Genomic DNA, 54,434 nt, shown 5'->3' on the forward strand with positions numbered 1-54,434 from the left:
CTAGACTGCTGTTAGTGGTAAAACTGGCAGAGTTTAAAGTATGCTATCCCAACAGTCTGCCTTAAGGCAGAATGTATACTCACATTCAATTACAAATGCCCTATATTTCAAGTTCGAGAAAGAAAGGGATGGAAATATTCCTAGGAATCCTGTCCCCACACTGATGTTTCCCTTTCATTCTCAAAATCTGAAATGGCAGCAGTAATTTAATATTACAGATTTAAAGGCATTTGTTATGGTTACAATTTATAAACCAGAATAACAAAGAACTCTGAAAGGAGAGAGCAAAGAAATGCCCCCTGCCTTCCTTAAAATTACCCCATCACAATATAATAAAGATCATCAAGTTAACCCATTTTGATTGATGGACTTAACTCTCCTTGACTCAAAAACCATATCTGATATCCAGTCAGTGTTTACACATAACAAAATCCATACAAGTCACATAAATATTCCCTTATAGAAACTTTTCCTGATTTATATCCATTTCAACATATTTTCTCTCTTTCCCCCATCTGCAATAATGTATGAAATGGATATTATTTGGCTTCAGATAGTAGCTCTAGGCTGTTCTTATTTTGTTTCCTAGCTCAGACAAAAGTAATTTCTCTTCCCTCCCCCACACCCTGAAATGGATTCATTGCCATTTCCTTAGATACAGGTAACTTGAAAGGATATAAAGATACCAGAAAACTTGTTAATAATTGCTCCAAGGTAACAATGAATCCATGATCTGTTTTGGTACAGATGCTTGCATAAATAATGGTCATAATTAACTTGAATCTATCTGGGGGGATTTTTTTGGAAATGCGATCTTCTAACAAATAAAAACTTGACAATAATGAACATGTTTTGTGTTTGCCCCTCACTATGGATTCCCAAAGATGTGAGACTTTATGCAGCCCTTCTAGATGTTGTTGAATATAGCTTTAAGCAATACTGTCAGTAGCCAGGGATGCAGAAAGTTGAGAAACATCTGGAAATCCACAGAATCTGCTGTTCTGTTTTTTATATTTTGGTTTGATTCTGGATTATTATAAAAAAGGCCCACAAAAGCATCAGGTATATGATGCTTCCTCATAGAGGCTATTAAAAAGTTATAGCAAGGTAATTCTAATAATCTTTCTAACCTCGGAATATTGAATTATTAGTTGGCTGATTCTTGTATATTCCAAGAACTACCATGTTTTCCTGAAAATAAGACCCAGTCTTATTTTTTTTGCCTCCAAAAGAGGTATCAGGTCTTATTTTGGGGGGATGTTTAACCTTAGGACTGCCACAGCCAGGTGTGCCTTGCCCTGACCCCTGTCGCACCGCTGCCTGAGTTCTTCTGCTGCTGCTTGAAACAGCAGGCCACATGGTTCATCATGCCGATTGTGTCACTGTCACAGGTTGTGGCAGTAGTGCATGTGGCTTGCCATGCTGATCACACCGCTGCCATCGCTTGCAGCAGGAGGCCGCAAGGCTCATCATGCCACTCAAGCCACTGCCGCCACTCACAAGCAGCAGCACCGGCACGTGAGGCAGCTCCACCACCCTACTGCCTAGCTTGATTTTTACACATGAGTCTCACCCGAAAACTAGGCCTTAATTTTGGAGTAGGGCTTATATTGGGTACATGTGTAAAAATCAAGCTAGAACTTGTAGTGGGGTGCTCCAGGGCTCTGTTCTGGGCCCAGTGCTCTTCAATATCTTCATTAACGATTTGGATGAGGGGATAGATGGGGAACTCATCAAATTTGCAGACGACACCAAGCTGGCAGGAATAGCCAATACTCCAGAAGATAGGCTTAAAATACAGGAGGATCTGGACAGACTCGAACACTGTGCGCTATCTAACAAAATGAAATTCAATGGTAAAAAAAGTAAGGTTCTACATTTAGGCAGGAAAAATCAAATGCACAGGTATAGTATAGGTGGTACCTTGCTCAATAGTAGTAACTGTAAGAGGGATCTCGGAGTCCTAGTAGACAATCACTTCAATATGAGCCAGCAGTGTGCTGCAGCTGCCAAAAAAGCCAACACAGTGCTAGGCTAAATTAACAGAGGGATAGAATCAAGATCAAGTGAAGTACTAATACCACTTTACAATGCTTTGGTAAGGCCACACCTGGAATACTGCATCCAGTTTTGGTCACCACGATGTAAAAAAGATGTCGAGACTCTAGAAAGGGTACAGAGAAGAGCAACAAAGATGATTAGAGATTTGGAGGCTAAAACATATTGGGAACGGTTGCTGGAATTGGGTATGTGTAGTTTAACGAAGAGAAGAGTGAGGGGTGACATGATAGCAGTGTTCCAATATCTTAGGGGCTGCCACAAAGAAGAGGGAGTCGAGCTATTCTCCAAAGCACCTGAAAGCAGGACAAGAAGCAATGGATGGAAACTAGTCAAGGAGAGAAGCAACCTAGAACTAAGGAGAAACTTCCTGACAGTTAGAACAATTAACCAGTCGAACAACCTGCCTCCAGAGGTGGTGAATGCTCCAACACTGGAGGTTTTTAAGAAAAGACTGGACAGCCATTTGCCTGAAATGGTATAGGGTTTCCTGCCTGAGCAGGGGGTTGGACTAGATGACCTCCAAGGTCCCTTACAACTCCTCCTCCTCCTCCTCCTCCTCCTCCTCCTCCTCCTCCTCCTCCTCCTTCTTCTTCTTCTTCTTCTTCTTCTTCTTCTTCTTCTTCTTCTTCCTATTTATTTTTATTTTTATTTTTATTATTATTATTATTATTATTATTATTATTATTATTATTATTATTATTATTATTATTATTATTAGTAGTAGTAGTAGTAGTAGTAGTAGTAGTAGTAGGATAGGTCTTATTTTCTGGGAAACACAGTAAAAAAGCCAGTTATGATCTTGCTGTGGTAGCTCATGTTTTGATCACCACACATCTGGATTACTGCAATGTGTTCTGTGTGACTGCCCTTGAAGACTACTCAGAAACGTGATTGTCAATAGGCTTCTGGAAGCAGTTCAAAGTGCTGGTTTGATCTATAAAGCCCTATATGGCTTGGCACCAGAGTTCTCCACAGGACCATTTCCTCAAGTTTGACCCATCCAGGGTGTCTCTCCTGGGGAGAACTTTTAGTAATGTCCTACTTCTTGGAAATAAGGTGAGGAAGCAAGGCTTGGAGGCAATGTTTCTCATGATGCCCCTCGTCCTCTCAGAGGCAATATTGTTTCCAACTTTAACAATCTTCCAATATGGACAAACCAGGTTACTCAAGAGAGAGTTTTGGGATGAATGATCTCAACAGAATTCTGTTACATGATAACTTAATTTTAACTTTATTCTACAGTGAACATTGTTTTCTTTTATAGTGTGAAATAAATTGTATAATATTTTAACCTCCAAGAGTCATAAGAAGTAGCAGTATATAAATTAAATATGTGCATGCGTATTTAAAAGAAGTCTCTTCTTTTGAGAAACAAATGTTCTTTGCATCTTCTCTTTTTGCTTTGTCTTTTATTTTATAATTATTAAATTCCAAGCAATACACAAGTCAATCAATTCATTTTTTTTTGACTGAAGATCAGAAATAATTAACAGTTCCTCCCAATAAAATAAAATGATATGACCATGATTTTTTATTGATTTTTACTTTAGAGTTTTGGGAGTGTTGTTTTTACTGTTTTGTGTGTTGCCCAGGGTCGTTGTTACAATATAAACAGCTACACACTTTAAGTATTTTAAAATAAATGCATAAAAATAAATAATGTATATACCAATAAATTAATCATTGTCTAAAGAGACTCTTGAGAGCATTTCACTCAATATAAATAAATAAATAAATAAAAAACTAAGGGCAGTTATTTCCAGTTGTTGACCACTGCTGTGTAACACTTTGCAATAATGTGAGTAACAAATCTTTTCTTTTCCGATAGAATAAGATTAATGTAAAAGTCATCAGACCAATTTGGCACATTGAATAACAAAGAAAAGACAAAGTTCCTCCAGCTTCTCGGAGTAAAAACACCAAAGTAGCAGTGTGTGAAGGATTAAAACACAAATGTCAGAGCCAGTTTAATTCATTTCTGTCAATGACATTCCTAAATGAAAGTATTAAAATAAATGTCATTTCCCTTTTTTAAAAAAAAACCAAAAACAAAAATCCACTACTCAAACCAATATCAAGTTTCTTGTGACACTGCTCACAATGAAATCCTTCTGACAAAATGGTATGATCTCACAATATGTATGTATATATAGTTAAAAAAATCCCACTAGGGGGAAAAAAGTGGGAGGGAGAAGAAACTCAAAAGAGCAGCACTGAAGTCAGCAACAACATCACTTGTGAGGAGCCTTTGCTCGTCATGGGAGAGAGACTATAATGTGCTGCTGGGACTTTGCTGGGAACATCTGAGGTAAAAGAGAAAAGGTGCAAAACGGGACTCTGTTTCTTGCTTGTATCTGACTCTTTAGACTAAGCCTGCCTGAACATTATGGTGCAGAAAAACTCAAGAAAAGTAACCAGGCATTCTGGTTGAGGAAAAAAGGATTTAAACAATTCCACACTTCCATCAAGGTAATGCTGATTGTTTCTTTCTAATGCCATTTGAGATCAGTTTGGGGAAACGGTGGTGGGAGGGGGATGGAGGGAAAGAGAAATTTATATTTGGGATAATTTGGTGGTGGAGGTTATGTCAAAAGGGAGATGCTCAAAGGAAAGAAAATGTTCTACCAATTCTTTGCCTAATTGATGTATCCAAAGTTTGCAAACACAGATCAATGCCCCCCCCCGCCCAAGTTTTGATAAATATTAACTGATGGCCTCAAGAGTAGTAAGCATCTGTGTATTTTCTTAGATATGGATTTTTCAATCCTACTTGTATTTTCTCCAATAAGCAAATGTGTTATCTCAAAATAGGACAACTATTGTGGCAGCTGATGCACTATCCTTATTTATTTTCTGTAGGAAAACCCTCCTGAGAAACCAGTATGTATATACGAATTGCTACTATCTCTCTTTCTTTCCCTTTCTCCCTCCCCCCCCTTACCAAAAACTTTTGTGCTGAAGGCTGCAGGGTCTTTAACATTTTGAAGAGAACTAGCATTATCCAGCCTGTCACAGCAGCTCCCTTCTCCCCGAGAGATTAGCTTCCTAATAAATTTCTAAAATGTGGTTTGTGTCAGGCTAGTAGCAACATGTGCAGGGTGCTCCAAGCAAAATTTCAAAAAAAGAAATAATTTGCCTGAAGATGGTTAGCTGCTATTAGCTGCATCCTTGGAGCTACAATGAAGCCATTTCAGATTTGGAGAAGAAATTGGAAAATATCTTTAGGATGGTTCTCCCTCCCTCCCTCCCTCCCTCCCTTCCTTCCTTCCTTCCTTCCTTCCTTCCTTCCTTCCTTCCTTCCTTCCTTCCTTCCTTCCTTCCTTCCTCAAATGGTAGATCAGAAATATCAACATTTATTAACATGGCAAACTGAAGCTAAAATCACAAGATTTTTCCCCGAAGATTCAGCAATGATAATTAATGCGTATGATGCATGTGTTTGTGAGTTCCTGCCATCCTTGTTAAGGCAACCCAGAGTTTATCTCAGCTTTTACAATTACATCCCAATTAGGTGAAACAAAAGATACTAAAGTCTAATTACTTGCAAAAAATGACTTCATCTCTTTTCCCTATATTATATTTCTGAATCTGATCTGTTACTAAACTTTGAACAGATTCGTTTCTCATTTTAATTTGACAAATTGTTTGGGAAACTGAAGAATGCTGGAATAAAAAGGAACTGCATTTTTTTTCTTACTGCCATCAAAATGACAGTATTAGGAGAGATTGCACAGTGGTGATAACACTAAAATTAACCAGCCTTCACTGAATAATGGGGATTTTGGTTGATCTAAAGCAGAGAACCATGGCACCTGGATTTAAATTCAGCCCATAGTTTCAATGCACATTTAGCCAATATTTATCCTGGTATTCTTTTAAAGTTCTTCAGTTTTCTTTTCATCCTCTCTTTACCTTCCTAATTTATGTTTACATTTTATTTTTATCATGCTGTGAGTTGAAAGTTCATCACTATTACATGATGAAAAGGATTCTGTTTCCTTTGTAGGAGGTTCAAAGCAATCTTATTAGGGTTAAGTAATTTTCTGAAAGAGAGCCAGCTTGGTGTAGCGGTGAAGGTACCAGACTGGACACCAGGAGAGTCTGAGTTCTATTTCTGCCCTAGGCAAAAGTCAGAGGGATAACCTTAGGCCCAGTGCTTTTTTTGTAAAAGAAAAAGGTGCCGGAACTCACATATGTCATACAACCCGCCTTGCCTATCCTACAAGGTTCCATCCAAAAAAAGGTGCCGGAACTCCGTTCTGAGCGTTCTATGAGAAAAAAAGCCCTGCTTAGGCCAGTTACTTTCTCTCAGCCCAAGGAAGGAGGCAATGGCAAAAGATTTTTTGCAAGCTTAAAACTCTCTACAAGAATCTGAACTACTAACAGTCTAAGCAATTTGGTGGCAGATAAGGAACTTACGGTGGGCTGGACTTAGATCTCTTTGGATGTGAAGGGACTCATGACTGATGACCTGCTTGACCTCTTCCTCAGGACTAATTCAAGCAGTTTCAAAATCTGACTCAAAGTCACTCCCCCTCACCCCAAAAAGAAAAATACAGACCTTTCTGAAAGCTATTTCAAACTACTCAGTTTACAGTATACACCAAAGATGAACTCATGTCAATTACATTCCTATTTATCCTAATTTTAAATTTTTCAATTTAATTTTTATGAATTGAAACTTGTTACTCAGAAGCGTGTTTTATACACGTACAAAACTCACATCCGTTTGTTTATTAAAACATCACATAAAATCAATTTATTAGAATAAATTATTTTATTGAATTAATTCCACATTAGTATAAAATCAACAGCTAAGCTTAGCCTTTGAGGATGAAATATATTCCATAATAAAATGTATATTTCACATTCTCTATGCAGACATTCTAATAGAAAATATGATGCCTGAGGCATATCTACAAATGCTTTACCTTGTATCTTATCAGTAACTGACAAATCTTCATTTAATTAAACTAAGATAACTAGGGTAGTGGAAAAGATTTAGAGTTGAAATATTCATTGCTGGTAATGAGAGTATGATAATTAGCATAGTACTCAGTGGACTTCCAAGTTTCTGAGAAGGAAGGAAGGAATCCCATGTTTGGTCTCAGCAAAAGAAATATTAGGAAGAAGCAGGACCATTGACTAATGGAAATCCAGGTAAATAAAAGTAGGAAGTAAGCTGCTTTGGGAATGACCAGGGAAGCTGGGCACATGTGAAAAGTGATGGGAAGAGTTAAGAGACTTTGAGGAGTGAGGGAATGCAAGAGAAAGAGAAAGACTAGAAGACTAAATAGACTTTGGGATGTCCACTTTGTGTGGGAGAAGGGGAAAGAGAAAATGCATATAAGATAAATGATTAACCCTAATGTGGGTAGAACCTGTAAACAGAAGTGTGCTTAAGATATAGAGTGGGTTTTTTGAATAGCAATGTTGAACAGGATACAGGTTATCCTCATTTAGTGACCACAGTTGGGACCAGCAACTTGGTTGTTAAGCAAACTAGTCGCTAAGTGAAACCATGACTGCACTTATGATCTTACTTCAGCTTTTCTTTGCTTTGTTGTGAATGCAAGGATTGGTTGTAAAGTTGCTTTTTTATCTCTGTCATAACTGTGAATGGTTGCTAAATGAGGCAGTCATAAAGTGAAGTCTATGGAATTTTGGATTCAAAGAAATGGATTTGTGCTTCAGGACATGCCTGATAGCATTGAAAACCTGTTTTCTATGAAACAGATTTCTGTTTGAGTAAAAAAAGGTGATCTGACACATCTGGAAAGTGCCAAACTGCTGTAGGACAATATGTATGTTTGCTGAGATATTGGTGTCAAGCCATGAAGGATTTCATAGTTCTGGAATCAAGCCTGGTGGATACAAAAATCCTGTCCATAATTTTATGCCACCCCAAAACTGAGGAACTCATTATAGAATATTACAAGGATATCAAACATATATGGCAGCATTCGTACCCCTAAACAACTGCCATTAAAAATTGCTAGGATTGCCTGTGGGTTTAGTCTTGCTTGTCTGGCATCAAAAGAAGCCTTGCAGCATTCAGCATTGGCTCGGTCCACTACAGTCATCCAAGGAATCCTTAAAACCTATCTTAGTTCTGTCTATTCATTGGCTGATTGAACCACATTTTCATTTTTAAGTAAAGTTCTTCCCAAGGTTTGAGGCAAGCTGAGTTATCATAAAACAAGAAAAGAAAGAGCTACTAATAGATAGAAATGCTAAAACTTTTAATTTCTCTATAAGAAAGCACCTGCCTTTGCAACAATATTTCCAGTTACTAAAGCAGCCTAAATTTTGTCTTCGGTGAGTTCCCAATATCATTAATTCTATAGTTATATGGCAACCACAGAAAAATCCTTTTTATGTATCTTTAGTGTACTAATAAAAACCAAAGGGGTTTTTAAAAAATTGATTATGCTGCCACCAAGTCGGCGCAGATGGTTATCAACCACATAGATAGATCTTCTTCTCTCCAGGGTAGTATTTCTCCCACTTGGCTCTTCAAGCCTTTAAACACTTATATCCATTATTTCATTAATTGAGTCCATCTATCTTGCGTTGGTCTTCCTTTTCCTTTTCCTTCTATCTTTCCCAGCATCCTAGACTTCTCAGGGGAATTGGGTGTTTGCATAATGTGTCCAAACTATAAACATTTCAGCCAGGTCATTAGTGCCTCAAGTGAGAAGCCTGGATTGATTTGTTTCATGATTTGTTTATTTTCTTGGCTTTCCATAGTATTCCCAGGAATCTCCTTCATCACTAAACTTTAAAAGCGTCAGTATTTTTTATGTCTTATTTCTTCAAAGTCCATAAGGAAAGCCATTGCCTAAAACATTTTGATCTTTGAAAATATAGACGCATCATGGCATCTGCATGATCTTCTCCAAGGGTTTCATTGCTGCTTATGGTATATTTCTTGAAAGCCATAAGTACTATACATAAAAATAAGATACTGATGGTTAACCATAGGTCTTTCCCCCCCTTGTAATTTTAATCAGTACCATAATCCTGATATCCTGCTAAGTAACACAATGCTAGCTTCATCCAATTCCCCCAGCCAGAATTTAACCAACCTTCTGTCATCACTCCATATTCAAGATAAAAGGTTTTTGTTTCATCACAGCAATAAGTTGGCTAAAAGCTTTGTAACCTCATTCAAAGACAGCTGAGCAAGGAGATCTTCCTTTGAATGTTGTCACACATGGGAGAATCTCACAGATATGGTCATTTCCCATTTCTTCTGGTCACTAATGGACATCTGCTACAGAAAAAGTCTTAATCCTTAATCCTTCTCAATCCTCAGCTCCAAGATCCTTGCCCTGAACCTATTTTTAATCGAACTTTAAGCATAATTAGCTATAAATATAAGTTGTGCTTTCACTTCCAGCTCACTTTTTTTTCTCTCCTACCAACTGCATGCCAGCACAACACTTCACTGCAACACACCCCAGAAATTGGATAAAGTGAGGAACCAAAAGGAAAGGAGATAAATATTTCCAAATGCTCTAATAGTTCTTGCCTATGAAGATTCTCAGTCATCCAGGTCATGGTTGTCCCAAGGTTGTTTTCAAAAGGCAATTGGTCTTTCTTGGGGTTTTTCCTTGAAAACATTTCTTATCCAAGAATCTTCTTCAGTTTTGACTTAATGGTGAGGAATAGAAGAATAGTACAAGGTTCCACATCCATTTGCACTTGGATTCATGTGATCCAATCCCCAAGTGGCCTCAGTGACCCACCTTCAGAGTTTCAAATGATCAGATGAGTGCAAAGAATATAAATCCTTCTGTTCCCCATCCCTGCTCCTTCTTTCCTTCTCAGAAATTTGGAACTCCAGAGTTCTGTGCTAGCCATCACCATCTCATTACCTTTATTTCCTAAAACTGTCCCTATGTGACAAAACTATGATGTTTTCAGTAAGGTGATGTGTGCATGGATTAAAGTGACACAGTGATAACTACCAAACAATGAAAAAAAATGGCTTATGAGTAAGGCAATTTTCACTTTAAATAATGGAACAGCAAAACTAAAGCAGTCACTCTGTTCTGAATTTCTTTGAATTAATTAGTATGTATTCAAGATGTAAAAGGGACACGGTGGCTCAGTGGGTTAGGATTCTGAGGTTGTCGATCAGAAGGTGGGCAGTTTGGCGGGTCAAATCCCGAGTGCCGCGTAACAGAGTGAGCGCCTGTTACTCGTCCCAGCTTCTGCCAACCTAGCAGTTCAAAAGTACGTAAAAATGTAAGTAGAAAAATAGGGACCACTACGGTGGGAAGGTAACAGCGTTCCGTGCGCCTTTGGTATCTAGTCATGCCAGCCACATGACCACGGAGATGTCCTCGGACAAGCGCTGGCTCTTCGGCTTTGAAACGGAGATGAGCACCGGCCCCTAGAGTCAGAAACGACTAGCACGCATGTGCGGGGGAACCTTTACCTTTACCTTTATGTGACAAAACCAATCAGTGGCAGGGAGCCAGCAATGAGCATTTCAGCTGTAAAGCTCTCAAACTACTCGGGCATTATTTTAATTAAATGAAGATTTGTGAATCACAGGTACTGATAAGATACAAGATGTTCATAGGTATGATTCTGAAGAAATGATGGTATGAACTGATGAAGTTTCTTGGATGAGAAGTGAGATGTTTTCAAGGAACAAACCAAGAAAATCCAGTTGCCTTTTGAAAAGCACCTTTGAACAGACTTGTTTCTCTTCTTTATCTTCCAGGAGAAAGTTTAGCTCTCACCACCATAAAAGTACCACTAACCCTAAAAAATAGAATGAGGAGAGGAATAGAGGAGGATGAGATGCTGGTTTTATTTAAAGTCTTTAAGGTGTATTAAAATGTGTTTTTAGGCTGTGTTCACATCTTTATTGCACTGCATTATTTTCACTGGCAGTTCTTGCTTTACCCTTTGGTAAAACATCAAATGCATAACATGTTTACAAGGTGTTGTGTATATTGGATACAACCCACAGTGCGGCTCGTATCCCACACAGATTCCATTGGAAAAGAATGCAGGATTTGTGGGAACTGTTGTCAGAGCATTGTGCTTTTTTTTTTTTGCAGATTGGCAAAAGCAAGCCCATGCATTCCACTGTTCTGGCTGATTTGCATCCAAGCATCAGTTAGTTTAATGAGTTACTATGGTTATGTATATATACAAACAATATTTTTGACAGTATCTTGACAGGGTCTGTAATCCTTATAACTGTAGTGTGCCCTCTTGTCTTTTGGGACCATGGTTTCCATTTGAAAAGAGCCAAAGCATGTAGGAGGTGAACTTTTGTGGAAACTGCTGAGCTGGGGGTTTTTAAGTTGGCTATCTGGCAAGTCATATTTCAGCCAGTATGCCACAAACATCTGGACAAGCATCAGTTAGCAAATCTTGTCTCTAAAGGGGAGAGATGCTATCAACAAACAAAGGTTATATCCAACAGCTTTGCCTTGGTATGTTCCCTAACTTTGATTCCTCCCAGTTCCTAAAGGATCCTTTTTCAAACTTGAAGACTACCAAAGATGAATTGATTGTCCTTTTTGCAAAAATGTGCCTTTTGTGTCATCTTGTAAACTAGAAATGTATAAGTGCTATATTGAATGAAGTTTTTGATTCAATGAATTCACTCATCACCCACATTGTGTGTATTATGTTTGTATTTAATACCAGGGTTGCAATTCAATCTCTTGTGCTCAGCCTGAGGCTTGGTCTTCAGAGTTTAGGTGGCCCTGGTCTCCATTTTTTCATATTAACGCAAAGTCAGCTTGTAATAAGTCTTAGCTTATCTATGATTTAATCTTGGATGAAGGGACTACCCTGGTATGTATTACCAAATTGTTTTGGCATGGACAGTGCAGTTCCCCTCTCAGAAATGTGCCCTCTAGGTTTTGAGAGTGGAACCAGCCATGATTGTGGGCCAGGGGTGGGGGTGTAGCTGTTGTCATCCAGGAATTTCCAGTGGCCTTTTGAAGTACTGCTCTACACATAGCTGGAGGTGACACCATTTTGTTCCCTGCTGCATAGTGGCTACCTTGCCCAAGTTCCAAAGATTGGATTATGAAGTTACCTAGATGGTTGGTTCTGAGGGACTTCAGGATGCTTTCTATAGGCCCAAAATCAGAGATGGCTTGAGATATCATAACTACAGAATAACAGAGTTGGAAAGGACTTTAGAAGCCTTCTAGTCCAACCCTCTGCTCAAGCAGGAAAGCCTGAACCATTTCAGACAAATGGTTATCCGTGGCAAATGGTGTACCATGGCAGCTATGGACCTGATCCTGATTATTGATGGCTTAACTACAGGGGAGTCACATTCCCTGAACAGCACATGGCATCAAGAACTGGTGTGAGGGGATCTTGTCATTAGTCTCTTGTCAAGGATACATTACTGTACTCCCTTCTAGCTCCAGAGTTCTCTGTGGCTGACCACAGACCAGAATGCTGAATAACTGGTTAGCCAGAGATATTTGACATATCAATTAGGGCCCATTAGATTATAGTTCATATTTTAGGGGATGGAAATAGTTCTGATGATAGGTCCCATGACAATTCCATCACTAGGCCACTCAGAATTTTAAACAGCCTTGCAACCTTTCAGGAGCTGTCTTATATCCTCTCACCTTCAGCCTGGCTTTGGTCAGAAAGGACAAGCAAAAAGAAATATAAATAAATGAAACTGTCAGGAAATTGGTGCTAGAGATTTCTTTGCTCCGCTTTTTCTATTATGTCTGGAAGCATGCAAACTGGGCCTACCCCAACTCCCTTTTCGTTTGGAAATGATGGAACCCTTTCTGACAAGCAAGATATTTTTCTGACCATTGGTGCATCCTGTTGCTCATCCATTTGCTGTTCTGGAGGATCATAAAGCCCAAGGCAGGTCCTAAATGCAAGTTACTCTAGAAGTGGACTCTTATCTAACTCTCCATATAAAACAAGACTCAGCAATGCCCTCATCAGCCCTTGTTCATTAATCATCTGGGAAGGTAATATATTATCAGTTGGAATTTAGCACCAAATAGTTGAACTGATAATCTTCTTTCATTAGATTTGAAGACAAACAGAATGTCAATTTGTGATACTGAGGAAAGTTCTGCTCTCTCTCAAAAAAAGAAAAAGATGTCAAGCTTTGTGTGGACATGTAAGAACAATTCATGAAATCAGCCTCAGGATGATTTTTTTAGAGAACCAGAAATTTTCACTTGCATTCCTTGCTCCCAGACTATATGCCTTGAGGGGAAAGTTGACATGTGCAATAGTCCCTGGCTTGTGAAACTCTCCTTATATTCTGACCAGAGAAGCATCTTTTTTTAAGAATTAAATTTTAGTTTGTGGCCTCTTGGAAGTATTTATCCTTAGACTTGAGAAATTTAGTCTGGACTCATCAATGTGAAGAAATTGCAGGGAATATGTCTAAATAATATATGCTATACTTCCAAATAAGTAGCTCACAGTATTATTCAGGATTTGCAAGGTAAAACTCAATCTCACTTACATTGATATATTTATGCTTTTAGGTAAGACAGTTAAATGTGTTATTTTTGTTTTATTAATTATAGTTGTATAGGCCACAACTAATTGTGGGTAGTTCTTAAGAACATGGTATCTCCCTCCTCCTTCTACCAGTATGGCAGAATCCCGGTAGGCACAATATTTTAACCATACATTTATGAATGTGATATCAATGGATTCTGACACTTGGGAGGCCCATTTTGGTTTATGGACACATCACCATCACCTGCTTAGCCTGACGTTCCTTGGTCTCGGTTCCAAAAATCCAATCCCAGAGGTATCACTGAGACAGGAAAGTAAGATAGAATTTTCTGTGCACGCACACTTTTGTAAAAGAGTTGATGAAACAAAAGAAACAAAAGCCTTCAAAATAGCAAAGAAGAGATCATTATTTTTTTAAATTTTAAAGCCTAAGGATTTCACATTTCAAATACTTGCCATCCTATGTGAGATGATTTGAGTTTTACATTTAATTCCATCAAGTGTAATGTTTCCATCATCTCTTACCCTTTACTACTTACCCTTTACTACTTACCCTTTACCACCATTATATGTGAAATGATGGGAGCAAAAGATAGTAAACTGCACATTGTTTTACTACATTTTAGGTAGGAAATTTATCAGGCTTTGAGAAGCTGAAGAGAAGCTTCATCTCTACCACAATCGTAAAAACACAAAGAAACTGGAAACACAAATTTTCCACAGGGCACAGCTTCATGATGACAATCCTCTAGGAATTGATCAGCAGCTCTCTAAAAGCTCCTCAAAGAATGTATAAATTTTCTCCACTGCTGTTATGCTGTGGCAGGAACTATAAGCAGTATTTAAAGGAGATTCATCAAAACAGAATCCCGAGAGGTCAGGTGGGGAACGATTGCTTCAAAGATCTCTTAGCAAGAGCTTTTCCTTTATACTTATTTATCTACTCAGACAATAAAAAACACTGAAATAAGCGAATTTTACTTTTTAGTATGCAGATTTACACCGAAGTAAATATCAATAGTAAACATAAGAAGTGATTGGCCTAGGGGGGCAAAACCTGACTTAATTTGCTACTGATCAGTTGGGTGCAGTTGTATCTTAATCACTAACTTTATTATCATGGCCAATCAACACACTGATTTTTAAAGCCACTCATGCTGCTCATTCCTAGAGTATTCTGCATTCATTCCTTATTTCATGGTTCATGATAAATATAGCTTGCCACTCAATCTGAATCACAAAGAACAGTTTCTATAAGGTATTGTTTGCTATGCACCCAGAATTGGAAACCACATGTTAAAATAGGTTTCCAGTTGTGGCTCAGAGACAAACTGAAGACTTACGTAACCATAGCTTGCCTAATTTGGATGAGCTATATTTATCATGATGTAGGAAGTGGAGGAGTGAATCAGGTCATGCAAAGGATAACAAGATGCCTCTACAGATAAACCATGTTTCATCTTGGTATACAAACTATCTGTTGTCATGTTACTATGTGGGAAGCATAAAGACAAGGAAAAAATATTTTATGACCCTGAAAATAAAGATGAACAAATAAAATTTTTAACCAGAATTCAAACTTATCACTTCTATGATTCATATGATTCTGCTTAGTGAAGTAATTGATGGGATCCAATTTTTAGCAGCCAGATTAAGAGCTAATAACATTTTGGCCCTTTATAGAAATAATGGTGATTTCAGGTGGAAACTGAAATCCATCAGTTTCAGATGGAAATCTGAAATCTGAAACTGAACATTCAGTGTTTCGTCTGGTAGAAATTCAGCAGTGGAAGATAGAATGGAAAGCTACACATTGACTGGTATTGAGAAGAGGGCTGTTGTCATCCAGGATACTCCAGTGGCAGTACTGCTCTACAGCTCTACACATAGCTGAATAAAAGAGCATTTTGTTCCCTGCTGCATAGTGGCTTCCCACTGTTCAGTGATGAATGAAGGATGCCAAGGTGGCAAAAAAATTGCCACATCCAACCTGTAAGTCCTTTTCTTTAATGATAGATCAACTGTTGGTAAAACATCTATCATCCAGGATTTAATCCTGAATACAAATGCTGATCTGACCCTGTATCATAGAAACCTACAGAAGGTAAGGAAATTCATCTCTCTTAGCTTTAACTATGGTACTAGGCTACTCTATGATACAACAGGCTAACCTTGATAAGGCAGGAATACATATTGACCATGAACTATAGAAAATCCATTTCATTCTGTTCTATTTTTCATATAATACCATGCCCTTTTGAAGAAGGTCAATAGACCTGGGTTGCAAACAACTTAATAAAAACAAAGATAGTTTGGGGAAAATCTTTCCTGTCATGTAGTGGTCACCTGGAATGCAGGTCAAATCTGATAGCCCTAAACTGAATACATGCCATTGACCTATCATACCCTAGCAACAGGTTTTCTATATTGTTCAATAGCTACATGGGTTTGCTGGGGAAGACCATCAGAGTTTTGGAATGGAAGATAACATCAAATAGTTTCCAGATCTAGTGTTCCTTACCAGCTACTTTCAAGGAATCATTCAGTAACCAATAGTTTATAATGAACTATATGAAGGAAAACAAGCAGAACTTAAATCCAGGCAAAACAGGCTGGTAACTAAGAAGAGTAAACTATGAGTTTGTGCTCTTTCTGAAATAAGAGGCTTGCAGTCTGGGAATACTTTCTGAATCTGAGCTGCCACTGGACTCACAGATAACATCAGGGATCAGGATTCCCTTTGCACAAATACACCTAACTTATCATATTTGCACCCTTTCTTGGGCCAGTCAGATTTGGTAACATTTATCCAAACCTATCTTTGAAAAATGTATGGATGGTGCAATGGATTAAAAAAACAGGGAACTTAAGCTGCTAGCCAGTACAAAGAACAAGAATAATATATTGCCCATATTATTATGCATTGCTATTTAGGCCTAACATTTTTAAGGCCTGAGATGGCTCACCTTTTTTTTATTACAAAACCATCTGGCTGGCTAAATCTTCAGAGAAGCCCTTTTGATTATGCCCCTTCAATCAGAAGTCTGTTTTCTGGCGTATGGGAAATTACTTTCTGCTACATTGTTCTAAGCTGTGGAACACACCCCCTTAGAATTTATCATTCTATTTTTATACCGCTTTGTCCTAAGATTCAGAGTGGTATACAGTACATCATTAGTCCCGCAACCTAAAACCAAATGGCATGCATAACTCATGGAATATTGCTAAAAGACATCCAATGAAAAATACTTGGAAATAAATGACTTTTGACAAGTATGCTTTTTACTGACTTCAGACATGCAAGAAGTGTAAGACTGTGTGTATCACTCGGGCAAGGTCTTCCATAGGATTGGGGCCACCAGGGTAAAGGGCTCTTTGGGTCCCGATCTAACTTCCCATGGGGTTGGGATACTCAGGACCCATCCTAGAAGGTCAGATAGGATGGAGAGAAAAGAATCCTTCTGAATAAGGTAATCCCGGAAGCTTGGTGGAATTGGCTTGCCCCCTTATCATTTCAGTGTTTAAAAAATGTTTATAAACACATGTCTCTTTCCCCATCATTTGCTTCCTGTTTTATTGTTTTAGTCTGCTTTGTTTCTAAACTTTGTTAGACATCCTTGGGATCTTGCCAAAGTAAAATGGCGGTAAATCAAAGCAATGCATTCCTTTGTTCTGTTTTATCAAATTAAGATAGATAGATAGATAGATAGATAGATAGATAGATAGATAGATAGATAGATAGATAGATAGATAGAGAGAGAGAGAGAGAGAGAGAATGCCATTCAATCTTCATTGCCTGGAGAAAAATGTTTTTATAGAGGCCTCTAACAGCAATATAGGTATTTAAATTAAGATTGAATTTACTGGGGGAGAAGAGGAGAGAGTTATGATCTTTCAAATAGCAGGCACTCCTTGCATACACATTTCAGTGGAACAGTAGGGATAAAGTGGAACAATTCCAATGCTGTATTTTCTATGTAGTGTTGTCTGCACCACTACGGTCTTCCTGAATGCAACATATAAGTGAAAGTCCACAAAGATTTGAGGAAACTACTCCTTTATTCTATGTATATAAAGTGCCAATATTTATTAAAAGGATGACAGGATTTAAGACAGGCCTGACATCTTGGAATTCCCAGGTCTACTTCTGTGTCATCCATGTATGTTGCACAGCTTAAAAAGTATTTTCATCTCCTGTCAGGTATGATCTATGGATGATTGCCTTTGTTTTACTGGGTCAGAAGTAGACCACTTTATCTTTAGTTCATCAGTGAAATCCTGTATATAATAGTGTAGTATAATAATTAATCACTCCTCAATTTATTTTTTAAACATCATAAACCCCTTAATGTTTTCTATGCTCTTACTTCAGTAAATATGCCAGCAACCTGTTGAGACAGTTGAAATAAAAACAAAATTTGTGTGAGCTGATTTCTACAGAAGATTAGGGGTAAGAAACCACTTAGATTGGCCAAGTTAATCCTATAATGGCACCTCATGAAGAATTTCTGTTTGCCTGTATAATCCACAAGCGGAATCAAGCACTGAAAACCAGCACTTCTAAAATGTTCATGAGGACTATGATTAAGAAATTTATTGATAGAAGCTCTTTAATTGTGCAGCTCCATGAAAGAGAATAACAAAAGTCAGTCTGCAAATAATACTATGCTTTAAATGGATGGGGTTTTTTTGGTAAAAAGAGTTATTTTCTTCAAATGCTCTTCAAAAGACATTTCCCAATCTTATTTTAGGAAAGAAAAAGAAAGAGTGTGCATATGTATAATATGTGGAATGTAAATAACTACTATTAAAAATGACAGTCGTTCTCGGTTCTAAAGGGAATTTCATATGACAGGATTTATGGGCATCTGATTATTTGAATCTCTATGGTCTTGCACAATCTACATCTGCCTTCATTTATTTATTTATTTATTTATTTATTTTAATCCCATTTATATCCCGCCCTTCTCCGAAGACTCAGGGCGGCTTACAATCTAAAGCACAAATCAATGTGCTTAGCAATAGTCTTCATTCTATGTATATGCCTGCTTATTAGGGCTTTCGCCCCCCCCCCCCAAGCGGCATTATTACAAAGTCAGCTTATTGCCCCCAACAATCTGGGTCCTCATTTTACCTACCTCAGAACGGTGGAAGGCTGAGTCAACCTTGAGCCTGTTGGGACTCGAACCTGCACTAATTGCAGGCAGCTGGTGTTACTTAAGGAGGCATTAGCCCACTGCTCCACCAAGGCTCATCATCATTTATGCCCCCCAGTTATTTTTAGGACTAGAACTACAACTCCCAGTATCTCATTGGTCAAGCTGCTTGGTAAGTTGAGAATTTAAGTCCCTTTTAAGGGTACCTGTTTGGGGATGGTCATTCTAAAATTTAGGAATTACTGAAACAGTTAAACTAATCTGCACAGAGGTGCTGTGATCTTTGAATTTCTACAAGTACCTATTTTACTTGGAATGAGAGATATGAATAACAAGTAAGAACATAACAATTTATTAGATTCCAATATTTATCATATAAGAGAAAACAAAATAGACAATAGAGTCGTAGCTGGCATTCTTTCTTCCACAGCTGTTTAATTTCCACCACAGCTCCACCCTCTTTCAAAAAAGAATTCATGACCGGTTCCAAACATATATTATAGTTATAATATGCTGACATCTCAAAAGAACTGGCAGACATAATCGTGCATAAAGCAGAAAGGTACATGCTAATAAAACCCTCGTGAGACCACACCTGGAAGACTGCAACAAATTTTGGTCACCATATCACAAAAAAAAAGATGTTGAGACCTTGGGAAAAGTTCAGAGAAGAGCAACCAAGATGATCCAAGGCCTGGAGACTAAAACATATGAAGAACGGCTGCAGGACTTGGGTTTGGCTAGTCCAGGGGTAGGCAACCTTGGCTCTTTTATGACTCATGGACTTCAACTCCCAGAATTCCTGAGCCAGCTATGCCAAGGTTGCCTACCCCTGGGCTAGTCTAAAGAAAAAAGAAACAGGGGTGACATGAGAGCATCATTCCAGTATTGGAGGGGCTGCCACAGAGAAGAAGGGGGTCAAACTATTCTCCAAAGCAGCAGAGGGCAGGACAAGAAACAATGCTTGGAAACTGACCAAAGAAAGAAGCAACCTGGAATTAAGGAGAAACTTCCTCACAGTGAGGACAATTAACCAGTGGAACAGCTTGCCCCCAGAAATGGTGGGCGCTCCATCGCAGGAGGTTTTTAAGAAGAGGCTAGACAGTCACTTGTCTGAGATGGTATAGGTTCTCCTCCTTGAGCAGAGGGATGGACTAGAAGACCTCCAAGGTCTCTTCCAGCTATATTCTATTCATTCTAATTAACATTATATCTATATAACTTTTAAAATTATTTAGACACAATATTAATGAATAAAGTGCATTTGGTTACAATTTGAAGATAACAACTAGACCAAAATATGTAAGATAGGCTTGAGATCTTTTATTTCTTTATTTCTTTACTTATTCTTTAAACAAATTTCATTACTACCCATCTGTCAGAGTGAACTCTTGGTGGCAAACAAAATAAAAACACAATATAATAAATAGGCTACTTAAAATAATAAACAATATTGAGGCCCCAGTGAAACTTATATTCATCCACCAACCAAATGAATCCACCAGAATCTATATCAACATATGCAAATTTACAGAGTCATAGGGCTGGGAGGGACCTTGGAGGTCTAGTCCTACCCACTGCCAAAGGCAGGAGTCTGCTAACAGGTCTCCCCTAAGCCTTCTTTTCATTATGCTAAGCATAACTAGTTCTCTTAGTTGTTCATCGTACAATTTAGCCTCGAGTTATTCAAGCAGACTTAATTAATAAAGCATCAGCACTGTGAAAATATCAGCATCCCTCTTCATCCCATCATGGCATACCTACAGGCTATCCTTGCATGTCACACAGTCAGACTGAGGGGTTTTTAATTTTAATTGGTTTTTAGATTTACTTTTGGGGCTTGAATTTAATTAATTATTTTAATTGATTTTAATTTTTGTATTTCATGGTTTTAACTGTCCTGTAAACCGCCCTGAGTCCTACGGGAATAGGGCGGTATATAAATTAAATAAATAAATAAATAAATAAATAAATAAATAAATAAATAAATAAGCCTGCAAAAGTCAGACGAACCACTAGATGGTGGCAAAGAGATGCTGAAAACACTCTTGGCCACCATCTTGTGATTTCATTGAGTCATACACAGTAGCCTTAATATAATCTGATTTGTTTGACTTTAGTGTGTTGTACACAGCCCACGAGTTGTAATTTACTCTGCTAACTTAGATGCTATCTTTTCCAAATCCCAACTTCTGGCATGCTTAAGTGGTCTCTGATATCTTAAAGAAATGTCATGTTTTCAGAAACAAAGTGGAAGGTAAGTGAAGGAAAGAGCAAAAATGAAGAGGTGGAGAGAGGTTTTGTTCAAAGCAGGCATGGGATCTAGGTAGAGACCAGTCAGCTGATTAACATTCCAGGCCCTTTTTCCCAGCCTATAAGACATCCAGCTGACTTTATTCTACACTCAGATCTGTTTCTTCTTCCTTGCCCTGGTTTTTAATAAATTTCCCTCCCCCTTTTCTCTTCTACCTCTATATTTTTCTCCTGCCTATCTTTTTATAATCTTTCCCCCAACTGTCTTCTTGTCCTTCTTTTCTTTTTGGTCTCTCAACCTCCTTTTTTTGGAAAATATGAACTTCCTTTATACTGTTCAATGAAAAGTTTCCATATCGTTGTCTGACTTTGACCATTAAATATATGCTTGTTCCTTGTCTTTCTCTCGCTTTTTACTTCAGTATCCTGCACAGCGCTGGGTAAGTACAGTTGGTTCCATTGAAAAGTACTCTGATCCAAAGGTTGTAATACATAGATTAGCAAAAAGTAAATTTAAATAACTGCATGAAATTAGTCTATTTTATTGGATTATTGGGGCCAATGAATGACATGGTATTTCCAAAACCTCCTTGCACTGTGATAAGCAAGTACATATGAACAAGCCTGGCTAAAAATGATGTGGAAATGAGGTCCAGTTTATTTAAATGACATTAGTTGAGTCAGGAAGTTATAGGAATTAAGACGCAAACAGTTTTTATAAAGTATAATTATGAAGGTAGTGGACAGGTCCTGAAAGAGCCTACTCTTAGCCCTGAAAAGTTACTAAGTAACTCCTCAGATCAATCAGCTGTTGAGGGAAATTGAAGGAAAGAACATTATGTATACTGGCTTCAGAAGGTAATACACATTGGCTTTGGTTGTACAGGAAAGATGAGATAAAACTTGGGCTACAGTTCCTGAGGCCCCTGGCAGAAGCAGATTATCTAGATGTGTTTCAGTCAAGGTTCGAGTAGGGATTCAGTATGGGATAGCGTTAGTAGTTCTGGGTGCCATCCATTAAACAGTGTCATCTTACAGGACCTAGGTCACGGTTCCTGTCTGTGGAATGATTTGAAGTGTTTCTATCCTTTGACTTTTGGTAAACTGCCTAAGATGTCATTGTTCTTCTAGGTTCTGAACTGGGATAGGCAATGGATGCTTGGCTTTAGGGCAGGGCTGGCTGAGGAATTCTGGGAGTTGAAGTCCACAAGTCATAAAAAGTCCAAGTTTGAAGACCCCTGCTTTAGGGGTTTGTTTTCTAATCAGCTGTTTTTTTTCCTCAATATTTTTTTTAATCCGTAAGACCCCCTGATTTGCTATGCAATTGCGTAACCTCAAAACTAAAACAAACAAACAAACAAATAAAATTATAAAAATACTGGATTTCTATTTTACAGTGAACTCTATTAGAATTCTAAGGCCCAGTTTCTCTCAGCATGAAGAGAATAACAGCAATTGCACTGGTCTTTGGTAAGTGCCCAAATGCATCCTATTTTTTTAATCTCTGCTTTCTTTGTTACCCCACAGTTTTAGATAAGATTAAATCAATGTGCTCAATGCATGCAAATAAATCAAAGAATCTGTGAAAATTTGTAATTAAAGTAGTAAGACCAGAAAATGTGAAAATCAAACATAAAGAACCTGAGACAATGACAACATTAATAGAAAATCTTATTATTTTACTTAGAGAATTTTTAATTTCATGGGAGACAGTATTGTTGTACATTTTCTTTACACTTGTCTATTGTATCATAGTTTTGCTGCTGACTTGTATATATGCTACTAAAGAAACTACAAAGAGGAACAGGAAATCTAAACAATGTAAGTAGAGAAAACTTGATGTAAATGGTTGATTCCTATAATTTCAATTTCAATTCTCCTTCATACCTTTTGAGAAAGTTATTGGAAAACTGGCTCCAAGAATACACATTCTGTACAAATGATGTAGCCTCCAATATCTTCCCTTAAAAATAATCATAATTCTCAGCTAAACTATTCCCATTTGAAATGTTTTGCACCCCAGAGGGCTGCAAGCTACATTTGTTTCTAATGCATCATTTATTCTGAAACTCTTTTGGTGTGCCAGATGCTTCTTGTTGTTCCCTTCAGAATAAACAATATTATTTCAGGTTCAGGAAAGATGTAATAATTGTGAGCAAACTAAAGACACAAAGCAAGATGGGGCTGGCCAAATCTAACCAAATTTAATATACAACAGCACTATTCTCTGCAGGTAATCCTCAGGCTATAATTATAATTGGGACCAGAATCCTGGTCACTAAGCAATTCATTTGTTAAGCTAGTCATCATGTGATTGAACCCAATTTTACAACCACTTTTATTGCAGTTGTTAAGCAACTGAATCACGTGGTTGTTTAACAAATCCGACTTCCCCAATTGAGTTTTCTTGCTGGGAAATTTATTGGAACCACAAAGGCTCACAATCCAGTTTACTATTTCTTTATTTTACTTATCCTTGGTAGAATAAAGCCATTACTGATGCAGTGAATATTCAAGGGTCCATCTATTAACAAGTATGGCATATAGAAATTTTCAGTTTGTATGTGAGAGCTGTACATGAAAGAGAGCATAAATTAATGAATAAAATGAAAGAAGAAAGAAAAACAGCTGCTAAGAGAAGGAAGATGGAAGAAATGAAAGTGGCCTGATCTTGTGCAGTGAAGTTGATAAATATATGCAAAAACTGATGGTTTAATTAAGAAGCAATGCTAGGCTGGAAGTAAAGCCAAATGTAGGAAATGGAATGTTATTTCTGGCAACTCCTAAACTATCAACACATTTGAAAGAGGAGAGGGTAAAAATCACCCAAACTTTTCTTATCTTTATAAATATCAACATTAGAAAGACTATAAATTACATAGGCTAATTTATATGTCAAATGTCTCTAAATAGTCTACAGGTAGTTACTCAACATTCCTATTTGGAATGATGGAGATAGAACTTACCATCTTGGGCATATAGCGATGCAGTCATAATGCAATGATAGAACATATGCTCTACATACAAAAAAATAAAAGGGCTCCTTGGTGTTGTCTGAGCTTGCTTGTTTTCTTGCAGACATTTCATTACCCTAAGTAGGTAGCATCATCAGTGCTAGTAAGGAATGCTGTTTGCTGTCAGTTTATATTCTGATGTCTTCCCTGTCTGTGTGGGTGGAGGCGGACTTAAGGATTCTTTGGTTGGGCTGTTTACAAATGACTCTTATTCAAATACTATTGTTTTGATGTGAAATCAGCAATACGAATGTGACTATTACCTTATTCCAGCGAATATTAAGCAATTTGGCACTGGGATGCAAAAGAGAAAACTCGTAGGAGATACCCTGCAATTGAGTTTTATTAATTTTCATTTTTAAGGATTAAGGAGTCAATGCTGAATATTTGTAAGGGATGTGGTGGCTCAGTGGGTTAGGACGCTGAGCTTGTCGATCAGAAGATTGGCAGTTTGGCGGGTCAAATCCTGAGTGCCATGTAACAGAGTGAGCACCTGTTACTCATCCCAGCTTCTGCCAACCTAGCAGTTTGAAAGCATGTAAAAATGCAACTAGAAAAATAGGGACCACTATGGTGGGAAGGTAACAGCGTTCCGTGCGCCTTTGGTGTCTAGACATGCCGGCCACATGACCACGGAGACGTCCTCAGACAAGCACTGGCTCTTTGGCTTTGAAACGGAGATGAGCACCGGCCCCTAGAGTCGGAAACAACTAGCACGCATGTGCGGGGGAAACTTTACCTTTACTGCTGAATATTTGAGTATTAAAAATTGGCATAAAAGCACATAAATAATAAAGCCAACTCCTAGCATTTCTTTGTTTTTTGAAAAGCTTTTGTGGCAGATTATACTAAGCATAACATTCAACTTTTATCTTCACAGCTGTTCCGCAGATTGAGTGTGTCATCAAAGCTGCAAAGATCATCAACCCAGAATTTATTGCTAAGTGTCCCTTGGGATGTCAGGATGTTAAATATCGGGTCTATGGCACTGATATCTATGCCTCTTTTTCCAGTGTTTGTGCTGCTGCTATTCACAGGTTGGCAGAACTGATCTTAAATTGAAAATAGCATATCAAATCAAAAAGAAAGATAATGTGTTCAATACTACTGGTAGCAATAAAGATAAAAATCAGAACAGGGTGTGTTATTTTTTCCTCATCCAAAATTTTGTATAACTCTTAAAAAATACAAAAATAAGATTAAGATATAAAAAGCAGTTTATATAGTCAAATCTATATAAACAATGAGTATGAGTAGAGTTCAGGTTAGTGTATCTTAATGTATATTTAGAGGATGGAAAAATAGGTCTTCTTTAATTCTACTTAATGAGCAAAAGGGAAACTTTGGCAAAATGTTTTAAAGTTTATGGATTTATGAGGAGAATAAACAACTGTAGATTTGAGAAAATTGTGGCGATAAAAATAGATTGATGATATTTTCATTAATTTATACTGGGAAATGGTAATAGATCCTTTCCTCTGGTATATGATTAACCATAACATTTTGGAAATGCCAAGGTAGAAGTTGATATCTTTTAGGGAACTACAGAACCATTTTCTTACACATTAGGCTTATGCTTACCTTATCTAAATGTCTACTAATACTTAGAACAGACAATTTTATTTTGATATATTCTGACAATAGAATTATTCTTAGCCTTAAAATTATCAAGTACTTAGCCTTGGTGGAGCAGTGGGCTAATGCCTCCTTAAGTAACACCAGCTGCCTGCAATTAGTGCAGGTTCGCATCCCACCAGGCTCAAGGTTGACTCAGCCTTCCATTCTTCCGAGGTAGGTAAAATGAGGACCCAGACTGTTGGGGGCAATAAGCTGGCTTTGTAATAATGCCGCTTGGGGTGTGTGTGAAAGCCCTAATAAGCAGGCATATACATAGAATGAAGGCTACTGCTAAGCTTGTAAGCCGCCCTGAGTCTTCGGAGAAGGGCAGGATATAAATGGAATTAAAATAAAAAAATAAAATAAAATGGATTCAGGATTGCACAGAGGAGTTAATGTACAATTCAGCGCACTTGAAAGAGGGACAAACCCAGTTCAAGCATTTGTACTCAAGATTTTCTGAGATTTAAGGTTACCAGCACTATTTTTCCCCCAAGGTGTTGACCACTTTAGCATTTATTTTTTTAAAACAATTAATATTGGAATCATGTGGAGGCTGTCTGAAAAATCATATATCCTATGGCATGTAGAACACCATGATGCCACTCCGTGGTTTCAGTGAAGACCTATAGAAGCTTTTGAAGATGACATAATGTTCCCCATAAAGGAAAGGGCTAGAATCAGCTGTTCCAAATGAACTGAATTTATATGTATTGAGCTTGCAATTCAGTGATCACATAGAGCTCTAGTAAGCTAACCATGTACTTATGACATTAATATGTTACTTTTACAGTGGAATTATTGACAACTCTGGAGGAAAAGTCTTAGTTCAAAAAGTTGCTGGTCAATCTGGGTACAAGGGTAGTTTTTCCAATGGAATCCGCTCACTTTCATTACCACGATGGAGGGAATCCTTCATACTTTCAGGTGAATTTCCTTCTTCCTTTCCTCTTCCCCTTTGCAGGGGGTTGGACTAGAAGACCTCCAAGGTCCCTTCCAACTCTGTTATTTTGTAATCATATCTCAAGCCATCTATAATTGTTATTGTTATTGTTATTATCATCAATAACGTTGCTATTATTATTATATAATTTAATTCCTTCTGCAATATCTGTATTATTGAGTTACTAAACATGACTAAAAAGAGTGCAGAATTTTAACATATTGGTAATACATTCCTCAAAAATAAACAGTTATTGAGATAGGACACACTGCTAGATAATTAACAAAAGTTAATAAGAAGGGGGGGGAAATTGGTCCCTAAGCTCAGAAGTAGAAGTAGAAGTAGAACTCAAGTGATGAGCACACTAGGACATATGCAAATTCACTGATAGAATTCTTCACACTATTTAAATAGTCTGAATAAAATACAAATGAATAAATCCATTCAGATCAATAAGCACTCTCTGCTTAGGGTTTACACAATTATTTTATTTATTTTATTTTATTTTTTATTAGCATTCTTTAGTCTCCCTTATGACATTTTAGAAAAATTAGGGCCATGAGATCAATCTATTTCATTTCCCAGACAGCATTTAAACTCTTCTCAATACAGCTCTAACCACTACTACCAACAGAATTGGGTATTGTTTTAAGGATTGCAGTATATCTGTAAACATATCCTTAATCAAATGCCAAAAGCATTGCATTGAAACTCTAGAAAGAGTACAGAGAAGAGCAACAAAGATGATTGGGGGGCTGGAGGCTAAAACATATAGGGAACGGTTGCTGGAATTGGGTATGCCTAGTTTAATGAAGAGAAGGATGAGGCGGGGGGGACATGATAGCAGTGTTCCAATATCTCAGGGGCTGCCACCAAGAAGAGGGAGTCAGGCTATTCTCCAAAGCACCCGAAGGCAGGACAAGAAGCAACAGATGGAAACTGATCAGGGAGAGAAGCAACCTGGAACTAAGGAGAAACTTCCTGACAGTTAGAACAATTAACCAGTGGAACAACCTGCCTCCAGAAGTGGTGAATGCTCCAACACTGGAAGTTTTTAAGAGGAGACTGGACAGCCATTTGCCTGAAATAGTATAGGGTTTCCTGCCTGAGCAGGGAGTTGGACTAGATGACCTCCAAGGTCCCTTCTAACATTATTATTATTATTATTATTATTATTATTATTATTATTATTATTATTATTATTATTATTATTATTATTATTATTGGGGAACTCAGGCACCACACAAGTTATGTAGAAAGTAAACAAAAAGAATCAAATGTCTATACACCAACGCACAGTATGAGCAATAAACAGGGTGAATTAGAAATTCAGATAAATGGGGCAAATATGATATTGTTGCCATTACAGAAACATGGTGGGATGAAACCCACAAATGGAACATACAATTAGAGGGATTTAAATTATTTAAAAGAAACAGACCAAATAAAAGAGAAGATGAAGTTGTTGTAAGAAATAACTACATCTCTACAGAATTAGATCACAACAATGATAAAAACTTCTTTGAAAGCATTTGGGTAAATATAAAGGGGGGGAATGACATTGCCATAGGTGTATACATTAGGTCACCCAACCAAACAGAGGAAATAGATGAACTTTTTGCTAGTCAGCTAACTAAGGTATGTAGGAAGCACATCACAATAGTAATGGGGGACTTTAATTACCCTGACATCAACTGGGAGACAAACTCTGCACCAAGTGGAAAATCAAAGAGATTCCTGACAAACCTAGCAGACAACTTTGCCTCCCAAAAAGTAGAGAAGAGAACTAGGGGATTAGCCATATTGGATCTAATCCTCACTAATGGAGATGAAATGATAGAAGGTGTTGAAGCCACAGGAACCTTGTGGGGAAGTGATCATGCAATATTGGAATTCAACATTATGGAAGCACAAGCAATAGAACACAGTCAAACTAGAGTCTTGGACTTTAAGAGAGCTAATTTCAATAAACTTAGAGAGAGCTTGGGAAGGATTCCATGGATGAGAATCCTCAAGGGGAAAACAACTCAAGAAGCTTAGGAAATTTTGAAAAGTGAGATAATAAAAGCCCAGTCTAGCACAATACCAACGAAGAAGAAAAATAACAGCTCTCAAAAGAAACCAGCATGGCTGCATAAAGAACTCTCTGATAAATTGAAAGACAAAAAAGACAAGTATAACAAGTGGAAAGAGGGCCACATAAATGAGGCAGAATGTCAGCAAATAGCCCAAGCCTGCAAAGGTGAAGTGAGGAAAGCTAAGGCTCAAAATGAACTAAGGCTAGCAACAAAAGTCAAAAATAACAAAAAAAAAGCTTTTTTTCAACATGTAAAAAATAAGAAAAAAGTCAAGGAAATGACTGGCCCATTAGTGTGAGAAAGTGGCAAGAAGGTGACAACCAACAGAGAAAAAGCAGAACTATTTAACTTGGGGTTTTTTGCATCTGTCTTTACACAAAGGGGAAAAACAGACCAACCTATCAAAAACAGTACTGTCAAAAACAGATTAGAAACACAAGTTAAGATACACAAGAAAATGGTAAGTGAGCACCTGTCCAGCCTAGATGAGTTTAAATCACCAGGACCAGATGGATTACACCTCAAGGTTCTCAAGGAACTGGCAAATATGATCTCAGAACCACTGAACTATATCTTTCAAAGATCCTGGAGCATTGGGGAACTACTGGAGGACTGGAAATGAGCTGATGTAGTTCCCATCTTCAAAAAAGGGGAAAAAATGAATCTAGGAAATTACAGACCTGTCATCCTGACCTCAATACCTGAGACGATTCTGGAAAAGATACTCAAACAACGAATCAGCGAACACCTAGTCCTAGAGGCAAACACTTGGAGTCCTGGTGGACAATCACTTAAATATGAGCCAGCAGTGTGCTACAGCTGCCAAAAAAAGCCAACTGCATTAACAAAGGGATAGAATCAAGATCATGTGAAGTGTTGATACCACTTTACAATGCCTTGTTAAGGCCACACCTGGAATACTGCATCCAATATACCGGTAAACCAACTTTATATTCCTTCCCTTTGCTTCTAACAATCCTAATCTTCAGTCCATTCAAATAATATCATAGAACTTAATTTCTTTTTCTTTATTTCTTTAGTCCTTCTCATCAGAGTCTTTAAAACTTCAGCAACCCTCTTTGTAAATCCATTATAGAAAAAAATACCCAGGTTTCTCTCTTTGTTTCTTATTAATTAATTAAATTAATAATTTAATTAATTAATTAATTAATTATAATTATTTTAAATATTAAAATATTAGATGGTTTCTTTTATATATCTTTCGTTTGTATATTTTTCCCATGTCACTTAAAAATCCATTTTCAATTCAGCCCCAATCTTATCAGATAGAACGTGTTCTTCTTCCATAACATCTTTTAAACACAGTCTATTTATAGAGGCAGACACTATTATAATTAACTTCTGAATATATTATTCAAAATATCCTTCAATATTTCCACTGCTAGAATATTTTGTTTCATAATTGTAAATCTATTTTAAGTATTCTTCTCCTTTAATTGAAATATTTAGTTCCCTCTAGTTCCACTAGTGTCCAATTTTTAAAATCTTGTTTTTCTAAAAAATCAAAACAAAAGCATTTTCCCACAGAAAAATAATCAAATTAATTTCAAAATCTTATCTCAAATTTATCTAGACCCTTAGTTCATTTGTAACTTTCTAAAATCAAAGTTTTACTTGGTGATTTTCCTTTTATTTGGGGGGGGGAAATAAATTTCTAAATTTGTAGCAGAAATGTCTCCTACTAAGGATTGGCTGCAAAGCATTTAACAAACAGTTCATAAAAATGTTTTGAAAAGGAAGTGCGTAAACTTAGTGTCCTTTCAAAGATGGCAACCATGGTTTGAGGAAGATGGTTATTCCATCATTTTCCAGAGCTCTAAACCTGCTGGTGAACATCGGTATGCCTCTCTGCTGCTCTTGTATCACCAGCTCTTTTTCACTGAGGACTATAACCATTTAACCATAAGTTAGCTCTGGATTTGAGTTTGAATGATGTGCCAGAACCTCGTGAAGATAAGATAGCTTACAATAAGCCATGATGAGAAACCATAGCATTGGCATAGCATATCATCCACATCAGATCTGTGCCTGGGGCTTTCTTAAGCACATGAATTGGGAACTAAATTAAGATTGTGTATGAGCTTAATATTCAAGACAAAACATTTCCAAATATTAAGCCTAACCTTGGAGATGAGGAGTGCCTTCCAGATGAGTTTAGAAAATTGAAACAAGCATGTGACTATTTTTAGTTTCCATATTTTAAAACAAAAAAACCCTAGTAAAGCTGGCACATTTATTTTTCTTAGCAGTTCCATCAGTAAGCTGTCTCCAGCAAATTGAGTTTTATTTTTGACTCTCTCATGATAATAACAGATGGCTAAAAGTATATACAAACGTAGCCATCACTTTGGAAAATAAGAGAGGGTCAATAAAACAGCCACACATATATGTGTATGTATATGTGTATGTATAAACAGCCGTGTGTGTGTGTGTGTGTCTGTGCATGTGTGCATGTGTGCATGTGTGTCTGTGTGTGTACACATATTTAATTGCAGGATCAGAAGACATATAGAGACCTAGTCCATAAAAATGCCAAGAGTCAGATATGACTGAATGGATAACTTCATCATTTTCAGTGGTGGGATTCAGCCAGTTCTCACCAGTTTGGCAGAACCGGTAGCTGGAATATATATATTCAATCATATCTGGCTCTTGGCATTTCTATGGACTAGGTCTCTACATGTCTTCTGATCCTGCAATTAAATGTGTGTATACATACACATATGTTTACATATATATGTGTGTGTACTTATACATATATACAAAACACACACACACACACGGGCCAAATCTTTTCTTGGGAACAAATAAGTTTGAAATGGCTATATCAGTCTCCCTTTAATTCTTTGTTAGCAATCCAAAAATTTATGCTATATATATATATATATGTGTGTGTGTGTGTGTGTGTGTGTGTGTGTGTGTACATATATACATTTAATTATTTATTAATATCTACAGCTACATATTATATATATGATGAAAATGAACTCTTTCCGGTTCCAGATTAGAGAGTTTTGATGAAAATAATGGAAAGAAACAACATGACATTCTTGTGAACTTGAAACAGCTGAAGAAGTAGGATGTTAAAGCCTTTACCTTTAGTCATTAAGCTCCATAAAGCTACATTTAGCGAGGGAGAACCAGAAAACTAAGTAAAAAAATGCACAAGAAAAGAGACATTAACATTCCTACAATGGTTTTACCCTTCAATTATTTAAGTTATTAATATACTGTAAAGTTATTAATATGTGGAAGTATGGAGAGAGTATTGACCCAGGGGACCATGTGTTTTTTTTTATAGTTTTTATTCTGGTTGGGAGAGGGGTTAAACATATGTGTGAAGCCCAGGGGATTGCTTTGTAAATCTTTTAAAATAAATAAAAATAAATAGTTCAATAACAAATATCACCATATGTGATGAACTGAGAATTTGCATTTTGTAATTTAAAAAAAAGACACTGAATGGCAATTTCAGAGACTAAAAGCTTCCACATCCAAATAGTCTAACAACATTCTTCTGTAATTAAAGATGCCTTGGGTGGATATCAGTTCTAGAATGCAGTTTGCATGTTTTTGGTTTAGGGTAATAAGTGAACCCAGCTATATAAAGCTTGTTAAATATATATATTTAATAATATATATTTAATAATTATATTAAAACCAAACTAAGAAAACTAAGCACTGGATGGGACTGGAATCAGCCACCTCCAGCAGTGAGTGCCCTTCCTTTGAGGCCCCAGGTTTTGATACCCTTCCGGAAGGTCAAAAGGGACGGGGCAGCAGAAAAGGCTCGTCTCCTTGATTTTGCTTACTTCAATTCCTTAGGGTTATGATCTCATGAATCATGGTGTCTACGAGGAAAGCAAGGTGGAATAATTGCCCTCTTAGGTAAATGGTGTCGGTGGTGTAATTTGTGTCAACTAGGCTGTAAATCCATAACTGATATCATGTGTGTGATGACGTAATCCTATGTGACATCACTGAATATGAGTGCCCAGTTCTTGATATACCATGCACACCTGATGCAGCCCTCAACTACTTACCTTTTGGCTGAAAATTGTAGGTGCTTTCATGAGCGTATGATCATATATTCACTTATTGGAGATTTCGATTTTGTTTTCTTTAGAAGGCAAACCAAAAAGAGGCGTACAGTATCCATCAGTTCTGACCTATTCATCTTCTGAAAGCACAGTTACTAAAGGTAAGTGATGGATTTTCTGCTTGAGGGGACATTACTGTTTCCCCACATATGTATCTATCTTGTGATTACTTGGGTGAAGAACTTGAGCAGGATTAGTTTGTAACCATATGCTAATTTATATAAGTCTAGTATTATAAATGTTTCTTTAATACCCTTTGTTGTATTGATCATTTAATGTGGCTTAAGAAGAGATTTTTTAAAATTATTATGCCAATAATAATATTATTATTATTATTAATTGACTAGAGTTCACTCTCTGAGAAATAAAATTCAAGGATTTATGTTGCTCTGCCTCTTCTCATATCTTCCAGCTGTAAAGGTAGGGTCATCCTCATCATCAAAACCTTGATCCAACTCATGTAGCAAAGATACAACATCTCTTTTCTAGGAATGTGTTTTTAATAATTTTATGGCTTCAAGGACACCCCGTGTTAAATTTTTTTGGGTTTTTTCTCCTTATCAAATACAAAGCAAGTCATTTTGTATTTGGAATCTTCTGCTAGCATATCTGTATGTGCCAAGTGTTTGTGATCAACATTTTGTATATGTCATTTTGTGGTTTTTGTTGGAATGCTAGAGACCAGGGATTTATTACTGTATATCTTTCTAGCTTTGAAACTAATACTGTAAAATTATTGTTTGGATCCCTTCCAATGGTGCCTGCTTTTGGGGTGAGTTTCCACCCCAATCCTCATCATGATGAAACTGTTCTCATTTATTTCTGTAATGCAAATGTTTGAGCTATTTTTGACACTCTTGTACAACTTTTCTGGGCTGCCTTTTTCATCCCAGTGAATATTTTTTAAAAAGAACTTTTTTTGACAATATATCCAACTGATATCTATGACATCAATTGGATAAAGATCAAGGCTTGTTATAAATCAGAAATGAAGCATTCCAAATTTTGTGTTCAAAACTTACATTTTAGCATTACTTTCTTTGAAACCCCCACTAAGATTGGCCAATAATTGCAGAATTCACTTTTATCGACAGCAATATAAAGCTCCTAATAATTGCACTGGAAAAATGTGCCCCTTCTGACATTATTATGATTGGTTGCCACCAGCCAGATTTTTAGACTGGATTTGGCATATTTATCCACTATGGAGTCTTCCCAAGCACCTGAGATAGGCAGATTTACTTGTCTGATGTTGTTAAGAGTATCAATAATATAAGCTGCTCTAAGTAAAACTGCTTCTTGCAATCTCTGAAAATTGAATACGATTCAAAGAAATTTTAAAAAGTCAGAAGTACCTAGTGTTTTGACTAACTCAGATACTGTACATTTGCCCAGATCAATATGACTTTTTCTAGTACAAGTGGATCCCTGTAAGGCTGCTTCATCAGACTCCTCAAACGTTCTCCCCAGCTGCAGCACCTTCCAGTATGTCACTGAGGCTCAAGAGAGGGTTGAGGGAGAACATCAGTGGTTAAAGTGGGGATTTTATGTATCTAACTCATAGTAGCATTTTTTCTTTAATCCAACGGCTTGAAATCATATTCTGTATTCCACAAAGGATCTACTTGTCATGTACAGTAGGCAAATTTTGGCTCCTCTTGGGTCTTTCTGGGTTTTGTTGATGTATATCATGAACATTTATTAGGAGGAGATATGACAAGGCAAATGACAAAACTTGACTTGAAGTTCCTGATACAAAGCCAGGAACTTGGAAGCAAAAGGACAGTGGTCTCTACTAAGAATCTCTTCTATGTGTCCACAGACCCTTCAACAAACAAAGGAGGAGAAGAAGTGGAAGGCTGGGAGGTAGAAAACTAAGGGTCTGCCAGAGAGAGAAAACATCTAGACTGACTAAAAGCCAGTCTTGAGACAGGAGGGATTTTTATATTCTGAGGATGTTGTCAGAGAACGTTGTGAGGAGAGTTGCCCAAAACGTCAAGATGAGGGTTTTGATTGTGCTGGCACTTTGACTCTTAGACCATACTGATGCAGTCAAGCCTACCAACCCTGATACCTAAAAATAGGTGAAATTACCTTCATTACATTAGATTTCTCATAAATTAATTTACATTTTACTTATTTATATTTGGGCCCTCGTTAGACTACATATATACACACCTACACATAGTCAGAACATTTGTTATAAATTATTTTGTTTTTACTAAAAAGGGCAATCCTGACGCACAATACTCTGAAAGCAGAAACTGTTGCAAATAAAGGTGCTGGTTCTGATCCATCACTGCTGGACTGCTGAGCACGTCATGAGTTTGGAAGTGCTTATGAGGGACTGCTGACCTCCTCTTAGTTCTAGCTGTTTTTATGTAGATCACATTGTATCTTCATCTACCAGCCATCCCCAACCTACAGCTGAAATCCAACCTAATTATGTTAGCGGGCACATGCTTTTTTTCAGTGAGATGCTATATTTCAACCTTTATGTAGGAAATTCATTAAGGAAAGGCTCTCAGACAACTGCAGCTCCATTACCAGCCACACATGGTGCCGCTCGCACATTGAAACGCTTCACCACCACAACCGAATTGGTCAGCACAACTCCAAAGGCAACCACCACTTCAACCACCGTTGCGTTGACGACCTTCACCAAAGTGACAACTGTCACAGTGGCAAAGCCTCCCATTGCAGTGCACAAAGTCAGGGATCTGGGTGAGTGGAATGAAGACGAGCTTCACAAACTAGTTGTTTAATAACCCAACTCGACAGGGCAATGGAACAAATTTGCTAGATCTACCTCCTCACCACCATTCTCATCACATCTCATCTCATCATCTCATTTGTACAAATGTAAAGCGGTGGTCTTCTGATGACTCCACAGAAGATTGTTCAGAATCATGCATGTCTGATGGTGCTGCACCTCCTCCTCCTCCTCCTTATAGTTCAGTGGAGAAATGTCTGAGTCTCTTCCAAATGTGACCTCACTGTGGATTTTAAAAATGTTTCAGCCCTACACAGTTCTTTTCATTCAGAAATATTCACAGGCACCTTTCAGACCTCCATACAGAGACTTTCCAAAACTTTTATCCTTCTTTTATACATGTACCTCATGGTTGATATAACCACTTCTTTTCAGCCCCATTGTTGCTCGTCTTCTAAACTTTGGGACACACTGAAATATACTATTTGATCAGAGGACTTAAACTTTTTAGATACAACTGTTCTTCTAGTTCTTGATTAGGATGCTTAATATGCTTCATCTTTTTTTAGATTCAGTTTCACCTCCTTCATTCATATCCAGTGCTTCTTTGCACTCTGCCCAAAAATCCTTTCAAAATCTAGGCTCTACGTGTTCTATCTGAATGTGTATAGTTTGAATTTAGTCCTGGTTTATTACATGTAGTCATAACCCAAGTCCAGACAAACCAAGATATAAAGCAATCAAGTTCATTTACATAGAACTGATAACACTTTTTTCTTTCTAAATTCTGTTTTAATTTATTTTTTTTAATTCCATTGATTCTAGTGAAATAACATTAATGAGAAGTACAGCGTGGCCTTTCTTCTTGCACAAGTACAGTAGTCCTCAGCTTACAAAAGTTCATTTAGTGTCCATCAAAGTCACAAAGGCACTGAAAAAAGTGACTTGCAAACATTTTTCACACTTACACTGTTGCAGTATCCCCATAGTTACATAGTTACATCAAAATTCAGACAGTCAGCAACTGACTCACATTTATTATGGTTGCAGTATCCCAGGGTCATGTGATCATCTTTTGTGACCTTCTGACAAGCAAAGTCAATGGAGAAGCCCAATTCACTTAGCAACCATATTACTAACTTAATAACTGCATGGATTCACTTAACAATTGTGGTAAGAAAGGTAGTAAAGATCACTTCACAATTGTCTTGCTTAGCAATATAAATTTTGGGCACAATTGTGATTGTAAGTTGTGGACTGCCTATACAGCAACTGAGACTTTCATGAACGTGGTGGTAGGTCTTCCAGAGGCAGTCTTTTAGACTTTTACACAAATCTTTCTCTACTAGCAAAGCTTTCCACAGCCTCTTTTTTCCACTTTAGAATATTAGCCTTATAAAATAGTCCTTTTAATTTTTCATAAACATGACATAACAATTTTTCCTAAGAACTGGCCATGTGTGGCTTTTCAGATATTACTAAGATTTTAATCATCATGACTGCAATCCTTTAACATTTAGACAGCCATATGTTGCCCACCTATTTTAAAAGTTTTTGAAAGAGAGGCTAACATTCTTAATGAGTTGTTTATATGCATTCAATGGACAGAGAGATAGAGTTGGTTTCACAAAATAAAATGCAACATGTACTCTTGCTCTCAGTTTTTTACCTCATGAATATCTGGGGGGGAAAAAATTTCCAAAGCCAAGTCAGAACATTCTGAGGTAGGACATCTAACTCTCCCTCCCTCTGAAAACAGGACTGAAAAAGCTTCTAGCACAGCTTCCTGTGAGAGTAGGTCACACTTTTCCCAGCTGTGACCTTGCCCTGTGCTGGAGAACATCCGGACTCTGCCCACCACCTGCGACCTTCCATTTCATCTTTCCAGATTACTTTCCTTCTTCTTGCCATCTCTCTTAGTTTTCATTTGGAATTTCACATGGATGCCATTGGCATCAAGCTCACTCCCAAACAATCTGCTATCCATGGACTCATCAGAAGACTACCCAAGAGGAGTGGGGACCTCCCTTAGCAACACAATGTTTTATTTCACTTCACCATTTCTTTCCCCGTAGGGATCGACCATCCCTTCTGTATTGTTGCTAAGAAAAATGCATGATTGTGTCCATGAAATCACCAAGAAGTGAAAAATATATTCAAAACTTAAACATCTAGGCTGATATTTATGCTTTACCTATTTCCCCCTCCTGCCCCCATCAGCTTGTTTCATACACTACCGTTCTTGTGCTTTTGTTGTAACATACTTTCTTGTTCATTCTTAGGCTCTAGCAATGCCCATCCAGTTTATTCAGCGGTGGCAGCGGCAGCAGCAGCAGCAAGTAAGTACGAGGACAAGGGAATGGCATTACTGACCACAGCCCTCTCAGGTGCACCTGAAAGCAAATATCAATAAAACCAGCTACCTATTTTAAATTGATTTCATTCAGTAGAGAAGAAAGTACTGAAATTCAAATTCAATTTCTATAATATAGCAATAGCACTTAGACTTATATACCGCCTCACAGAGCTTTACAGCCCTCTCAAAGCAGCTTACAGTCAGCTTATTGCCCCCAACAGTCCGGGTCCTCATTTTACCAACATCAGAAGAATAGAAGGATGAGTCAACCTTGAATCAGTCAGGCATTCTAACCACTGTGCCACCACAGCTCTAGATTAATACAAGCATTTTCAACTCTCAAAGTGGTAAAATCAATCCTTTTTTTAAAAAAAAAAATATTTTTACAAAGTTTGGGAAACTTCAAATAAAGTATTCTATTTCAATTCCTATTTTAGGACAAGTTCAAACTGTACAAGGAAGAACTCAAAATCAAGGTATGTCCTAATTCAATGGATTTTCTAACTAAAAGAATATTAAGGTTTATTCATTAACTGATCAGTAAAATATTTTAAGGATGGAGCTAGTAACAGAACTATTCTTCATCCTAAGATAGATAAAGCTTTTACTATTTTAAAATTTTTCTTAGAAAGAATTCATACTCCTAAAAGTGAAACTATCTCAATATACTTGCTTTTGAATAAGTTTCTTGTTAATACTTCCTAGTACATTTTCAAAATTATTTAATATGATTGAGCCAAATTTAAATAGTTTTATCTTAGTTGCTCTTTGTTAATTCAGAGGTAATTTTATAGCTATCCACTAAGGACGCGGTGGCTCAGTGGGTTAGGACGCTGAGCTTGTCGATCAGAAGATTGGCAGTTTGGCGGGTCGAATCCCGAGTGCCGCATAGCACAGTGAGCGCCTGTTACTCATCCCAGCTTCTGCCAACCTAGCAGTTCGAAAGCACGTAAAAATGCAAATAGAAAAATAGGGACCACTATGGTGGGAAGGTAACAGCGTTCCGTGCGCCTTTGGCATCTAGTCATGCCGGCCACATGACTTTGTAAAGGTGGCACTGGGAAGGTAAAGGTAAAGGTTCCCCCGCACATGCGTGCTAGTCGTTTCCAACTCTAGGGGCCGGTGCTCATCATCCTTGGACAAGCGCTGGCTCTTTGGCTTTCAAACGGAGATGAGCACCAGCCCCTAGAGTCGGAAACGACTAGTACACATGTGCGGGGGAACCTTTACCTTTACCTAAGTATCCACTGAAGTAATAATTGAAAACCTTACACTAAATAAACCTGAATTTGGTTTGACCGGGAACCTATAATCAATTATGTCAACAAAGACAGAAACACACAATTTAGCAAACAAGCACTGAAAATAAATGAGGCATCCCTCTGTTTCTATCTACAGCTTTCCTACCAATTTTAATGTACTGCTTCAAATTTTTCAAAGTTATTAGGGCAAATATCTTCGTATTAAAATTTAATACTTTCAAAAGAGAAGAAGATCCTCTACTACAGGAAAGCCACAAACTGTCTCTCCAAGTTCATGTTATAACTCCAACTCATGTTATAACGCCAGAAATGACTCTCAAAATAAACTTAAGGCAGAGTTTGTTTTACATGCTCTGTTATTTACATAATTTCAACAAATTTGGCTCATGTATTTATTTAAGATGTGATATTTTTTCCATTAGGCTAAGATTAAATTGTGAGTTTGAATAATAATTATGTTTGTTTTTCGTGTATGACAGCTACTGAAACAGATGTGTGGAAGTCTGGATCAAGCCTTTTGGACGCGGGTAAAAATTTTCTCACAAAGTCTATTAAACAGCAACAATGTATAATAAGTGTGTATATATCATGTGTCCCTTTCATGGATTACTGACTTGTCATGGCGAAGGGGCTTGTGTAATTCAATGAAGCTATGAGCTATGCCATGCAGGGCCACCCAAGACGGAAAGGTCATAGCAGAGAGTTCTGACAAAACGTGATCCACTGGAGAAGGAAATGGCAACCCATTCCAGTATCTTTGCCATGAAAACCCCATGGACAGTACCAAAAGGCAAAACGATATGACGCTGGAAGATGAGCCCCTCAGGTCGGAAGGTATCCAATATGCTACTGGGGAAGAGCAGATGGCTAGTACTAGTAGCGCCAGAAAGACTGAAGCGACTGGGCCAAAGCCAAAAGGACGCTCAGCTGTGGATGTGTCTGGTGGTGAAAGGAAAGTCCGATGCTGTAAAGATTTTTTTCTCCGTAGGAACCTGGAATGTAAGATCCATGAATCAAGGAAAGCTGGACGTGGTCAAACAAGAGATGACAAGACTGAACATTGACATCTTAGGTATCAGCGAACTAAAATGGACAGGAATGAGTGAATTTAATTCAGATGACCATCAGGTATACTACTGCGGGCAAGAATCCCTCAGAAGAAATGGAGTAGCCTTCATAGTCAATAAAAGAGTAGGAAAAGCAATACTGGGATACAATCCCCAAAATGACAGAATGATCTCAGTTCGAATCCAAGGCAAACCATTCAATATCACAGTAGTCCAAGTCTATGCCCCAACCACTGGTGCTGAAGAGGATGAAATTGACCGGTTATATGAGGCCCTGCAGCACCTTATAGAACTAACACCAAAAAATGATGCCCTTATCATCATAGGGGATTGGAATGCTAAAGTAGGAAGCCAAAAGATAACCAGAATAACAGGCAAGTTTGGCCTTGGAGTACAAAATGAAGCAGGGCACAGGCTGATAGAATTTTGTCAAGAGAATGCAATGATCATAGCAAACACTCTTTTCCAACAACTCAAGAGATGGCTCTACACATGGACATCACCAGACAACCAACACAGAAATCAGATTGACTATGTGCTCTGCAGCCAAAGATGTAGAAACTCTATACAGTCAGTAAAAACAAGACCAGGAGGTGACTGTGGCTCAGACCATGAGCTTCTCATTACAAAGTTTAAGCTTAAACTGAAGGAAGTAGGGAAAAGCACTAGACCGCTCAGGTATGAATTAAATCATATCCCTGTTGAATATACAGTAGAGGTGACAAATAGATTTAAGGAATTAGATCTGATAAACAGAGTGCCTGAAGAACTATGGACAGAGTTTCGCAACATTGCACAAGAGGTAGCAACCAAAACCATCCCAAAGAAAAAGAAATGCAAGAAAGCAAAATGGCTGTCTGAGGAAGCTTTGCAAATAGCTGAGGAAAGGAGGGAACCGAAAGGCAAGGGAGAAAAAGAAACATACGCCCAATTGAATGCAGAATTCCAGAGAATAGCTAGAAGAGATAAGAATGCCTTCTTAAATGAAAAGTGTAAAGAAATAGAAGAAAACAATAGAATAGGGAGCACCAGAGATCTCTTCAAGAAAATTGGAGAGATGAAGGGAACGTTTCATGCAAAAATGGGCATGATAAAGGACCAAAATGGCAGGGACCTAACAGAGGCAGAAGAGATTAAGAAGAAGTGGCAAAATTACACAGAACTATAAAGAATGAGCTTAACGTCCCTGATAACCACGATGAGGTGATCACTGACCTTGAGCCAGACATCCTAGAATGTGAAGTGAAGTGGGCCTTAGAAAAACTGAGCAACAACAAAGCTAGTGGAGGTGACAGTATTCCAGCTGAGCTATTCAAAATCTTAAAAGACAGTGCAGTAAAAGTGCTACACTCAATTTGCCAGCAAATTTGGGAAACTCAACACTGGCCACAGGATTGGAAAAGATCAGTTTACATTTCAATTCCAAAGAAAGGCAGTGCCAAAGAATGTTCAAACTATCGCACCATTGCACTCATTTCACATGCTAGTAAAGTTATGCTTAAAATCCTACAAGCTAGACTCCAGCAGTATGTGGATAGAGAACTACCAGAAGTACAGGCAGGATTTTGAAGAGGCAGAGGAACTAGAGATCAAATTGTCAACATACGCTGGATCATGGAGAAAGCTAGGGAGTTCCAGAAAAACATCTACTTCTGCTTCATTGACTATGCTAAAGCCTTTGATTGTGTGGATCACAACAAACTGTGGCAAGTTTTTAAAGAGATGAGAGTACCAGACCATCTTATTTGTCTCTTGAGAAACCTATATGCGGGTCAAGAAGCAACAGTGAGAACTGGACACGGAACCACTGATTGGTACAAAATTGGGAAAGGAGTCCGGCAAGGCTGTATACTGTCGCCCTGCCTATTTAACTTATATGCAGAGCACATCATGAGAAAGACAGGGCTAGATGAATCAAAAGTTGGAATTAAGATTGCCGGGAGAAATATCAACAACCTAAGATATGCAGATGATACCACTCTAATGGCAGAAAGTGAAGAAGAACTAAAGAGCCTCTTGTTGCGGGTGAAGAAGGAGAGTGCAAAACTTGGGTTGAAACTTAACATTAAGAAAACCAAGATCATGGCATCCATCCCTCTCAATTCCTGGTAAATAGATGTTGAAGAAATGGAGGTAGTGACCGATTTTATTTTCCTGGGCTCCAAGATCACCGCAGATGGGGACTGCAGCCAAGAAATTAAAAGATGCTTGCTCCTCGGGAGGAAAGCAATGGCAAGTCTAGACAGCACACTAAAAAGCAGAGACATCACCCTGTCAACAAAAGTGCATATAGTCAAGGCTATGGTCTTCCCAGTTGCAATGTATGGCAGTGAAAGTTGGACCATAAGAAAGGCTGAGTGCCAAAGAATTGAGGCCTTTGAACTATGGTGCTGGAGAAGACTCCTACGAGTCCCTTGGACTGCAAAGCGATCAAACCGGTCAGTCCTAGAGGAGATCAACCCTGACTGCTCTTTAGAAGGCCAGATCCTGAAGTTGAAACTCAAATACTTTGGCCACCTAATGAGAAGGAAGGATTCACTGGAGAAGAGCCTAATGCTGGGAAAGATTGAGGGCAATAGAAGAAGGGGATGACAGAGAATGAGGTGGCTGGATGGAGTCACTGAAGCAGTAGGCGTGAGCTTAAATGGACTCCAGAAGATGGTAGAGGACAGGAAGGCCTGGAGGAATGTTGTCCATGGGGTCGCGATGGGTCAGACACGATTTCGCAGCTAACAACAACTCAAAATATATCATGTGTGGAGGAAACACAAGCAGTTGTTTTTTGTTATGGTGAAGTTCCATACATAGGATGATTTCATAAGATTCTTTTGAGTCTTGTGTCTCACTCTATTTCATAAAAATATATGCAAATTAAGGCATATAAGCAAATATGTCAGATAATATGAAATAGTGAATTGAAGTGCTTTGGATTAGATTTATACTGCACAATTTTATCAGCTGGTCAGCTTTCATTTATGGATCCCCACTGAAAAACTACTTTCAGGGTTCATTTGGCACACAGGCTGAATTCACCCAATTCACTCAGAATGAAGATAAGATAAGATAAGATAAGATAAGATGATAAGATAAGATAAGATAAGATAAGATAAGATAAGATAAGATAAGATAAGATAAGATAAGATAAGATAAGATAAGATAACCTTTATTGTCATTTTTTTACTGTGCAAATGAGATTTTTCTACGTAGCTTTTCTTCTTTCAGAGGTAGTTTTACATTACACAAAAGACAGTGTATGCAAACAAACGAAAGTCTTCAATTTGTGTATGTGTTTGTGTGTTTGGTTGTTGGTGGCTTTGATGTTCAGATCATTTTAAAAAGGTTGTCAGTATTAGGAAATAAACTGTATGCGCCGACCAGTGCTTTTTTTGTAAAAGAAAAAGGTGCCAGAACTCTCACATGTCATACAACCCGCCTTGCCTACACTACAAGGTTCCATCCATAAAAGGTGCCGGAACTCCGTTCTGAGCGTTCTATGAGAAAAAAAGCCCTGGCGCCAACAGATCATTCGTGATGGATAAAAACTGACTCATTGCAAAAGATTTTCCATCTTAGATAGAAGGAGCTACCACGACGGAGGATTTCCAAGAGACCAGAATGCGATACAAAGTTGGCCCAGTGATTGTTTGATGCAAGCCAATTATCATTTCAAAGAGAATTATTTTTAGTTGGTATGAGACAACTGCTGTCTGAATAGAGATTTAATGAGCCTGGACAGCTGTGACGATCTGGTGGTGAAAAAGCTTAATTAGCTTGCCACAAAGTCCTACCTCAATGAGCTGAGATTCTCAGGATTCAACAATGCCATTTTAAAGCAAGCCTGGGAACTTGCAGGCCTCCCTGGAAACAGCAACTTTTTCAATCAGCTCTGAGAAATACACGCTGGGTGGCCTTCCTCTTCTGAGTGTTGCTGGCACTTAGGTGACGACTTTCCAGGAGACACTGGAAACCCTGTCTGTGATTTGGTGAATATGATAGAACTTGCTGAGGTGGCCAAATTGACCTTTCAATTAGACAAAAGACAAAACAGTATCTGTGTTTGGTGCTGACTTGTGGAGTTTTTTTTTTTTAATAAAACAGCAAAATAAATGAACTAATGATTTTGACAGACAGGATAGATTATAGAAAGAAGAAAGTCACGTTGCAGCTTTAAAGAAAGAGGTAGATTTGTAATTTTAGTCATAGCTGCCCTAAAGAAGATAAGAAGTTATTTCTTTATATCTTTTTTCTTTCTTTTCTATTTTTCTTCTACCTTTTTCCTTTCCTTTTCTTGCACTTTAGCTTTCTCTTTTATTTCCTTCTCTCCCACTTCTTATTCTGTTTTAGTTTGAATGAATTTTTGCTCTTGCTTTTAAAACTTTCCCAAAAAAAAATTACATTTTAGAAAAGAAAGCTGGGTCTATGATAATGCGAGCAGAATGTTAACATGGTGAAAATAATGTTTTAAAAGTCTCAACTCTCCATTAGAACTGCATTAGTAACCTGTGAATACAAGATATTCTGTGTTATCTGGGATTCAAAAAAGAATTGTGCTTTCCAATATGCATTGGCAAAGTGTGTGTGTACCTCCCTCCCCCATGATGGTCTTTTAAGCTCTTGGGATCTTCAGAATTTTAGGCATAAACTCACCACTTTAAAAGGGACGCAAGAGCTTGCAAACAGGCCAGCAAGCAATGCAGTATTTAAGGAATTAAATTGGTGGTGGTGTTCTGTGTCCAGTTGTGTTGCCAGTGTGTCTCCAGGGATAGCCTCGTACAGCAGGTGAAGTATGTAGAATTCTTCCTTTGGCCCTGCACTTCCAGCAATACATGTACTATAGGACTGGCTCTCAACTAGGTGGTGAACATGCTACAAGTGCATTCAGAAGCAGTGTAGTTAGGACACATCTGAAGTCACTGAAATTTGAGCTTAAATTTCCAACTTTTCACTTATATGGAAAAATGTAGTGTGGGTAGTCCACACATGTGATATTTTTTTGTTTAACAACAGTTTGAAGTTACAACACCCTCAGAAAAGTGACTTATAACCTGTCCTTAAGGTTATAACTATTACATCTTTTCCCATGATCATGTGATTGCATTTTAGGATGGTTGCGATGTCTTTATGGTCATGTGATCCTGATTTACAACCTGCCCAGCTGGCTTCCAACAAACAAAGGCAATGGGGGAAAGCCGGACTCCCTTAACAACCGCATGATTCCCTTAAGAAATGCAGATACTCATGTAGCAACTGTGGGGAAATGGTTGTAAAATTGGGGCCAATCATGTGACAATTCACTTAACAACCACACTGCTTAGCAACTGAAAGTCTGATCCTAGTTGTGACTGTAAGGCAAGGACTACCTGCTCAGGTCACTTTTTGCCTCTGTCGTGTTGAGACCCAGTTTCTTTGAAAGTGAGTGGTCAGATTGAATATACAATAGGTTGAAAACACTGGACTGTACAGTTTTCTGAGCTCCCCAAGGCAGTTGTACCAGTGCACAACTGGACCTATGCTTTACTACCCAATTATTCCATCTTATCTGAGCCCTGTTAGAAGTTCATTCTTGTCTAAAACAAGTTTTCCCTTTCTATGCTAAATCATTCTGAAGTCATCTCACAATTTCTTTGTTCAACATTCAATTAGCAGACTGCATTTGATGTGAATGTCTCCTCTTTCCTGACCTTCAAATTTAATAATGATATATAACATTGATCATTCTAGGTTTCAGCTCCAAGGAAGACATAGTCCCAAAGCCTTTGAAGCCAGTTTCCCAGGGAAATCCAAGTATGTGAATCACAAATGTATTTACGTCCTTTCATAATCATCTGTTTTTAGCAGACAAAGAGAAGAACATTTTACTGACTTGGCATTTCGTGAATGAAATCTGTTCCCTGAGCAGGGGGAAGGGGCAATGGTGTCACTAGCAGAACTACTAGTGGGGACAAATTAATTTCCATTCAGGTTTATTCAAATGTTGATCATTTATTAATAAATGCAGATTTTTTTCCCCACTAACTTGCAGCGATAACAACAAATGATAAAGCTACTATCTGTTAATAATCAATTTGGTAACTGTAAAAAGAGAAAGAGAGGAATGACTTTTTATACAGAGTTATATTATGCAATACAATGAGTGTAAATACATGTATTTAAGATATTTATTTTTTGTTCAGTCATGACTCCATGGACAAGGCCCCCCCATGTCCTCCACTGTCTCCCAGAGTTTGCCCAATTCATGTTCATTGCACTGATGACACTAACTGATCATGTCATCCTCTGTCGTCCCCTTCTCCTTTTGCCTTCAATCTTTCCCAATGTCAGGGTCTTTTTCAATGAGTCCTCTCTTCTCCTATTTCATACTTCTTAACTTCCCATCTTTCTCAGAGAAGGGCTATGAGTGATGTACACAGCAATAAAACTGTTTTACATAGTTAAGCTATTCCTGGACCCAACTTAAGTTTGTTCATGGGTGAATTGAATGGCATGGGTGAGTAACCTCCATCTTTAGAAAGTCAGAAGAAAGTAAGAAAAAAAATTATAGCATTCTTCCTATTATGATAAATTAGTAGGTGTAAGTAACGCATAGTTTAAAATGTCACCCCCACAGCTCAAAAGATCTAGAACTCACTTGAGGCTTTTGTATGCCCCTGAAATTTGGCTGTTGGACACAAAAAAACCCACCAGGATACTCCTGATTAGAAGAGAGGCCATAAAAAGTTTATTTGGATGGCTGTTTATTGCTTTAACGTGTCCTGTGATATTAGGGATTCCAAGCACTGCTTTGGCCAATCTTGTTACCCTGAACTTTCTGTTTTCTGTGAACGCTTGCAAACATGACTATAACTACAAACAATGATCAGCAGAGCATTTGAGAGATAAATGAGGTGTTATGTAATAATAATAATAAGTCTTTATTGATTAGCCCTTGGGACATATCAAAGTGCAAAGTTCCAGCAACAAATTGTTACTAAAATTTGATAAAGGCAATTTAAAATGGAATTGAGGTGTTATGATCTTAACACATAACATACAATACAAATGGTCCCAAACTCTTTTAATGTATCTAATCTAATTTATTTTCCTAGATTGCAAAGTTGACTTAGCCTTTTTGATAGATGGGAGCTGGAGCATTGGCAGGCGCCGTTTTCAGATCCAGAAACAGTTCCTCAAAGATGTATCTCAAGCTATGGATGTTGGCCCAATAGGGCCTCTCATGGGCATTGTTCAGTATGGGTAATAGTGCATTGTTTTTATAAAAACCATGTATTTAAGAAGAAAAATAGATTTTAGAATGTGTATCATACACACAGAGACACACACACACAATCATATGCACACAAACTTACACATACACACAAGCACCTACAGAAATAAATATTAATAAAATACAAAGATATGTTAACTCCCTTTCTAAGTCCCATTTCATGAATTTTCATGGACTTAGGAGAGTATCTGGCTTTAGATTGGCTAATACATAGTAATAGAACATTGGTCAGCAACGGGGCGAGGTGGACATTCATTTCTTCCATTGTGTATTAAATATTTTATTCTAAAAGTAGATGTAGTCTTCAGGAAGGCAAAAGCAAAATAAAGTGTCATAAATTAATATTCTGCCTCTGGCAGTAACCAAATATATCCAAGAGTTCCAGTAGAATTGCATAAAAGATATAGCAGAAAGGGCAACTTATACGGTACACACACTGTATTTTTTTCTTCAAATATTGCTGATTTGGAATAGCTTATTTTCAATTGATTCATATTATATTTACTTTTATTTATATTACGAGTGTATTGGGAAAAATAAATATGCATCATGTGATGTGTGTGCGTCTGCATGTATACAGCCCAATTTCAAAATAGCTGGGATATCAGAATATATGAAAAAACAAACAAATATAAAATTAAACGGATCAGTCCCCATTTGTACCTAAAATATGTTTCAAAGATATAAGGGTTCTAAGCAGTGGGGAAGAGAAGGAAGAGAAAGAAGTGTGTGCACTCAGAGTTCAGAGGGAGTTCGATGCCACATGGCACACAAATTTTTAGGGAACAAATATGGGTCCTGCCTTGTTTTTAGAGTGTGTTTGTCTCAGGTGATAAGGGGTTCAGAAAGTTTAATTAGGTGCCTTGAGGAAGGACCATCTCAATCAAGTTCCAGCATGAAAACAACAACAATACCCTGCTATTAAACTTATGTAAAATTAAGTAGGTATGCTTTTATTAAACCAAAGAGTTGATCTCCAGTGATTTGAAAGGACGGATAAGATGGAATTGGCAGATGGAAGCAAACAGTAAATTAATAATTCAGTATGAATTATTAAACATTTTGAACAATTTATTATTAACAATTTACTATTGCTATTAGTTATTACTATTAATAATTCATAGCAAATTATTAATAGTAATAATAGTAAATAGTAAATTGTTTTTTAATGGTTAATTATTACACAGAAAGTTCTATTTTCTGCTTTTAAAGAAAATCATCTCTGCAAATTACTCATACCCATGAAAATCTAATTGTTTAACTGGGGAAAGTAAAAGCATAAAATTTCAACATTCAGGAACTATTTGTGCATAGAATTCTTTGCTTGGAAAAAAAAATTACCTGAAAATTGACCTTATTTACTTTCAGTAATGGGCTGCTGTCAATACTGAGTTTTACATGACCTTTTTTTTCTTTGTTTTACAAATAGTGATGACCCTTCTACTGAATTTAACTTGAAGGCCTATGCAAATACCAAGGACTTAAAAAATGCCATTGAGAAAATATCCCAAAAAGGAGGCTTATCCAATGTTGGTAGGTAACAGATATGATGTACCAAATCTGCTTAAGAATCAGATGCCAAGATCTGAGGTTATTGTTTCACCTTCTGGAGAGATTCATAGCTCAAGATCATCATCTGTTTCATTTATTCTACACTGTCTTTTCCGATTTTGGGGGAGGAAAGAGGTTCCCCAAAACAACAGTGTTGAATTCTGAAAGAAGGAGTCAATGTAAAGATACATTCTATTCCACTCTATGAGGAAACTCATCATGTTTTGGCATCACCATTGATTGGTCTAGGACTGAATTTCAAACAATAAGATGTTAGAACTGTACTATTTTCCAGTGTCTAAAATTTATCATGCAGATATTGTAGAGCCCTTCATCTCGCCACAAATTCAAGCCATTTCTGTAGGATCAGAATGGACTAAGCTCATTTGATATGTATGTGAAGTTGATGTACATCCTTGGTCTTAGACACATTTGGTTGAGAAAATTATTCGCATCGTATATTTTTAATGGATATGAATATTTCCATCATAATGTGGACAGAAGGTTAATTTCATTGTTATTTCAGGATGAATGCTATTTCTATTCACATTTCAACCAGAGCATGTATTCCTATCAAAATCACAGTGCAGATAATTGCTTTATGTCTAATTAATCCTGACAATAAGAAGCTTCCTACTGATCTGCTGCATCTTGACACTGGCTTTAAGGTTGTGCTTTGGTTGGGTTTTGCTTTTGTCCTCTGTTTTATCATTTTTAGTCTTAATAACATGCAATACAATGCCAAATAAATAAATAGGAACTAGCTCTTTAAAGATTTATTAAACAAAGGAACAACTCTTTCCCCTCTGCTATCCTCTCGCATAGGAAAAGCTTTGTCCTTTGTTAACAAGAACTACTTTGAAGATGCCAACGGCAACCGAGGAGGTGCCCCCAATGTGGCTGTAGTGTTGGTGGATGGTTGGCCCACTGATAAGGTAGAAGAAGCCTCCAGACTGGCACGGGAGTCTGGCATTAACATTTTCTTCGTCACCATTGAAGGACCCGATGAAAATGAAAAGAAGAATGTCATTGAGACAAACTTTGTGGACAAGGTAAGAGGGAAGGGAACACTCAGAAAACTGGCAGATTTTGGAGTGTGCATGTATTATTGTGGGAAAATACGAGGTCTGGTCACTTGGCCACATATGGCATAATCAGACAAAGATAGTCTATAGTTGTTTGGCCAAAATAGCTACTTCACAGTCCCGGGACTCAGTTCTGCCAAGCATTGTGATTACGTAATGCACATTAAGATACCATACTTTTTTTAAAAATTTAAAAACCAAGCCAATAAAAACTGTTCTTGAATAGTGGATACAGATAGTCCTCGGCTTACAATTGCAGCTGGGCTCAAAACTTCCATTGCTAAGGAAGACAGCTGTTAAGTGAATTTCGCCCCATTTTAGACCCTTTAACAACTTGCCAGAGCTGTTAAACGAATCACTGTAGTTGTTAAATTAGTAACAGGGTTGTTAAGTGAATCCGGCTTCCCCATTGCCTTTGCTCATCCGAAGGTTACAAAAGGTGATCACATGACACTGGGACATTGCAACCATCATATTTGCCAGTTGCCAAGCATCCAAATTTTAATCATGTGACCAGGGAATGCTACAACGGTTGTAAGTGTGACAAATGGTCATAAGTCACTTTTTCCAGTGCTGTTGTAACAGTCAGTAATGAATGGTCGTAAGTCGAGGACTATCTGTGTTTAAAAGAAAGTTGATTAAAAAGAGGACAATTGTGGATAACTGAATATTGTGAGGCAAAGTTAATCCTTTACCTCTGCAACAGTTCTAACTGGATTCACTAGCCCCATACTATATATACACCTATTATTCACAAGAAAGGAAAGTTTCCATTGGAATCAGAAGATTTTTTTCCTCTCTTATTGCAAAACAAAACTAGATATGGTGAAATTCTAGTATCGTGCCCATTTTGACTGTTAACTTTGCCATAACAAAATGAAGAAAAGTCCAGAGATCTGTTGTACAATTCCAGCAGCAACACACTTTTGCAATTGAGATTCTGGAGTTTAAGATTTTGCTTTGTGGACACTCTGTGCCATTGCCTTCAGGTGGGTTTATTTATGAATTTATTGCAATACACATGAAAGTTCTGGACGTACCTTGGTTAGAACTTGTCCTCATAAGCTCTATGGACTGGATGCATTTTACAGAATGTCTTTTCAATTAAGTAGTATCCTCATGAGTTGGAATTCTCCCTAAAGGCTTGGCAAAGGAAGTCTCCTTCCAAAAGCAAAGCTGACTTTGGGAAATGCAAAAATAACATTTTCTTTCCTGGACACTCCTTCTGATCATTTTATGCACTTTTCCTCATAGGTTTTGCCATGAAACACATTTCTTCTGAATTCTGAAGTCCTTCACATAATTAAAGCTGGACAGGCTTCAGCCTACTGACTAATTTTGATTTTATTTAAGTTTGCTAGGGCAGAACTACAATGAGCCCCTTTGAGACATGAAAGAAGCACAAATTTGTATGCACCAATTTATGGTAGCTGCATCTTACAAAATAAAGAACTGCATGAATCTGCAATCCAGACACATGATAGAACAAAGTTTATTTGTTTGTTTAATCTATTTATAAGTCCCCCATCTCAAGAAGTGACAAAATTCTGATTTTGCAGCACTAAAATTGGTCTTGTATAAAAAAAATCAAGAACCTCCAGATGTATTGGACTTCAATCCTTATAATTTCCCACCTGTTGTGTACGCTGGCCATACTGGCTGTAAACTGTGTGAAAGAATTCCAATAGAGTTCAAGACAGTAGCAATAGCAATAATGCTTAGCTTTATATACCGCTCTATAGTACTTTACAGCACTTATATATAGCACTCCATAGTGTTTCACCGCATTCACTGAGAGGTTTACAAATGTAGGATATTGCCCCCATCAATCTGGGTCCTCTTGCTTGTTTTAAAACTGTAATGCTAAGCTTTCAGATCTTAGAACACTGATGGAGACAGGACACAGGAATAACTCCAGTAATATTACAAGATTAAACCTATATATCTAGAAATGTATAAATTTATTTTCTGGCAATTAAACAGAAGGAAACCAGGGTGTCTGGTACAGTAATTTTCGAAACTCTCATCTCTATCATTTAGGCTGTATGCAGGACCAATGGATACTATTCTATTCATGTCACCAGTTGGTTTACCTTGTACAAAGTCGTGCAGCCTTTAGTGAAACGAGTCTGTGATGTTGACCGTCTGGCTTGCAGCAAAACCTGCCTAAATTCAGCTGACATTGGGTTTGTCATTGATGGATCTAGCAGCGTTGGCACAGGTAACTTCCGCACCATTCTGCAATTTGTAGCCAATATTAGCAAAGAGTTTGAGATTTCTGATACAGATACCCGGATTGGAGCTGTGCAGTATACTTACGAACAAAGGCTGGAGTTCGACTTTAACAAGCACAACACTAAGCAGGAGGTGCTGAACGCTATCAAAAGAATCAACTATTGGAGTGGAGGAACCAGCACTGGAGCGGCCATCAACTTTGCCTTTGAGCAGCTCTTCAGCAAATCCAAACCCAACAAGCGGAAAATCATGATTTTAATTACAGATGGCAGATCGTACGATGATGTCAGGGGACCAGCTTTAGCAGCACACCAAAATGGTAATCCCCCGTTGTTATATTTTTGTTTTTGTTTTTAAAAAGGTTTAGCCAGGCAGAGCTGTTGATTTGAAGAGGGCGTTTAAATTAGGTGACCCAGAAGTCCAAGTTGAGATTAAGCTTAACTATTCCTAATTCCTCACAACCCATAACTGTCAGACCATTCTTGGATTGTATTAGGACCAGGTTTAATTGAGTTAGGTGGACTTGCTGAAGACTTAGGTCCTTTAGGCATGGCTGGCCTGGAATATCTTGTGCTGTGTTTAGTACATGTATTGTCATCTCCTTAAAGAAACTGCTGACATAGTAGATGGGCAATGGCAGGGGGGGTGGAAACATTTAAATGAAGGTGTCCAAGAAAAGACACCACTTCTTTTGCAAAGTACTGAACTGGGAGCAGGTCAATTGTGGATCGAAAGCATAGCACAATTTACTAAGTATTAAGTTACAGTGGGTGGGAAATTGCTCTTCTGTTATACCACATTCAAGTTTCTTTATTCTCCCTTTTGTGCTTTCACTGTTTTCTCAATTAACAGAAAATTCAGCATGGGGTCCTGTCCACTTGAAAACCTTTTTTAAAAAAACAAACAAAAAAATCCCCAAAATTGTAAAATAATGCTTTCATTACTCCTTTTGAACAGGCATAGGTCTTTTCTTTTTTCAAATTCTATCTGGACTATTGTGAAGATGTATATGAATTTAGCATCTATTAAAAAACGGCATTGATCCATTATAGTCTATTTTTTCCCCCTGCAGGTGTAATAGCCTACTCAATAGGAATCGCATGGGCTGCCCAAGATGAACTGGAAGCTGTGGCAACAGACCCTGATAAGGAACATTCATTCTTTGTGGATGAATTTGATAGACTCTATAGATTTGTTCCTAAGATCATTCAGAACATTTGCACAGAGTTCAATTCACAGCCACGGAACTGATTGCATCCAGCTCCAAGGGTTGCATCACTGAAATTGCATCTGATTAATCAGGCAATGCCAGAAGAGAAGTTTTTTACTTAAAGGATAATTTCAGATCTGCTCTCCAGGCATAACCATAATAGAAGCTGTAGAGTAATGCTTCCCCTCCTCCCCATGCATCTCCCCTTACTGGTTTCCAACCTGATCTGATAACAAATTGACCAATAGCCTTTGACTTATTTAAAATTATCACTTGGAGTCAACGAATTTAACTTCTCCGTATCAGAGGCAGGGGATATTTCTGAGGAATTCAAAGCCATCTTTATGTTAATGATAGCATTTCTTTGCAAGGGTGGTGGAAAAGGCAAAAAAAACAAAAACACAACCAGGCTGACTTATCACAATCAATCAATCAAACAAACAAAATAGAGCTGGAAGGGATCTTGGAGTTCTTCTAGTCCAATTGTCCTCCCTGTTAGGAAGTTTTGCCTTAGTTCTAGTTTGCTTCTCACCTTGATTAGTTTCCATCCATTAGTTTCAAATATTGTAAAACAGTTTGGACCCTAACCTTTAATTACAGATGTTGGCATTCATGTAATTGATAAGAAGCAAACAAGACACTAGTTAAATATGGGCAATGTGATTTAAAAAAACAGGTATCTATGGCCTGCTTACTACATACTGGAGGAATAGTTTTCAGCACATTATATTTTGCTTTTACTTACATTTAATGTGCTTCAAGTGTATACCAGTCTGTAATGTGAGCCCAAACTTTGGGATAGATAGATGGATAGATGGATAGATAAAGATAGATGATAGACAGGCAAGTTCTAAATTCTAAAACATAATAATATTTATAATAGCTTTTTCATCCTTAGTAGACTAAATAGTAGTTGAGCCCTAATAGCAGTTGCCTGTTACTTAACTAG

General features: G+C 37.6%; 1 protein-coding gene across 1 annotated transcript; it reads left to right on the plus strand.

The window, feature by feature from the left end:
• Nucleotides 1-3,653: 3,653 nt before the first annotated feature.
• VIT (vitrin) lies at nucleotides 3,654-53,526 on the plus strand (the record flags this gene model as incomplete). The annotated part of the gene is made up of 18 exons (XM_083375965.1): nucleotides 3,654-4,530; nucleotides 4,921-4,941; nucleotides 21,392-21,409; nucleotides 22,367-22,439; nucleotides 22,725-22,790; nucleotides 24,864-25,020; nucleotides 26,394-26,527; nucleotides 32,769-32,843; nucleotides 35,245-35,466; nucleotides 37,738-37,794; nucleotides 38,249-38,287; nucleotides 39,553-39,600; nucleotides 45,862-45,924; nucleotides 47,226-47,373; nucleotides 48,834-48,937; nucleotides 49,781-50,007; nucleotides 52,081-52,594; nucleotides 53,348-53,526. Exons 4-18 carry the CDS (start codon nucleotides 22,406-22,408, stop codon nucleotides 53,524-53,526), a joined length of 2,067 nt encoding a protein of 688 aa, XP_083232091.1. The 5' UTR covers nucleotides 3,654-4,530; nucleotides 4,921-4,941; nucleotides 21,392-21,409; nucleotides 22,367-22,405.
• Nucleotides 53,527-54,434: the final 908 nt, after the last annotated feature.

This window comes from Vipera ursinii, assembly GCF_947247035.1.
Source record: "Vipera ursinii genome assembly, chromosome: 1".
NCBI classification, from domain to species: domain Eukaryota; kingdom Metazoa; phylum Chordata; class Lepidosauria; order Squamata; family Viperidae; genus Vipera; species Vipera ursinii.